This window comes from Gastrolobium bilobum, unplaced genomic scaffold (assembly GCF_033153095.1).
Source record: "Gastrolobium bilobum isolate Gb01-03AN ecotype WA unplaced genomic scaffold, APGP_CSIRO_Gbil_v1 utg7742, whole genome shotgun sequence".
Lineage (NCBI taxonomy): Eukaryota > Viridiplantae > Streptophyta > Magnoliopsida > Fabales > Fabaceae > Gastrolobium > Gastrolobium bilobum.
Window position 1 is genome coordinate 150,270 of NW_026896962.1, and position 71,324 is coordinate 221,593.

The 71,324-nt window shown below is 35.2% G+C and overlaps 7 protein-coding genes across 14 annotated transcripts; 5 read left to right on the plus strand and 2 right to left on the minus strand.

Moving 5' to 3' along the window:
* Positions 1–985: 985 nt before the first annotated feature.
* LOC133303028 (protein EARLY FLOWERING 5) lies at positions 986–5,620 on the plus strand. 7 transcript variants are annotated; one of them, XM_061502867.1, is made up of 10 exons: positions 986–1,243; positions 1,592–1,685; positions 1,902–1,987; positions 2,753–2,802; positions 2,892–2,961; positions 3,095–3,176; positions 3,284–3,696; positions 3,796–3,807; positions 4,375–4,872; positions 5,202–5,620. In XM_061502867.1, the coding sequence occupies exons 1-10, from the start codon at positions 1,163–1,165 to the stop codon at positions 5,418–5,420; spliced, it is 1,605 nt and encodes a 534-aa protein (XP_061358851.1). In that variant the 5' UTR covers positions 986–1,162; the 3' UTR covers positions 5,421–5,620. The 7 variants fall into 7 exon arrangements, with proteins under 7 accessions (XP_061358851.1, XP_061358848.1, XP_061358850.1 ...); XM_061502864.1 differs by lacking the exon at positions 3,796–3,807 and having other exon boundaries at positions 4,369–4,872; XM_061502866.1 differs by lacking the exon at positions 3,796–3,807.
* Positions 5,621–6,969: 1,349 nt separating this feature from the next.
* LOC133303037 (HIPL1 protein-like) lies at positions 6,970–11,194 on the plus strand. The gene is made up of 7 exons (XM_061502879.1): positions 6,970–7,063; positions 7,166–7,323; positions 7,845–8,642; positions 8,730–8,946; positions 9,212–9,390; positions 9,974–10,215; positions 10,788–11,194. Exons 1-7 carry the CDS (start codon positions 6,970–6,972, stop codon positions 11,179–11,181), a joined length of 2,082 nt encoding a protein of 693 aa, XP_061358863.1. The 3' UTR covers positions 11,182–11,194.
* Positions 11,195–14,687: 3,493 nt separating this feature from the next.
* LOC133303021 (uncharacterized) lies at positions 14,688–15,835 on the plus strand. The gene is made up of 2 exons (XM_061502849.1): positions 14,688–15,201; positions 15,255–15,835. Exons 1-2 carry the CDS (start codon positions 14,688–14,690, stop codon positions 15,833–15,835), a joined length of 1,095 nt encoding a protein of 364 aa, XP_061358833.1.
* A 6,867-nt stretch (positions 15,836–22,702) lies between these two features.
* Positions 22,703–34,780, plus strand: LOC133303014 (DDT domain-containing protein DDR4-like). Of its 2 annotated transcripts, none has more exons than XM_061502843.1 (12): positions 22,703–23,381; positions 23,464–23,574; positions 25,370–25,456; positions 25,547–25,584; positions 25,665–25,746; positions 26,363–26,469; positions 26,586–26,751; positions 28,217–28,309; positions 28,465–28,588; positions 33,229–33,271; positions 33,413–33,603; positions 33,671–34,780. In XM_061502843.1, the coding sequence occupies exons 1-12, from the start codon at positions 22,974–22,976 to the stop codon at positions 34,417–34,419; spliced, it is 2,199 nt and encodes a 732-aa protein (XP_061358827.1). In that variant the 5' UTR covers positions 22,703–22,973; the 3' UTR covers positions 34,420–34,780. The 2 variants fall into 2 exon arrangements, with proteins under 2 accessions (XP_061358827.1, XP_061358826.1); XM_061502842.1 differs by having other exon boundaries at positions 22,705–23,381; positions 33,413–33,598; positions 33,678–34,780.
* A 2,953-nt stretch (positions 34,781–37,733) lies between these two features.
* On the minus strand, positions 37,734–39,278 carry LOC133303015 (AAA-ATPase ASD, mitochondrial-like). The gene has a single exon (XM_061502844.1). The coding sequence runs from the start codon at positions 39,276–39,278 to the stop codon at positions 37,734–37,736; it is 1,545 nt and encodes a 514-aa protein (XP_061358828.1).
* Positions 39,279–53,384: 14,106 nt separating this feature from the next.
* Positions 53,385–57,759, minus strand: LOC133303034 (hydroxyproline O-galactosyltransferase GALT6-like). The gene is made up of 7 exons (XM_061502875.1): positions 56,807–57,759; positions 54,944–55,176; positions 54,569–54,859; positions 54,347–54,475; positions 54,091–54,264; positions 53,828–53,935; positions 53,385–53,713 (listed from the first exon to the last, which is right to left on the minus strand). The coding sequence occupies exons 1-7, from the start codon at positions 57,480–57,482 to the stop codon at positions 53,504–53,506; spliced, it is 1,821 nt and encodes a 606-aa protein (XP_061358859.1). The 5' UTR covers positions 57,483–57,759; the 3' UTR covers positions 53,385–53,503.
* An 11,950-nt stretch (positions 57,760–69,709) lies between these two features.
* Positions 69,710–71,323, plus strand: LOC133303036 (uncharacterized). The gene is made up of 2 exons (XM_061502878.1): positions 69,710–70,633; positions 70,775–71,323. The coding sequence occupies exons 1-2, from the start codon at positions 69,851–69,853 to the stop codon at positions 70,928–70,930; spliced, it is 939 nt and encodes a 312-aa protein (XP_061358862.1). The 5' UTR covers positions 69,710–69,850; the 3' UTR covers positions 70,931–71,323.
* Position 71,324: the final 1 nt, after the last annotated feature.

Sequence of the window (71,324 nt, forward strand, 5' to 3'; positions counted from 1 at the left end):
TGCTGCACTTTGCATCTGATCTTCTCCAACATCTGAATGGCGGGTGATCCATTTTGCCGCAATGGTGACCAGGTGGATAATTTTTCTTGTTACCCTTGCCATTGCTTTATTGAATTGGTGCAAAAAAAAAATTAGTTCGATTCTTAAACCAGTTTAAAATATGTTATTCTTTTGATGTGATTTGGATCATTTTATAGATTATTTCTGTTCATTTGATTTTTTTTCACATCGTTAATATTATTTGAGAAAAAAAAATCAAACAAACAAAATAACATAAAATTAAATTTTTTTGTTATCTAATTTTAAAGTGAAAGCATGTTAAACCGCTAGGTTGGTCTAGTGGTGAGTGGTTTAAGTAAGTTATATTATTTTGTTTTGGTCTGAAAAACATGACTATGTGGCTATAAAAATTAATTCACTTGAAGGTTAAATGTCCAAGTTTTAACTCTATAGTAATGATAATTATACTAACATGTCTCGCACACACCTCATAAAAATTTGATTCTCGCCTTTTTATTTTTCTTTCTGTTTCTTTATATATCTCTATCTCTATCTAATAAAAGGGGCTTAAAGTCTAAGTTTAATTGCAAACAAACCACTCGTGGTTGAACAATTTGAGTAACTGTAAAGGAAACGTTGGCTAAGGGGTTTGGTCATATCTTATAAAAGTTTGATTTGAAATCTCATTATTTAATGTGAGAATTTTATTAGTAGATCATATATAATTTCTTCTGAAAATAGATTAGGGTGTTTTTTCTATCTAATCCTAGCGAGATAACAATGTCTAAGTTCACTTAAGCTTAATATTAAAAAAAAAAAGTTAAAAAAACATTAAATAAGTGGATGAATGGGCCGGGCTAAACCCAGGCCTACAAGCCCAATAAGAGGAGGAAAAAGGTTATTGGGCCGGGCTCTCATTATCACTGTGTCGGAACGCAAAGCTTGCAGATACAATCCTCTCAACTCACAAAGGGTTAGTGCGTGAATGAATCGTATTTCTTTAAAGTTTAAATTGTTTGTCTCTGTGACTCTGTGGGTCTGTTCCTTTCCTTCACAATTGAAATCGTGCAAGAAGAAAGTAAGAAAGAAAGAAAGAAAAGGGGAAAGGGTTTCGATTTTGGAAGAAGAATAAGGAGCTTCTGAAAGGGTTCAGTATTCAAGAATGAAGACGACGAAGGGAGGCAAGGTTATGAACCCTACCGATGCTTACCGAAAGGAGCTTCGTAAGAAGGAATTGAAAAGGGTATTATTCTCTTTCTCAACTCACGCCCACGTCCTATTTTCTCTCTTGCTTTTAATGTAGATTTGTTCCTCTTTTTCCCTAATTCATGCCCTAATTTATGCCTTGCGGTATTCTTTCTACCCATTCCACAACCAATTGATTCAAAATGCTAGTAGTTATTGTACATATCAAAAAGAAAAGTTGGCAGTAGTTTTTTTTAGCTCGAGGAGCTATTCCAATGAATTGAACCTAGCTTTATTTACTGAGATTTCTTTTTTCCGCTAATTGGATATTATTTGCTTTGTGTTTTCGAAGGATTCAACTCATGATTTTTTTTATGTTTTTTTCCTTTTACTTTTTGGTTAACAGAATAAGAAAGAAAGAAAGAAGGTGAGGGAAGTGGGGATCTTGAAGAAGGACCCAGAACAACTGAAGAAGCAGATTGATAACTTGGAAATGATGAGTAAGTATGTTTTCTTTACAAAGCCTCTGCTGCACTGGAAAGTGGTGAAGTCCAGTCTTATATCTTTCACCTCGTGTTCATTCTTTGCTTGCCGGATATATTGATCAATTAATTGACTAGAGTTGTTTGCCGGGCATAAGTAGTATAAATTAAGTGCGATGTCTTTTGGGATGCTTTCAACTATTCAAATTAATTGTGCATTGTTGGTTGTGGCAGAGGCTGATGGTGCTTTGGATAAAGCAAGAAAGCACAAGAAGAGACAGCTACAGGATACACTTAATCTTGTCATAAAGAAGAGGAAGGTAATAACTAAATATAATGTATTTTCTTTTCGTTGGATTATATTGCTTTATTATCTGATATTGCTTTGCTTTATTATCTGCTTGAGTTTATCACAGTCTCTAAGTGGTTGTTTATCAGAGTGTGATACAAACGGAATACTGTCAGTGAATGAAAAATAATAATTTCATTGTAATCCACAGCAGCATTGACCAATGTGCCTGTTGTGATGCAAAATTTTTCTTCAGTTTTTTATCGTCTTTGGTCTCTTTTTTCTTCAACATGATTGAAAACCATATGTTATCACATATGGGGTGATTGCTAATTTCGTGCCTCTGAAAACCAGTTATAACAAGCACATTGGTTGATGTACCTTCTTGTCCATAGGCAACTACCATTAGGAGTAGCTGAAGGGCCGTCTTGGGTTTATCACAATATGTAAGTAGTAGTTGATCTTTTCTTAGACCAATATAAAAGCTTGTGCGTTGGTAGTTACAATCTGTAATGGATTTCTATTAAAACAAACATGTTATGGATTGCTGTTAAATTCAGACTTCAGACAGACCCTCCTTTTTTAACTGCAATTTAAGTCTTGAGTGGCAAAAGGCAAAACTGGAACTTTATGGAAATGGGACATTCATGAATCATGTTTGATATTGCATTAATAGCAGTTGACTCAAAATTCAGTCTACCTGAACACTCCTGTCAATCGCATGCTAAATTTATTTGGTTAAATAGTTTCTACTAATTGTTATTATTGATGATCCAATTGTAATCTTTTTGGACAGGAATATGAAGAGAAAATGCGGGAGAAGGGTGAGGCTCCTGTTATGTTCAGGTGAGGAGTCTTCATGTTATTTTGAAAGATTAGTGTATGCCCAATTTGTTTTTGTGAACTTTACACATTCTAGGATGACTTTTGGGCAGTCATTTGGGGCCTCCTCGAAGGAGAACATCTGCAGAAGAAGAAGAGAGAGTTAAGCACCCAAAGCCTGAGGTAGGATTTAAGTTGTTTGTATGCGTGCATGCGTTTATGTTTTATTTCTTTTCCTCTTTCTTCCAAACATACAAAACTAGACTGGTGTAGCTGTTGTTAATGGTTTTGAGTTGTTAGCTAATTTTTACTGCAGGATTCTGTTTATTACCATCCTACGTTAAACCCTACTGGAGCTCCACCACCAGGGAAACCTCCTATGTTTAAATCGTCTATAGGTATGCTCAGCTTCTTTTTCATATTTGTCTGGTAAAATCATGGATCTATAAATGATGTTGGTTTGCCAGATCTCCCTTATTTAGTCAACTTTTGTGCTGAATTGCAGGACCCAGAATTCCTTTGTCTGGTGCTTCATCAAGTACTGCTGCATCATCATCGGCGACTGAGTTAGAGGATGATGTGTTAGCCGTACCCCCACCGCCGCCGCCGCCTCCACTGCCTGATGGTAGCAGTACAAATTCAGCAGATGGCACTGTTTTACCTGCGTCTTTGCCACTGCCTCCTCCACCTCCTATGCCTCCAAAGCCTGCTTCTGCTGTGCCTACATCGTTACCACCCCCTCCTTTGCCACCTCCACCTCCTGGTCCCCCACCCAAAGAGCAAGTTGCAAATCACCCTATACCCCCTCCACCTCCGCCCCTACAACAGTCTCAGCCACCTCCACCTGGCACCGGTGGTGGTGAAGAGAGAAATCAGTCTGCATTGACAGATGATTCACCTTCCAAGGAGCCTGGTCAGGTAGGCTTGTGTCTAGTTAAATGGTTTATGCTTTATTTGTAAATGTATGATCTGATTGTAACCATATTGAAGCACAAGGAATTATAGATATATTGAAAGCTTAGAAGCACCGTTGCTGTTGTATTTTATCCAGAATGATTCAGTATATGGATACTGTTATTTATATAAATCTAGGATGTGGGTATGGCAGGGAATATTAAATAAATGTTAAAACTATATATGTTTGCTCACATAATGATACAAAATAATAGTAATATATTCTCGTTCTAGAAAGCACCTAAGACAAATTCTAATGTTTTATTGGGTTGCGGACAAGTTTTAGTCTATTTCATCATGTTTTGGCATACTTCAAAACCAATTTTCAGTGTTATAAAACATTTCAAAATATGTTTCCTACACATTATGGACATTTTGAAATGGTTGAGTTTAAAAAGGGACAGATAAGTATGCTGTTGTCTCTTGTATGTGTATGTGTATCTGATCTTCGATTCAGGTATGACTCAGGTTTCTGTGATTTCATGCTTCATAGATGGGAAGTTAGTAGACACTTTATTTACATGGTTGCCCGATGGGAACACATTACATTTGATTGTTCTAAGTTTAAAATCGGGGACTTGTTATTATTCTCCTAAAAGAAGCTTCTTAGGCTGTAATGTATTTTCTAATATGTAGGTGCAGCTGCCTCCACCTCCTCCTCCAAGTCGGATGCCACCTGATGGTGCTGTGGTTACTATTGACGATAAGAATTCTCTCTCAAGTCAGGAGATTTCAAAAATGGTTCCTGGACCTCCTCCTCCAAGGCAACAAGCCCCTGTTCCAGGACCCTCGTTAATCCCAACTTTACCGCCTGATGTTTTGCCCCCTGGAATATCTCGTTTTCCACCACCACCACCACCACCTGATATGAGGCCTCCTTTACCTGTGGCTGGACTCCCTGGTCAGGCACCACCTCCTGGAATGATGGTCCCCCTGATTCCGAGGCCACCATATGGCCTTCCACCTGGGCCTCCAATGATGAGACCGCCACTTCCACCTGGTCCTCCTCCGAACTTCCAGGAAGAGGATAATGTGGCAACTAGGCCACTTCCACCCCAGAAACCGTCATATGTTAAATCTGCTGCTTCTACGGTTGTTAAAAGGCCATTAGCTCAGCACACTCCAGAACTTACAGCTATGGTATGTTGAGTTTTCCATTATTTTTTTTATCTTTGCTGTTATTTTGGCTCTTGCATTTTATTCTTCTTTTTCATTCTCCTAATCTGTATTTAGGTAGGTTAGCTTTATTCTTGAACAAAAACAGCTTTTCAAGTAAAAGTTCTTTCATTAGCTTTTTGATTATAAGCTTTTCTGAATACATAATAAGAAAATGCTATTATGCTGTTAGTTAGTCTGATGGTGATAGATGAGTCCAGGTCAGAATAATTGTTTGTGCTTGGATAGTTAACGTTTCAATCTCTTTGGTTATGTAGTTTTTCTAATTAAGTTTATAACTTGTTTTTGACCAGGTTCCTGCATCTGTTCGAGTTAGAAGAGAGACTGCACTGACTAAAACAAAACCAAAACCGTCACTGCCAACCTCTAGGACAATCTCTGGGACATCAGGTCCAACTATTGTAAAACCAGAGTCAGTGAGCTCCTCATCAGCTCCAAAAGTACAGAGCATCGATGACTCATATACGGCTTTCTTAGAGGACATGAAAGCCCTTGGTGCACTTGATGGTTGAGATCACTGTGAGTGGCGGAACCACATGAGAGGGATGGTGTGAGCAATGAAGTTTACTTATTTTATGTTCAACTGATCTTTCTCACGTGAACTAGCTCAATTTTTTATTCTTGATGATAAAGTCTATTTAAGACCTTGTATACTCTCTTTTGCGACTCTAATCATCTCGCTTTTTATCTCTTAAACTAGAGTTTAAAGTAATGCACCGTTAGTTCATAGTTTTATACATTGTTTTTCAATTACGTGTTGACATTTTACTAAAAAGAATTACAACTTAGATGGTGATTGTGATTGTCAAACTTATTTTAATGGTTTGAGTGTACATGATTCGATGATAAAATGCGTATTTCTCATCATCTTTACTTTTTCATAAAATGCAACTTTCACCTTAAAAACTATGTGCATTTTATGCTTGTAAATATAAAAACAAAAGGTCGTAGGCTCATGGAGTTGGGCAAACAAATAATATTTCCCTTACCAACACTCGGAAGAATATTCTCTAAGACCTGTGCGGCTGTGCCAGTGCTAAACGTGGGTACATCTTGACGTAGAGGTAGAACTATTCAAATGCTCTTTTTTTTTTTTTTTTTGGTATTCCTATTCAAATGCTCTTAATTGGATGAGAGTGGGCAACAACAACAATGAGCATGTGATGATGAACTGTAATTTTAATCCAATGATGAGCTTCTATTTTGGATTCAATTTACACGTCACTCATTATATCTTTGGTTGTCGATGATTTTCTCTCTCTTTGTTATTTTATTTATTTGACCGGCGGTAATCCCGTATGGACTACGCCTGTTACATATTGAATATGGATATGGAGATGCTTTAGGCCTTGGTGGTTGGGTTAGAATTTAGAAACTCAGCTAAAACAGTGCAATTATTGCAGGACATGAACACAGCACTAGATAATACATTAATTTTACTAATAACTAACAGTGGTGGGCCAATAAGATATGAAGTACCTAGATCCTGTCTGTTCCAAGTGAAATTCTACGATGAAACCAACCAAATGTTCCCCACTTTGTTTTCTAGATGCCGAGTTTCTCTAAGCCATGTTCATAATTTAAGTATTAATTGATCAAAAAGTCAACTGCAGAGCGCAGACACCATCCACTTGATGCCTCATTTCTTCTTCAACTAGTGAAGCTAAGGCTTACAACTTCTACACTGCAAGTTGAGGGGTGTAATTTATTATTTTTTTATTAAGATGGTTGAATGAAACTATGGAAGCTGATTTAATTGGAGTTCATATTTGAATAATAAAAAAAAAAGTGAAAGATATTGAAAGTGACTGTTTTATTAGAAAACTGAAATCTGAGTGAGAGGACATCACGTAAAAGAGAGACTCAAGACACAGAATAGTTGGCAACAGGAAAGTTCAACACTTGAGGAAGCTTTTTTCGGGTAAATACTCTTCTCTTTTTCCATCTTGTCAACCTACCACTAATGCTTCTAAAGTTTGGACCATGTTCTGACTTCTGAGATGTTTGTGAATTGAAGTACATATGATATTCTTGTAGTAGGCTTTCAACTGGTTTGGTGCCATGAAAAGTGGTGTTCTTTATATTAGCTTCTTGCTTTGTTGCTTCCTGCTGCTTTTGGATTCTTCAACTTCACTTCCTCTGTGCGTTGATTCAAGTCTGTCTATCTTTTCTTTTCCCATTACCTTTTGAGTTTTATCCCCTTGGTTTTTCATTATAGATGTACATGTTTTCTTTTTCTTTTATTTTTGTGGTGTAGGAGCACCCTTTACCCTCAATACCACACTCGGATTTTGCCCTTACAATGGAAGCACGTGTTGCAACACCACAGAAGGTGCACAAATACAGAAGCAATTCCAGCTGATGAACATATCTGATCCTGGTTGTGCCTCTCTTTTGAAATCAATACTTTGTGCGGTGAGGTTTAGTTTTTCTTGTTGAGGCTCAATAGCCTTCTCAATTTTTCAACATAGATAAATCACTAGATTTTAAATCGTTAATGGTATATGAGTATGATAGAGGAATTTGACCAACATGTCGCTTGAGCTCTTTGATATTGTAAAGAACCGTTTCAACCCAAAAACTTAAGCCGTTAGGTGATGCTCAGATCAATGGTTTTATATTATATTTCTCTAATACGCTCTCTCATAAGAGAGTCATTGAGTTTGAAGAATAGACAATGCATATACCCACGTATCTGTGCTAAGAAATTCTACAATATTTAATTATTTATTAATAGAATGAGGTGATAAGTATTCAACTCGTGTCACATAATCTCTGGTACCATATAAAGAATCATTACAACCCAAAAGCTTAAGCGAATTAATGGTTTTATATCATATTTCTCAAACAAATGTTTTGTCACCTCTACTAGTAAAACCACTTTTTCACATCTCAACCCATAACTTCTGCCTTGGCTAACTTACGTTTGTTTGTAGAGGTGTGACCCATTTTCAGCTGAGCTATTTACAGTTCAATCCTCGCCCAGATCAGTTCCTGTGCTTTGCAATTCTGCAACAAATTCTTCTCAGTCAAAGGCAGCAGTGCAAGACTTCTGCTCTGAAGTATGGGATACATGTCAAACTGTGTCAATAATAAACTCACCATTTCCCCCTTCATTACAAGGTCAAACAGGAGGAACACCGGTTAATACCAATGCAACCAAACTGACTGAATTATGGCAGTCCAAAACAGATTTTTGTCATGCATTTGGTGGAGTCTCCAATAATGAATCAGTATGCTTTGAAGGAGAAACTGTTGCACTAAATAACACCGGAACTCCTATCAATCCCCCTCATGGCTTGTGCCTTGAGAAAGTTGGGAATGGATCTTATCTCAATATGGTTGCTCATCCTGATGGCTCTAACCGTGCATTTTTCTCTAATCAAATGGGTAAGGTTTGGTTGGCAACTATTCCGGATGTGGGATCAGGAGGACAATTGGAGCTTGATGAATCAACTCCCTTTGTTGATCTAACTGATCAAGTTTATTTTGATAGTGAATTTGGAATGATGGGCATGGCATTTCATCCAAACTTTGCAAACAATGGTCGATTCTTTGCTTCATTTAACTGTGATAAAAATAAGTGGTCAGGATGTAATGGGGTATGTTCATGTAATTCAAATGTTAATTGTGATCCATCAAAGCTAGGAGCTGATAATGGTGCCCAACCATGTCAATATCAATCTGTTGTTGCAGAATACACTGCTAATGGTACTGCATCTAAGCCATCCTCGGTAAACATTCTACACAGCATAAAAATGTATTTACTATAATTAGTTTAATGCAATGGATAGAACTAAATTATTCTTGATTTTTTTCAGGCAGAAAGTGCTAAACCAACAGAGGTGAGAAGGATATTTACCATGGGTCTCCCATTTACATCTCATCATGCAGGTCAGATACTCTTCGGACCTAATGATGGATATTTATACTTCATGATGGGAGATGGAGGAGGTTCAGGTGATCCATACAATTTTGCCCAAAACAAGAAATCATTGCTTGGAAAGATTATGAGGCTTGATATAGATAACAATCCAAGTGAGTACTAAATAGAATTGACATCCCTAATGTAGTAGAAGCTTGAGGACTTCTTTTAAAATGTTCCACCATTTAATTGATTAAATGCTGGTCACACAATAAAATGAGTTCTAGGGAATCTTGTACCAGTGTAATATGGTAAAAAGAAAATGTAAAGTTTATTCTTTTTCATTGCTCCATTTCTACGAGCACTGTAAACATTATTGGGCACTATCAATTTTTTTTTTCTTCACTCTTAACAATGACAACCATCATGAATCTTCAGGTGCAGCAGAAATTAGCAATCTTGGCCTTTGGGGCAGCTATTCCATTCCCAAGGATAATCCATTCAGCGAAGATAAAGATCTGCAACCTGAAATATTTGCCTTGGGACTAAGAAATCCTTGGAGATGCAGTTTTGATTCAGAAAGACCTTCCTACTTTTTTTGTGCAGATGTTGGGCAGGTTTGTGAATTCTTATCCTAAAATAAATTTATAGATTCTTGTAATAATAAAAAAAACTTTATGGTACTAAATTTATATAGCACTGTTATGCAATCAGCAATTCAGCTTGCCAAGAGAATGAAAGAGTGCCTGCCTCTGTCTGAAGTGACAAATAGTTGCCAATTTCTTCAGCATAGAAACTTCAAGAGTTTCTGAAAATTTTGATTCCTTAATCCTCTTGAGAGACCTATACAAATAAAAAGTCTTAAGCACCGGCCTTTGACTCATAATATCCTTTAATCATTTCTCTCTACTATTTAGTGCAAATGCGAGTTTGCTTAATTTTTAAGATATTTTTTTTTCAGAAGCACTTTTAGTACAAAACAATTTAATACAAAATAAATCTAATCATAGCATTGTATAGCAAGGTCATCAATAGGCCTTTCTGTATTTGTTACTACAGTACTGCTAACTTCCCTACATAAATTGGAGCTATTGATATGCTTCACGATGAAGAGAATTTAAGAAAGCAGAAGTCTACAGTTTTATATGACTAGAACTTCTACCACAAAAAAAGTTAAAAGTGAAACATTTGACTTTGCAGGATCTTTACGAGGAAGTGGATCTCATCACAAAGGGTGGAAACTATGGCTGGCGTGTTTACGAGGGACCCTATCTATTCACTCCTACAAAGTCACCTGGAGGCAATACCTCCATAAATTCCATGAATCCAATTTTCCCAATATCGGGATACAACCATTCTGCAGTAAACAAGAATGCAGGATCAGCATCCATCACTGGGGGTTATATCTACCGATCTAGGACTGATCCTTGCATGTATGGAAGGTACACAAGCTTTCTTTTCCTTTATGGCCCTTCAACTGATTTTCAACATATTTAGTTAAAGAGCCTGTAAGGAAATAAAGAACTCTTTGGTTGAGGAATACAACAAATTATATTTATTAGGACAAGATTTTTGTTCACTAAACATCCCCATGATACATAAAGTCTAGCATGGGAAGTATATAAACCATTCACTTAATAGCTTAAGCTTTTGGGTCGAATTGATTTTTTACATGGTATAAGAGTCTCGTTGTCATGGTTTCGATCCTCACCATCCCCCATTTAATCAATAATTAATTAAGTCTTGTGAAGTTTATCAGTATAAGTAGATGGGTCTGTGCATTGTCCACTCTTCAAACACAGTGGACTCCCGTGTGAAACGGCGTGTTAGAAAAGTATAAAACCATTAAGATAGATTCATCCAATAACTTAAGCTTTTGTAAAGAACTGATTCATCCCAAAAACTTAAGCTATTAAGTGAAGACCATCAATGATTTATATAATTCTCTAACAGGAACAAATAGCACCATGTGTGCAATATAATCAGCTATTGCTCATTAATCACTGCTTTTCAGGTACTTATATGCTGATCTTTATGCGGGTGCAATGTGGTCAGCCATAGAAGACCCAGAAAATAGTGGAAATTTCACAACTAGCAAAATCCCTGTCAGTTGTGCCCATGATTCTCCTATCCTATGTGATTCTATACCTGGAAGCTCCCTTCCAGCTCTGGGCTACATCTATTCATTTGGGGAAGACAACAAGAAAGATGTTTATGTTCTTGCAAGCAATGGTGTTTACCGAGTTGTTCCTCCAAGTCGCTGCAATTATGCTTGCTCACAGGAAAAGGCAACAACTACTACTCCTCCTTCTCCTTCTCCATCTCATGCAAACCGTTGGAGTAACTTTTCTGGATATATGTTTCTGCAGCTTTCATCTTTCTTGTTGCTTTTGATGGGTTTTGTGTAGTGCATGATCATATAATATACTATGATCTTTGTACAATACGTATTGATAAGAGAATATTTAATTCACCCGTTAGTTCTCCTTTTTCGGTTTTGTGTGATTAATTAGTGGAAGATAAATGCATTGTAGTTCATGATGTTACTAACTATGTAGTGAAAGATCAATTATTAAGTGTACATAGTAAAGGAATTCATCATTATGTTATTATCTACGTCACTAAAAGAAAAGAATTTTAGTTCATGATAATTAGTCCAACTAAAATGATTAAACTACGTTGACTTAAAAGTTTCGACTTCAATTTTTGTGTGCGAAGCTTGATTATTACAAAAAAAAAATTTATTGGTTTATAATAAAATATGCACCATTGCTATTTACTAAACTATTATATAAGTATAATTAAACGAAGTCAATAGAAATATATTAGTATACCATCTGAATAGAATAAATTTCTCATGCATGAGGATAAAATACTGTCAAGTATATTTTACCTAATTAGAAAAGCAAAATTGTTTCTTCATTCAATGACCAAAAAAATTTATAGTATTTTTTTCTTATTTTTTTAATTAAAATTTCTGTTCAAAATAATGTAATGAAAATTATACATAAATAACATCGTTGACTTTTTATGTACGTGAATAATAAGTAGAATAAAAGTTTATTAGGTTTACAGAAGAAATTCTTAACCAAAAAATTTAAACTCTATACTGATATAAAACACATTTGATTTTAGGACTCATTCGTATTGTGACCCCACCAGAATCCTGCCAAGATCTAACTGGTCAAGTTCTCTACATAAAGAGAGCAGCAATTTGACAAACGAAAAAGTAATTCTGCTTTTACCACGTAAATTGTTTTTATTCTTCACTCGTATAAAAATAAGTGAATTTTATTATAAGGAGAAGGAAAAAAAATTATGACATAATAAGCTCTGCTTATTTTTATACGAGTATAATAGAATTTTTTTTTTACACTAAAATAAAAAATATTAGCCTATGACAAAACTTACAGAGTAGGCTAGTACCTTTGGCTTTGGCAACAGCTTTAATGAGTATTTCTTATTTTCTTTGAGCCTTGGTAACTGTAGTTTGTCCTTTTATTTTGTCTCTACTTCCAAACACCTCTCTTTAAATATTGAATGAAAAGAACGAACGTGGCTTCTAGTTACCAATTTGTAGGAGGCTAAGCTTGTTCAAAATCACCCAATAATGGTTGTGTTTTATTTATGAAAAAAATAAGTATCATTTTAAAGGACATAAACTTATGTCTTTTTTTTTTTTTTTTTTAATTTTTAAGAAAACGCCTACTGTTGGTAAAAAACACCTACTTTGAAAGTCTTTATATGGATAAAGAACGGCGAGAAAGGTCTAGTGGAGGTCTGTCAACGGAAGAAAAGGACCTTTGTGAGTGAAGCATTAAAAAACCGAAAGGGGTAGCCATTGAAGATGCTGCGATGGATGATTCAATGCTGGAAATGGAGGCAGTAGGAGAAGAGGCTCAACCAGTAGTTCCTTGTACGGAGAAGGACGGACATGAGGTTATAAGGGGTAGCAGGAAGGTGATTTCCTACAAGGATAAGCTTTTGTGCCTAAATAGGAGTGGCTCAGTCTCAGATAGTGAGGAAGAGGATTGGATGGCCCAACAAAGAAGAGATGAGGAGGAAGATGACCTCCCAGATGAAATAGGAGGTGAGGAAGATGAAGACCCCTTGTGTCCCTCCTACAAGTTCTCAAGGGCTGAACACAAGGAAGATTGCAAGAAGTGGAGGTCATCCTTAATCATCAAACTGCTAGGAAAGAATTTAGGATCAAAGTTTCTAATGGCCAGACTTGTGAAGATGTGGAACCCCAATGGTCTTTCAATGTTATCGATATATGGATAATGGCTATTTACTTGTGAAGTTCAACGACCTGAAAGACTACACACATGTGCTGCATGAAGGGCCATGGATTGTGGCAGATCACTATGTTGTGGTCCAACGATGGAGACCTTTCTTTGACCCCTATGATGAATCCCTGAAGAAGATGGCCGTTTGGTTACGTATTCCTGGCCTGCCCCTCGAACTGTATACCTCCCACCACCTTTGGAGGTTAGGCAGTATCTTCGGTAGGACTCTGAAAGTGGACCGAAACTCCATTCGAAAGGTTGAAGGGGAAGAAGGGGAGATAACGGAGAAAGCAAAATTCGCACGTATATGCGTTGAGGTTAATTTGAGGAAGACCCTTATATCCAAGTTTAAGATTGCAGGGAGAGTGTACCCCGTAGGGTACGAAGGGCTTCACCTTGTGTGCTTTGCTTGTGGCATGTATGGCCACTGAAGGGATGCTTGCAAGGAAGGAGGAACTGGGGGTAATGCGCAGGAATGGGAGGGAGGTGATAAGAACCCAGACAAGAAGAATGAGGAGAGGATAGCAAACCTGAGAAAACAGCTAGCTGCTAATGCACAACATCCAGATGTTAAAGAAGATGAAGCGTTCGGGACTTGGATGGTTATCAAACGGCAAGCCAGAGGGAGGAAACCGAGAGCCATTCTGGTGAAACAAGCCAGTGTCTCGGCGGAGGTTCTGGCCAACGAAAAATCCAGTGGTCAGTTGAAAGGTCGAACGGGGAAAAGCACGCCTACCGATGTAGGTACGAGGAACAGGGTGCCATCTGCAACGTCATATTCTGGTCAGAAGGCTAAAGAGAGCCCTAGACATGCAGACAGTCAGAAACACAAAATCTTACCTAGACAAAAGGAGGTTGACAGAGAGGGTCTAAATGGCAAAGAGTTGACTTTTGAAAGTAGGACAGAAGGGAGACAAGGTAAGTCCCTTTCCTTGGGAGAGGCGAAACGTGGCACGATAGGAGATGGGATAAGCTTTAACAGAAAAGGGAATGGGGATCATAACTTTTCATCTGGTGCTCAGATTTCTATCACCAAATTGCACCAACATGGGAAAAATATCGAGCCCCTGAACCCTAATTCTACCCTAGTTGTCTCGCCCATTCAGAGCAACGAAACTATGGCTGTGGAGGAGGACCAACTGCGGGTAGCAGCCACTGATCGTGGGCCGTGAAATAGTGGGGATGATATCCTTGACATGATGTGATATGCAACGAAAGAGCAGGATGAGTTGGCTCTCAAACAAGTTATCTCGCTAATGGGGGGACCTCCACCCCTGGCAGAATAACTTCGGCCCCTTGGGCTGTGTTCCCGTCCCCTTTTGACGTGTTTTCCATGTTTTTAAGCTCCTGGAAGCAGAGGGGTAGGCAAGAAGTGCCTACTTCATTTAATCTGTGACCTTAAGTACATATATTGCATTAAAGTTTTGGCTCTCCTGGAAATCAAGATGGGAGGTGATAAAGCCAAAGGGATTGTTAGAAACTTTGGCTTCAAGAATTCATTCATCCAAAATCCCATTGGGTACTCGGGGGGAATCTGTATCCTTTGGGATGAAAGTGATGTTAGTATCCGCATAATCCAAACTAACCACTAGTTCATTCATACTGAAATAAAATACCTGGACAATATGAAAACAGTTCTGGTATCCTTTATTTATGCCAGTCCAAGAAGAGTGGAGAGACGCCATTTATGGCAGAACCTCCAAAGTCTTATACCTAACCCTAATGTTCCTTGGGTGGCAATTGGGGATTTTAATTCGGTTGCAAACGGTAGTGCAAAACTCGGTGGTGCAGAGGTGTGCTTAGGTAGTGCGCAAGAGATGTTGCAGTGCCTCCAGGCGTGTGAGCTCAATGATATTGGGTTCCAAGTTCCTTGCTTCACTTGGAAGCGAGGCCGGCTCCAGGAAAGGCTTGATATGGCTTGCACGAATGAGAAATGGAATATTAAGTGGCCCAACACTTTCCTTGCTCACTTCCCCTTCTTCAACTCTGACCACCGCCTCATAATCATGATGGATAACCATCCTGGAAGGCAGGCTTCGAGCCAAAAACCCTTTAGGTTCATGGAAGCCTGGTTAACCTCCAATAATTTTAGTCATCTGGCCAACGAAGCTTGGACTAATAATCGGTGCTGGGCGCAAGGCTATTTTGAGTTTGTTGAGAAGGTTACTTACTGGCACCATAATTCCTTTAAGACTCTTCCCCGCCAAAATCTCGCATTGATGCTAGATTAAAGGGCATCGATCACAATCTTAGCTTCCAGTACAACAGCAACCTTGTCAACCTCCGTAAAAGCTTTTGGAAAGATTTGGAGACCATCCTCTTAAGAGAGGAGCTTACTTGGTTCCAGAGATCTCGCAGTCGTTGGATCAAGTATGGGGATAGGAATACAAGATACTTCCATGCAAACACAGTGGCCAAGAGAAGAAGGAATATAATTGACGCACTGAAGAATGACGATGGAGAGTGGGTGTCAAATGTGGACCAGCTAACCACCCTTGCTTCAACTTTCTTTATGAACCTGTATACTGAGGATAATACTTCGAGAGCCAAGCTTCCCTTAAGGGGAATGTTCCCTTCAGTTCATGGAATGAACCATTCGGGGATGAATAGGGTCCCTTTTACTGAGGAGATCAGGAGATTAGTCTTCAAGATGGGAAAATTCAAAGCTCCAGGTCCCGATGGTCTACTTGCTGTTTTCTTTCAATCTCAATGGGACAATATTGGAGCTTCGATTGGCCTCCTTATCAAAGAGCTTTTCCTTAACCCTCAGTGAATCCAGGAAGTCAACCAAACATTCATCTGCCTCATCCCCAAGTTAGATGGTCCGGAAACAATCAAGGATTTTCGCCCTATTAGCTTATGCAACGTTGTATATAAGATGTTGTCTAAACTGTTGGCTGATCGGATCAAGCTCTTTATGCCTAAGCTTGTCTCTCCTAATCAATGCAGCTTTGTCCATGGCCTCCATAGTACTGACTATGTCATTATTGCGCAGGAGATTATCCATTCCATGAGAAGCAAGCGTGGAGAAAAGGGTTGGATGGCTGTTAAGATCGACTTGGAGAAGGCTTATGATCGCCTTAGTTGGGCTTTCATCCGTGACACTCTGATGGAGGTGGGGCTTTCTGAGCACATGATCAACGTCATTTGTGCATGTGTCTCCTCAGCTTCGTTGAACCTCCTTTGGAATGGGCTTCCCACTAGTTCTTTCTATCCCACTCGAGGCTTAAGGCAAGGGGGTCCAATCTCCCTTTATCTTTTCGTCCTATGTATCGAACGGCTAGCCTATATGATTCAAGCTTCTGTAGCGAACAAGCAATGGAAACCGATTTCTCTTAGGAAAAATGGCCCAGGGATTTCTCATCTCTTCTTCGCAGACGACATCTTGCTCTTGTCTGAGGCCTCCCTTGATCAAGCGAACCTTATGAGGAATACTCTGGATCAGTTTTGCCAAGCGTCTGGCCAAAAAGTTAGCCAAGCTAAAACCAGGATGTTCTTATCCAAAAACGCCAACCCTAATAGAGCCAATGAGATTGCTGACTCTCTTGGCTTTGGAATAACAGACGACTTGGGCAAGTACTTGGGCATACCCCTCCATCATGGACGTGTGAAGAAGAGCTCCTTCGCCCATATTCTCAATCGGGTGCATAATAAACTTAATTCTTGGAATATTTCGGCTCTATCTATGGCAGGGCGGGTCACCCTGGCCAAAGTTGTCATATATGCGATGCCTACTTACTCCATGCAGACATCCATCATCCCCTCCTCTATCTGTGATGATATTGACAAGAAAACCAGAAGCTTCATTTGGGGATCAACGACTAACCACCGAAAATGCATCTTATTAGTTGGAAGAGGGTCTGTAACACTTTCGACAACGGAGGCCTCAATATGAAATGCACGAGGAATATGAACAAAGCCCTGGTGATGAAAGTAGGGCACAATTTGCTAACCAACAATGATGCCCTGTGGGTTCGAGTGTTGAGGAACAAGTACAATGTAGGAACTGACTTGCTCCCCAAAATAAACCGTAGACCATCTGCCTCTAATCTTTGGAAGGGTATTTCTGAGGCCTGGCCGTTGATCATGCAAGGATCTAGAATTCAACTTGGGGATGGTACAAGAACACGTTTTTGGATTGATGAGTGGCTCCATAACTCCGTCAAACTTGCGTGCCTAGCCTCCCAACCTGTCCCTGAGGCTGAGATAAACAAGATGGTTATAGACTATGTATCCATAGATGGAACGTGGAACTGGGATCTGTTCCAACATTTGGTCCCTCAAGAATATATTAACTTGATAGCCAGCACAGTTCCCCCAGGCCACGATGATGGTGGAGATAGAGTTATTTGGGATTTAACTAACGATGGGAAGTTTTCTGTAAAATCAGCTTATGATCTTATCAGCCAACCGTATAATGAACATGATAATTGCTCTTGGAAGGTGGCTTAGGATTGGGATGGCCCTCGGAGGATAAAGATGTTCCTATGGTTACTTTGTGGAGAGTACCTCCTCACAAACGCTGAAAGAGCTAGACGGCACTAGACTACTGTTGCCTGCTGTCCAAGGTGCAATGCTCAAATTGAAGATTGCTCTCATATCTTTAGAGATTGTAATTGGGCCAAGTCTATCAAGATCTTCCTGGTTCCTAGAAATTGATGGGATATCTTCTTCAACTCCCCTTTTCAGGCGTGGCTGAAATATAACCTGGACATGAAGAACATATTTCCTGAGCAACCAGACTGGTCTCTATCCTTCGGCATAACCTGCTGGCTTATTTGGCAGGCAAGGAACAATTTCGTGTTTAATGGGACTACCTCCAATGCCCTCAGCCTCATTTATCGGACTCGCGACTTCGTCCAGAATGTTAGATTTGCAGAGGAGACTCTAGCTACTGCAGGTATTGCTTTGAACACAAAACATGAGATTGGTGTTAAGTGGACTTTTCCTAACGTCGGATGGGTCAAACTTAACTCGGATGGAGCGTGTAAAGGGAACACCAGAAGGATTGGATGTGGTGGGGTGCTAAGAGATTGCGATGGAAGGTGGATTTTTGGTTTCTCCAAAAACCTTGGAAGCGGTACCGCTCTCTTGGCTGAGCTGTGGGGAGGGTACATGGGTTTGGACCTTGCTTGGGAAAGAGGGTTCAAACAGGTCTGGCTGGAAGGGGATTCGTCTACTATGGTTAGCCTTATCAACAATGGCTGTGACCAGCACAAGTCGTGCTATCCGCTGGTGAAGAGGATCCAAGAGCTCATCCGGAGACCCTGGACAATGGTTGTTTCCCACTCCTTCAGAGAAGCCAACTCAGTAGCGGACTGGCTTGCGAACCAGGCCCTAGGCCTGGATTGGAACACATGTATTTTTGAAGCTGCTCCTAACGGTTGCTCTGTGTTAGTTAGGAACGACATGATGTGTGTTACTACACCCAGACTCGTCCGCCTGTAGGACGTTCTTTTGTTTGTTATATTTATGTTTCCTTGTATTTCCAACAAAAAAAAAAAACTTATGTCTTTTTAGATGATCAACATAAAGTTTGACCGGTTATATTGTGTGTAAATCTGAAAAGTTACTTTTTTTTTCTCTGTTCAGTTACATCATTGACGTGTAAAGTGAAAAAAGAAAGAGTATTTTTTTAGATTTGTATAAGTCACTAAAAAGACATAACTTGTATTTTTTTTTTTTTTTTTTTTGATAAAAATGGAAGGCCAAGCCCAGAACTTGTATCATTTTAAATGACACACAGTAAACCCTTTATTTATTATGTTTCCTTTCTCCAGCATTGACAGTAATGATTAACATAATACATAAGCGAATCTAGCTTAAGCCAATATGCATGATGATGAGCAGATCATGCACAGAAGAAAACCTAGCAGTTACGCTGTAGTTTTGTAAGGCCTCTCGCTCCCTCCCTCTGCATTTGTAAAACTCATGCTCGAACAAAGTATGATCGTTGGTTAAAAACTCCCTTTCAATTAAATTTTATGGTTTTATTATTTTTTTCTCTCTCACTCTCTTTTAATTAAAGAAACACATTTACCTACACGTAGATGAATTATGTCAAACAATGATTAACTCATCAAGATCCATTCATGAGTTTATACTATACGAAAAGTTCAAAAATCTCTTGGAATTTGCTCCAAAATCATTTAATTTTCTGTATTTTTTTCGATCATTTATTTCTTTTGTAATTTTTTCATCAAAGTTCATTCTTAATATCGATAAATATTGGATTAATTCACCTTCTAAAGAAAAATTATTGGATTCATTTATCCATTTTGTCTCAATGAACAAGTAAACAAAATGTGGGGGAATAAATGATTAAAAAAGAGAAATAGAAGGGTAAGTGATAAAATATTAAGTCATGGGATTTTTTTTTTAATTTTTCCTTTGCAACAACTTAAAAAAAATAAAAAATAAAACTTGACATGGGGAAATGTATGGAACCTAACAAGCTACTGAGGTATATGGCCAATGTAAATAATTAGTGTTCTATTCAACATCCACTATAATTTGTTACTGAAGAAGAAAATTTGAATGCCAAGAAAAGAATTAGAATTGAGATCATCATCGTTATGTTTTTGAGCTATCTTACAATTTACTTAAATTAGGATTAGATAGTGTAGAGTTCTTAATTTTTTTATATGTAAAATATAAACATCTGTGCTCTATCTATATTAACTTAATCTTCTATTTTTTAAATATTTGTTTTTAATGTATCAAAAAATTAAATAGATAGAATTATAATGAATTAAACTATTAGGATAATAATAATTTTTTTCATTAGCAATCATCTACATGCATATAAAAAAATAAAAAAAATACAATGATCCACAAAGATAAAAGATACATATAAATGACAAACATAAAACATGCATATGGAATATGGATGATATTTGAATAGAATACACTTTATTTATAATGATCATATTCCTTATTAGTGTGTTTAGTTGCATATTGTTACTTACATCAATTTTTTATTTTTAATTATCAAAAGAGAAAAGTTCAAAAATCTCCCCATGATTTAATATTTTATCACTTATTTTTATTGTATTTTTTACTGTTCACTACGATAAAATGGATAGATCAATCTAATATTTAACGGCATTAAGAATTGATTTAGATGAAAAAAATCATATAGAAGAAGATAAGGAAATTCGATTTATTTTCCTTCTAAATTTGCAAGTTTACCCTTCTTAAGTCAAATTAAGGGGAACAAAATCTGTATTTTGAAATTCTTCAATAAAATCTATTTAGGACTGCATTAATTAAGGAAATGGTTTCAAAAATCATTAAACTGACAATTTTTTTAGAAAATGCAAAACTACGTTGGTTTAGCCCATGCTTGCATAAAGCATGATCCTTGGTTAAAAGCTCCTTTCATGTACTTAAATTTTTCTCTCTCTCTTTTTTTAATAAAAGAAGCATATTTACCTATGAATTAACTCAAACAATGACTAACTAATGAATATCCATGTAGGAGTTTATGATCTATTATGCACTTCTTTGTTTCTCACTTTTCTTTCAGCAAAAAGGGAGTTCGTTTTATTTTCATTCTGAATCTGCAAATTGTAACCTGTTTACCATTATAAGGCAAATTATTGAAATTAAGGGGAAATTATTCAACTTCGGCTATACTAGGAGTAATTATCAGCATGGGACAAATTTAGCAAAAGAGTTGTAAATGAAAAAAACCTCAAGCCGTTTGGTAGGCGGGATTCTTGGGGATTCCTGGAAAACTGAATTTTTCTAAATTTTTAATTTTCAGATATTATCGTAAACTGGATGTAAAAATTATATTTCCGAAAATTGAGATTCCCAGACAAAAAAAAAATTTCTCCTCTACCAAACGCCCTCTTAAAATTGGAGCTAAAAAAAAAAGGTTCATCTAATCTCATGTTATATAGATCCATGTGGTGGAGCCCACTATCTACAAAAAAAAGAAGAAAAAAGAAAAAAGAAAATCACGATTTTGGATGGGTCTATAGGAGATAAACTACTCTTATCTTGCATAAGAGTAGTTTTTCCAAAAATAAAATAAAATTGGGAAATGATTTTCTCATCTATATATATTCTAAAACAAAATCATTTGTTAGCAAGTTTGCTGACGTGTCAATTCCTCGTGCATTCTCAGGTTTGTGTTTACACTACTTAAACTTAAATATTTTTCTCTTTTAGAAACATTTTGAATTATTTTAAATTAAAATTGTTATTATGCTAAATTGTAAGTTATTGAAGGACATGTTAGATAAACATAATCGTATTATGCCAAGGACTGTTACCATGAAGATACCTTGAATGGTGTTTTAATTGATTTTATTTTGTAGTATTGTTGAATCAAAGAAAAGTATCGAAGACTAATATAGAGGAGAAGGTTTATTTTCTACTCTATTCACAGTTGTTTTTTTTTTTCTTTTTGCAGCAAATGTTTTTTTTTTTCATTTGCCTTTGTAAGGTGTTGTTCAATGTGCTGGATAATATTGAGCACAAGAACTTTGACTTATTTTTTGATCATTTATATTTGGTAAGACAATATGCATCTAATCACTGTTACTGTTATATGGATTTTTGTATATGAAGATATCTTCTTATTGATTGAGCGTATCCACGACGGGTAATAATTGTTCTGGATAGTATTGAGCGCAAGAACTTTTCCTCATTTTTGATGATTTCTCTTTGGTAGGACAATTTACACCTCATATTCTCATAACTTTTGATGTTGTATGCATTGCTATATATGAAAACAATCAATTATAGAGTACATAACTATTTTTTATTTGCATAAAATACTAACATAGTTATTTTTTTTAGCGATTAACCAGCGACAGGCGTCGAATTTTTTTTTGATCTTTTTTCTCCGTGCATTGCACGGGTACTGCACTAGTTTATATAGGAAGCATCTGAATCTTCTCGTATTAAAAAAAATATGACATGATCGTGTGAAAGAATCATACCATATAAAGGTGAGTTAATAATGATAAAGGAAGAGAGAAAATATTGAAATAAATAATTAAAAAATTATAATCATTAATTTATCTTTGTATGATTGTGATATTTTCACATGATCATATCATATTTTTTTTAATATGAGAAGATTCATTTTCATATGAGAAAATATTATCTCATGTAAAGACATAATTAAGTGAATTCCACAATTAAAAAAAAGAAAAGTAATGTAGACTCAAATTTTAACGGGTCGTAATACGAAACAATGCTTTATCATAAAACATAAGAAAAATATTGCTCAAAAAAATACTCTTTAAAAGCTAAAATATATTTATTAATGCAAAATTTAGAAATATTGGCACCTGCTTTATTTCGTATTAAATTGATAAATAATTTATAAAAAAATGAAATTATAATTTTACATTATGTAAGTCAAAAAAGTTTTTTGTTTCTCTCTCCCAACTTTTAATCAATTTTTTTTTATTTTTTTTACATGTGTGTAAATAATCAGATATTTATTTGTTTGTGGGGTTGGAGAAAGTTGAAGTATTTAAAGGGAAGGAGAATAAACTCAATTAACAGTTTAACCCGACAGAAAGATAGGTTTTACCAATTGACCCAAAAGTGAAAGCAAATTCAACCTCACGCAGAATTCCTGGTATTGTCCCTCCCTCTTCATCTCCATCACCACCAGTCATCACTCTCTCTCTCTCTCTTCACTTTGCTTCGCAGAGAGAGTTTGAGTTTTCCCTATTTTGTAGTCACATTCACATAAGGACCCTCATAGGGTATATGCACCTTTGTATTTGAGGGTTTGGTTGGACCCTTTGGTCCTTCCCCTCTCTCTCTTTTACTCTCTACAATCCTTTCACTTTGATTTCTCTCTCCAATTCAATGCTAATCCATGATCCTCTACATGTAATCCCACCTTAACTTTCCTAAACCTCCCTTTGATCTCTCTCACCATGTCCGACGGATCTCCTCCTCCGGTTACCGGCGAACGATCCTCGCCGTCGCCGGAACATAATTCCCGAAACCACGTCTCCGATTCCCAGAACCACCACGCCCCCACTCCCAAGGAGGAAACCGCCGTCGCTCCTCCTCCCCCAACCACCAGGAGCAACCGCCCCTCCCGCGCGTGCACCATTCGTGCCGCGTCTCGCCTCTATTCCACGTCGCAGCAGCAACCGCCGGCGGTTGAACGGAAGCTGAAAGCCTCGAAGAAGGAGCAGCGGCGGGAGGATTCGCCGCCGCAGCCGTCGCAATGCAGCAAGATCGTTACGCCGTTGGTGGAACCTCCCTCGCCGTCGCAGTCGCCGCGGTGGGACCTGCGGTCCATGTGGGAGTTAGCTTCCATACTCAATTTCTTGCATGTGAGCTTCAAAGTTGTGATCTTTCTCGTTGGGTTGCGTTTGTGCGTTTTCTGTGTTTTGAAAGCTTGTGTTTTTGTCGCAGCTATTTAGGCCTCTTTTGAATATCTCACTAGAATTCTCTGCTGAAGAGTTCGAGACAGCTCTTCTTGTCCCCAACGACACTTTGAGTGATATACATATGCCTTTGCTAAAGGTTGGTGCTCTTTTCGCTATGTTTTTTTTTATTTTATTTCTTCCAGTTTGTGATTTGGTTTGGTTTGGTCCTTTGTTCAAGTTTATGGCGTTTCAACTTTCTTCTATGAATGTAGGTCCTAATCTTTGCGGATTGAGTTTGTTTAATACTGATTGTTGTGATGTTTAATTAGTATTCTATCATTATGTTTCTTTCTGTTTTATGTTCAATTTACTAATTTTGCAATTTTTATACTAGCTAACTTTGCACCTTAAATTGCAAATTATAGTTTTTTACTGGTTTAGTTAGATGCTTAATTATAAAATAAATTTAAGAGTTATGAAGTGGGATTTTTGTAATTATATGCTCATAGGAGGACTTTGTGTTTGAAAGAGAGTAGAGTGAATCAGACAGTCATTTTGCATTGGTCTTATTTAATCTTGGTGCAAGCCTAAATGTAACCATAAGATATCGGAATGTCTTTACAAAAAGGTGAAAACTTGTGTAAATCTTCTAAATGAATGGGTCAAACCCAGATGGTAAATTTGAGGAATGCCCAACAGTGGGGACTTTGGATGAATATTTATTCAATTGGGGTGGTTGGCTTCTTTAATATGGGAATTGATGGAAGCAATCACAAATGGAATCTTGAAATTTTTGATTTTAAATTACTAATTGATTACGTAACAATGAACTTGACAAATATAGTATTCCGAGATGGACATAATTGCTTGTGACTGAATTGCATTTTTGACAGAGATTGGTAAGTAGAGAGCAGGTACTTGATTGGGATGTTTTTATTGCAAGTATGAGAAGCCCTTTCTTTACCTGTTAAAAGAGATAAGTATGAACTTGCATTGTTCCTTTTATCGACATGAGTAAATTGGGGATTTGTGCTGTTGTGATGCTCTGTATAGGCCCATTTCTCTGACAAAGAGTAGGATGCAACCATAAAGTTTTATTTATTTTGTGGTTTTAACGTTTAAGAACAAAAATGATAGTGTTTTCTGTACTAAGTGGTTACAACATCGAAAACAATCTGTGTAAGTTTTAAAGCTTTGCCTGCATTTAGCCATGTGTTGGTTTTGGCCCTGTTCCTAATGTTCTGATTGCCAATCATTTTCAAAGGTAATCAAAATTACTCTTGCAAAACAGTGATTTGTACCTTGTTAGACAGTTTATATAAGAGCTTAAGCATCATCTTGAGTAGATTACAAAAGGGAAAGACCGAAATAGATGAATTTTTAAAACTTTGGGTACAAGATCCTTCTTTATACTTAATTATTACTGTGAGGTTTCTGAGTTGAACTATAGCTCCTTAGAAGATTCAAATATTGTGAGAAAAGTATGTGGTGAAAAGTTTGAAGATTTAGCTCTCTATTGAAATTATATGCTTCCATGGGGGAAAAAATTGCATTAGAACCAGGCTGTTCTACCAGTCCCTGATCTAATGAGTTATGAACAGAGATTGACTGATCAAAACCGTGTTGGTACATGAACTTACAGGTGTTTATATAAATTTTGTTTTTGGCTTGAATGTCGTAGTAACATCAATCTTGCATTAGTCTCTTATAAGGGGGTTGGTAGACATCATGTTATGGTAAATATTTTAAACAGAGTGAGAGAGGAAAAGTCAAGGCTGTTTATCGTGAGTGACTGTACAGTTCCAAATGTCTTAAGAGAGGTGTTTGAAGTTGTGGTTTTAGCCACAGTTCTACTGCAATGATCTCTCTCAAGGTCTATTCCTTTAGAAAATCAGTACTTTCTGAAAAGCTGATACTGGTCTGATAATAACATTTATTAATCCTTTTGATAGGCAATCCCTCCTATTACACGAATGGCACTCACACGTGATACTTGGATAACCGTACTATGCCGGAAATTGAGAGATTGGTGGCATTGGGTAATGACCTTCACTGAGCAATCTGATATTTGATAATAATGTATATTTTACAATTTCTAGAGCTAATAAGAGGATGGAATTCAAATGCAGGTTGCAGATGGGGATCTTCCAATTGTTGCATCACATGGGTAAGTATTCATGCAATATTTAAAATCCTAGAATGTTAATCTATGTTTTTCCCAAGTCTCAGGTTATGCTAATATGACAGGGCGGAGATTGAAGTATATAAATCACTTCATCCCGGGGTCCGAGTTGTCATCTTAAAAGCACTATGTGACATTCGTGTTGAGGTACTATTAATGTTCATCTATCTATATCTTATATCCTTTTATCTTAAGTGGGTGAACTTTGTTATGGCAGGACATTGCTCCTCTGCCTGATGTTAGCTTGAATCTTATTGGATGATTATACACAGTTCATTCATGCTGTACACTTAAAGCTATCATGTTCTATGCATGTCATTGTCTCTTTTTATCTCTATTTTTGCTTTGTTCTGTTGCAGCCCCCTGTTTTGGCATATTATTTTATGCCCCTTACATCTTTATCATACACCAATTCGTTATGCTTGCATTTAAGAAGGTTGTTGTAGTCAGCATCAATGTATTGTCATGTATCACAGTTCACATAGACATGTGGCCATGCAATTTCTTTTTCGAGGACCAATGACTTCTGTGTCTGATGGAGCCTCCTTATTCTCCAAGAACCTTTTTTTTTAAAGGGGGTGGGGGTGTGTGGTTAAAAGGGGTCAGGGCAGCTGAGACCCCAAGAGATCAAAATCCACTGGGTGCATCCACAATTCCCCATCGGCTGAGACAGACCATCATGAGCTGACATGGTCTTACTCTGGTTACCCCTTTTTCTATTGTACCAGTCATGTAATGATCAAATTCAAGTAATATTTTGCAGCAAGAAGATATCCGAAGTTATATTGACAACTCAATCAAACATGGTGTTCAGCTTTCAACATTCCGTAAAGAGCGTATTGGAGGTGATTCACATGGAATTTCTTATTGGTAATATACTTTTGCTTTCTCTTCATCATGGTCAAAATTTGGAATGTTAAATAAGAAAGTTATTGTACATGTAAGTTTAATTGTGGTTTTATTCATTTGAAATTTGATTAGTGCAGGTATGAAGATGACCCAATTATTGGTCATAGGTTGTATCGAGAAATAAGGAAAACTGAAGTGGTTCAAATAAAAAAGGGAAAAGCAAGGGGTTCCCAGGTTCTTTCTAATACATCATACCAGTGGGAAGCAGTTGCTACCAATTTTGATGAATTTCAAGATGTTTCTGTAAGTTAGCAAAGCTGGTCAATCTATGTTCATGTTAATATGAGTGGTATACCAGGGAACAGTGAGCATGTTGTGGCAATTTTCGGGTGGCTTGCTTGGAGTTGGGACTTTGGTGTTATAGATTTATTATTTAGATAATGAATCAATAAGTTTAAAGGTAAATTAGATAATAGTGTTGTTATGTCAGGAACCACAAAACAATCCAAATTTTATTATGATTAGAAACCCCAACTTATATCCTAATCGAATTTTCTTGAAATAGAAAACTGTAACTTATTAGGAAATCCAAATTATGTATTGTTCTTTAATTACGAATATGTTGGATTCACAAATTATATATCAGAACCTAATTATAAATAAAATGAAAATTTTCATGATTAAAATCACCTAAGATTCCTGCAGATTTAATCATATTTATTTTATTTAATTATTTAAAATTTTGTTTTTTAAAATCATCATTTAATGTCATTTCACAAGGCTGTTAACAATTAATAATATGTTCTGAAGCTTTCATAGGCAGAATGAAGAATTTTATGCTTGACTAGTACTTGAGTGACCTAGTTACAGAAATTACTGCAAGAACTGTTTATGGGTTAACATTGTCCATTGAAACCTTTCCTAATTGTATGCATAAGAGAACTGTAATATACTAGAAAGAGAAATTTACTAAAGTATATAGAAATAAGACTACAACAAGAAAAAATGATACACACCCTTTGGACACGCATAAGTAGATAAAATTGGACAATTGTCCTGTTTGATATTTGTGAGGCAAAAAAGACCTTGACAATAATACAGGAGAAGCAAACATATGAAGTTATAATGCTTGATTTCTGAAAATCCCATGAGGATTTTTTGTAATTTAATAAATAACTAAGTAAATATTGTTTCTTTAGGGGAACTAATTAGTTTTAGTGGTTCTTACACAAAGACAGGCAAAATCGTTTGCAGTCGTGTTATGGTTGGCTCTCAAAAACCAAAGAAATCTTTGCATCTTTGTTAAGCATGTTTCCTAATAACTAATTCTGAACTAATCAGAAAGGTATTTATTTGCTCACAAGCAAACATTGTAAATGTTTGTAGTTTAATCCTTGTTTTTCTAGACTACAGTCTTCATTAGTAATGTGAACCACAGAGGTCAAAGTTTGCTGCCGCAATTATTTAATGAGATCAGATGCATGTGGAAGGAATTGTCTTGTTCAATTGTTTGATGATATGATCTGTGATCAATATTATTTTATAGATAAAACTTTAACAATGCTGATATTTGTTTTATGTCTAGATGATGGGTTTAACCGTTATTGCTCTTTTTTCATTTTCTAAGTAAGTTAAGAAAAAAAAAAAAACCAAAAAAAATAAATCATGTAACCCTTCCCCTGCTTTTATTATGAATTGTAACTTCTTTTTCTTTACATTGAGCTGCGTCATATGTGAATTCAATCAATTCTTTCTTCTGCTTACACAGGAGAAGCTTTTCTCAAGTAAAAATAGAACAGAGGTTTCTGTGGGGAAAAAGCTGAAGATAGACATGCTTCCTGAAATTGAGAAAGTTCATAAGGTACTCTAGGGTTGAGAAATTTGAGAAGATCTGGTATCCTGAGAATGGAACTCAAAATCCTGTCCTTTTTTGTTTAAAAAAATCTTGATTTATGGTCCTTGATGAATCTTAATTGCGTTTTGACTGATACAAAATTGGTTTGTATGTTGGCACAGAAAAAGGAGAGGTTGCTGAAAAAGCAACACAGACAAGCTCTTCTTCTTGATAATTACTTGGTTGTTGATGGGCTTGCTCCCGGGCGTTCGCTTCGTGATAGGAAACCCGTTACCTACACTTTCGGTAAGAGCAAGAAAGTTTAATTATAACTAGTGCCAACATTTTAATGGTATTGGTAGTTGATGCCCAAATAACAGATTGGTTTGAATTTTGATTTAACAGCTGGAGTTTGCCTTTTCATTCTCATGTTCTTTTTGCCAGTGTTACCATTTTATCCTTTTCCTGTGTATTAGACCACACTCCTTTTTTAAAAATGTTAGAATATCTAGAAAATATCTTAATTATATCTTCGATTGTTTTAGAATATCTTACAATATATCTTCAGAATATTTTGTGTAGTCAATCAATTATCTAATTGAGGAAGCGATCTTAGGAGCTGTTTCCGGATATTTCTTGATTTATTTCCTTATTTAATTAGGATTAATAATCTTATTATATTAGTTGGCTTAGGCTTGTTCTAGTAATGCTGCACTACTACTTGACCTAATTATTAGGATAAATAGAACCATTGGTCAGTATTTTGTAACACATGATTACAACACCATATCAACACAATATAGTTGTAGTCAGAGTCTTTATTCCCTCTTGCCTCCTTTTACTACCTTAAAACTATAATTTCAACAAAAAATTGCGTTTTTGTGATTGTGCTTGGGCCCCAGGTACCTTGTATTGTTTAAAGCACCTAAGCTGGATCCATTAACCCATATCTAATGTCATGCTTTACCCGAGGACCATGTGACTGCTAGTGCTACTATACGGATAATGTACTGAAACTTTCTGACTGTGGCTGTTTGTTTTTGGATCATCCAATAAGTCACCTAATCTGATAAATGTCATATTGAATTTTTCCTTTCTACCATGGTCAGCCTCTTTCAACATGGTAGATGTTTTTACTAAAAATCTTAGATTCCTAATTGCATACTCAATTTTTAGGTAATTTAAGAGGGTGAGCCTTGGAATGGTGGTTGTTGCAAGAGAGTTCTAAATGGCTTGATGTAACATCCTCTATAACTAGCTAGCATAGAGAATATTACATTGTTTCTTAAATCATCTCTTAAATGAAAGAATAGGAATATAAGATTTTAAAGAAGTGGTTAAAGGAAGAAGGCATATGTTAAAACACCCTTATACATTAGACAAGAAGTCAAATTCACTAGTACATCTAATTTAGACTAGATTACATCAGCCGAGGTAGTAAGCATCTCCATAAGTCTACTCTATTTATAAAAGTTTCTATTCTATCAGGGTAGAAAATAATAGCCACTCCTTCTTCACCAACTATGATGTAAACCACCGTACGATCCTCATAAAAGTATATTGTTACTCCCCACCCTTCACCTGTCAAACATAGACTAGGCATGCTTTCTTTTCGGAAAGGTTAGTATAAACATAAACACGTGATATAAATCTCAGTAATATTGAGGTTTTCAAACTAGAACCAGTCCAGCTGCCTTAACAAAAAATATCATTCTCTCAAAACATATTCATAATATGAAAATAATAACTGAAATAATTAACATAGAAAATAATATATAACTTTTAACTGAAACTATTAAAACCTAAAATTCTGTGGGTCATTGCATGTGAAGGTTCTGATTGGAGGAGCTCAAACTCAAAACCAAGTAAGGCATCCCTTACAAAATTTCAGTCTGAACCCAAACCTCAAACCTTTGTGGGTCAGTTCACATCAGAATCATTTAGTTAAAGATTACATATTTTGTTAATATTCATTTGGTACCAAAGGAATTCATTAGTTCTATAGTCTTGAAAAGATAAAACAAAAGAGTAGAAGAGATTCATAAGAAAATGGTTCGCCAGAGTAACGATACTTTCACAATTTTTAAAAAAATAACTTTCGAAATACCAACTTTAAATATAGAAATATATGAAGAAAAGTGAAACTAGGAGAATGAAGTTATCTCTCAATATTACATTTCCCTTCCTTTATGTTTTTCTCTCTCTCTCTTTCTCTTTCTTTCTCTCTTTCTCTCTCTCTTCTCTTTTCTAAATGTCCTGAATGACTTTAGGGGGGGTCTTTATATGGACTTTTGGACTTTTTTTATTTTTTAATATAATAATATAATACAAATATATTTTCAAAGGCTCCTTTTTGGTCAAAGATGCCATTTTTTCAAAGATATTTTATTTTCAAAGATTCCATTTTTTTCAAAGATGCCATGTGCCATGTCAAAGATATTATTGTTATTATTTTTTTAGGTGTTACACTTGAGGAAATTGTCCTGGCCCTTATTCATTATGTATAGGAATTATAATCACTAATAAAAAAAGAAACAATTACAAAATAAAGGCAAATCTAATCAAATCAAGCTAATTAATTATAGAGACATATCACATGCTCCAAGCTTGTCACATATGAAATGTATTCAAGGAGCTTGCAATGACTTTGTTAGAATATTAGCTAGTTGATCGCTGGAATTGACAAATTCAATGATGATAGAAATAACTTTCTCTCTCTGATTTAGTGACAATCAATCTCTATATGTTTGGTCCTTTCATGGAATGTTGATTTGACGCAATGTGTAAGGGGACATGATTATCACAATGTTGTTTCATATGATCAATTATCCCAAGCCGCCTTTAAAAATTATAAATAGAGGATGAGGGTTGCAAGTGGATCAAATACCTTTTCGAACTCCAATAGGTAATTTGTTAACAGACTCACCAGGGTCGGAGAGATCCATAGAAGAGGATAGGTTTGTAGGAGGTGACATCGGTGGTGTAGGATATGATTCACTAGGGCCCGTCTCTTTTGGGCAACGTTGATAGGTGATGAAGGGTTGCTGATGTGAAATAGTCTGGACTTGCTTTAACTGAATTGCTGTAGATTCTGTGAATCGTACTTGCAAGGGAGACAAAGGAGGGCCGAAATATGGAACAGGGAAAACTTTAGACATCCCGTCTAAGTCAATAGAAGAAGTGAAGCAGGGTGTGTCTTCAAAGAAGGTGGCGTCGGGAGAGGTATACCATTAACGATTGATAGGAGAATAACAATGATATCCCTTTTGCAATCTTGGATAACCAAGGAAGACACAATGAATAGCATGAGGAGACAACTTATCTTGTTCTAGAGAAAGATCATGGATAAAGCAAATACATCCAAACACTCAAGGAGGAACAAGATGTATGAGACATTTGGGATCTAACAAACAAAGAGGAACTTGATTATTGACCGCTTATGAGGGCATACGGTTCATCAAATGGCAAGCAGTAAAGACAGCATCACCCCAAGAATGAAAAGGCATCTTAGCTTGTAATAATAATGTTTGAGCAGTTTCAATAAGATGATGCTTTTTTCTTTTAGCCACTCCAATTTGTTGGGGTGTACACACATGATGATTGATGTAAAATACCATTAAAGGACATAAATGATGAGAATTTAGTGGAAAAATATTTTTTGGCATTATTTCTACGTAAAATTTTAATGGACTTGCCAAATTGATTTTGAATTTTAGTATATAAGGACCCGCAGATTATGAACTGGATTGATGACTTCGGACACGTGAGGACCTTTAGAATCGGAGGGATTACCTTACTTGAGTCCATAGTTGTTCAAACTGACAGCCAAGATGGGTGGTTGGTGGCTGGACATATCTGGAACTGTGTGAACAGTACCCAAAATAAAGTGGGAATCAATGACCCACTACCAAATTGGACAAGAAACCGAGCTTCCAATCACCAAGTAGGAAAGAGGAAACTGCAGCAAGGTGAGAAAGGCGGCATGAGAAACTGACACTGGGAAGGTGCTGTGTGAACCACATGCACCGACAGATGTGTGGTGTGAGATCCATGCGTAGACAGAGGGATTTGCATGTGCAGGCGCATGAGAGAGGCTCTGGCAACAGCGCTTCGACAAGATGACAGATCAGCTGGTTCTGGACGGCTTGGAACCTTTCTGGTGGGATAGGTGTTGGTTTAAAGATGGATGATGGTTGGACTTTTTATGTTTTGAGGGTTTCCCACAGCTGGACAACCCTAGCTCTTGATATCATGTTACAAGAGAGTTCTAAATGGCTTGAGGAAATTGTCCCAGCCCTCATTCATTATATGTAGGAATTACAATTACTAATAAAAAAGAAAACAACTACAAAATAAAACCAAATCTAATCAAATCCAGCTAATTAATTATAGAGACATAGATCTATCTCCTAAAATAGAAGATATTATTCAACTGTGGTCACCCGTTTTAGTTATGGAAACAACATCTCCCTCATGAGGGTAAGACTGGACATCTGAGCCTCACCATTGTCACCACAATGGTAGCAGACTTGTGCATTGGGCCACCTTTTCTTTTTTGAATCATGCTGGTTTTGGACTCAAAAAGCAGAAGTCACATTGGTTTCATCCTACGTTGATGTTGGTGAATTGTGGTGAGGCAATTTGGAAATGGAAATGAATAATTCAGTGTCACTTTTTTATGCAATATACAACTTCATACATTGGCATTCTGTATAAATTGTGTTCAAATTCTTTTTTTTTTTTAATTTTCAAGTAACAATGAGCTGTGGGTTGAACCTATAACCTCCTTCAAATTACCCGAAACCTCGCCGCAGTGGTTTTGTTCAAATTGTTTTACCTGAACTACCTGATTTTCTTTTTGGTTGGACAGGAATGGTCTTACTTCCTGAGTATCCACTACATGCTTGTTTTACACTAACATAACGTTCTGACCTTAACTGTTGCAGATGATTACGATCGGTCCATCAATGAGGCAATTAAAGTAACCAAGTATGTGCTTATATCCTTTCTCTCTATGTTCGTGTAATTGTGTGTGTGTGTGTGTGTATTGGGAGGGGGATGGGTCAGTCATGCTCATTCACTTATACTGTTGTTACTCATGACATATATATCTGTTTCTTCCATTGTCAGGCGGAAACAGCCATCCCCAGAACCTCTGCCCAGGAGAGAATCAGTACCAAAACCTGAAGCTTTGACTAATGGTAAATATGGTCCTTCACATGCCCCACAACATCTGAATTTTGGTATGTCATCTCCAGAATCATCTTACTCTGATGACGATGAGGAAGAGTATAAAACTGACACATTGGATAGAAGGTGTGTAGCTCTTGTTTCTTTGAAATCTGTTCTGGTGCCTTCTATCTAATTTTGACTAATACTTTCTTTTTTACATCAGCAATCGGCGAAGACAGAAACCTAAGCGGTATTCAGAGAAAGAGTTCGTCGACGCAGTATCAGATAATGAGGCAGACTTTGACAGTGATGATGATATTGTTGGAGAAGCCGTATATGATGAAGAATATCTCAAGAAACGCAAGCAGAGAAGGAAGCTATCTAGTAGCTCTGAAGGAGATGAAGAATATCAGTGGAATGAAGATAACGTTGAAGATGAAGAAGAAGAAGAAGACGATGAAGATTCCTTGAGCATGAGTGAGGATAGTGACAAACCCCGTAAAGTCAAACAATTGCCAGGCCGTACTAGGAGGGAAACTAAACGCAAGTCTGTGGATGAGATTCAATCAGGTCTAAGACGCAGTAAGAGGGCAACTAGAAATCAAATAAATTACCGTAACTATGAGGTGTCGGAATCAGAAACAGAGTTTATTGAACCTGAGAAATCTAATGCATCAGCTGATCACTCAGATCCCAGTGAGAATGGGGAATATATGATGGAAAGTGAAGATTCAGATGGAAATGATGATGAAGATCAGGAAATGAAAGTAGATGAGCCTATTACTTATCCTGCAGAGGAAGAGAACCAAAAAAACCAGCCTCCTGAACAATCAAGTAGTCCTGGTCAGGAAGAAGTTGAGGGCACGGGAAAAAGACGTTTTCTTGATTTGAATGAGCTTGCCCCTAGCTCTGGTTTTGATGATGGTCCAAGTACGATAATGAAAGATGAAGACAATGATTACTGAAGCTTGCCCTTCTGCTTGAGAGCAGGGATTCTATCAGGGAAGGCAATGTGTATGATAATAGAACTATAAATTTTGTTATAAGCCCCACAGAGGAAGTTACTATCTGGTCTCTTCCTATGGCATGATCTAAGCAGCCCTTGGTGCATGATTTGCCACCAGAAGCAGCATGATACCGAGTTATGTAGATTAGTTAGAGTCATTTTTTTTTAGCGTTTTACATTCAAAAGGTCTACCAAAATGAATGAGAAATCGTGGGGCGTTATTTAGCCCATCCAATTGATGTACAATAACTGTTAAGAGGTACTGTAACTTTAAAAAGATGTGGCATTTAGATTATCAAGCCCTGCTAGTTCTATTTTTCGTGGACTCAATACTGATGGAGCATTTCGGTTAACTGCCTTGTTTCATATTTAAACGGATTCTTTAGTAATAATGAAACTAACTGCCGAAGTCAAATAATCTTTAGAGTAAACACTACTTGGCTACTTGAAATTTTTTACTTATTAAAACAACACATGGCCTCCAAAACATTAGTTTTGATTTCTGAAAGTTTTTCGTTATTTTACATTAGTGCTTAGATTTTTAAATTTTAACACCTTTTGAAATAAAATAGGGAAAAATATCTATCCTTTTTTTTTTTATAACAATATCTATCCTTTTAAAGGATATAAGTTTATATCATTTTAGATCTTAACCGTTAATTTTCGTCCGTCAACGGTTATAATTTATTGAGTCAAATTTAATGGGTCAAATTTATTATTAATTAATTAATAATTTTGATTCAATAAATTATAACTGTTGATGGACAGAAATCAACAGTTAGAATTTAAAATGATATAAGCTTATATCCTTTAAAATGACAGATGTTATTCCCTTTTGAAATATTAACTTGCTAATAAGTTGGATCTTTTTAATGCGCAACATCAAGTCAAAATGAGGAATGCAATTCTTAAGTCGTTATATATTGAATCAGGAGTTGGCGCAAACATAATTAAAGAATGTTTCACAGATAAATACATAAACATAATAAACGGAGGATGAAGGATCCAGCTTAACCTAAGGACAACATTGCTTAATAGATTAATATTGATTTTCAAAAACAAAAAAAAACAAAAATTGTTTGGTACCTTTTTTTTTTTTTACCATTTGGAAAATTTGTTCTTTATAATTTGTTTTTAAAGTAGAAAATTTAAAATACATTTTAGTTGTTTATTGTTTCTTAAAGTTTATTTTATGAATTCTTTACTTCCGCTTCAAATTACGCCGCCAGGCGGCACCATTGCGGTCAAAGCATCCCCAAATTTTGCAAATTTATTCTCAACAAAATTCATCAAATAAATTTTTGATATTTTTATTATGTATATTAATTCTAAAAATAATTATATAAAATAATTTAAAAAAATAATAGAATCAAATGGGTCCTTAATATTGATTTCCTAAAATTCATGTAGTAATGCAAAATAGGTAAAATAAAATTTAAATCAAAATAATATTTTAAGGGGCAAATATTTGATTTTTAAGAATTTAAATATTTTTGAACTAAAATTGGTGTTTCCCGGGACTGTTTCTCAGAGTGTGTGCTGTGCTGAATTGTATTCTTCGTAATTTTTTTTTGGTGGGGGGTGCAAAATAAAATGTCAATTACTTATGTCAAATAGATTAATGTGACAATCAGAAATCTATTTACAGTAACATAAAAAAATTAAGCTGAGACACGAGTCGTAAAATTGTCATGTCAACTATTTTTAATTTTCTAAATTTTCTGAAAAAGTAATGACCTGCTCTTGTTTCATGTAATGCTCCATTATGTCCATTCAAGGATATTTTGTTTCTTACGGGTCCACTATTGCTATGCATTTCAGGTAAAAGAAATTGTTAGGCCACTTGTGAAAGCTACGCTTGAAGAAGCAACTAATTAAGAGAGAAATAGATTCCTAGACAACAAGGTTGAGGAGACACTTCCATTATTATATAACAATAATTATTCATTGAAAAGTCAACTAAATACTAAGCAGCATTTTAAATGACGATAGTTCTCAAGGAACAATCTTCACATAGCTATATATTAAAAAGGATTAATATTTGTTAGGACCGGTCCCACAAATAGTCTACGTGGAAACAATTTATTTATCAGCAATTTGAGGTTACCGATCGGCACTCAAACTGGTCGGTCAACATACCACTAGGATTAGTCTAGTGGTGTGAGGTGTGTGTGTTAAAAGTGTGTGTAGTGTAGGATGTTGTGTTCAATTTCTTGTAACCTCCAAAAAAAAAAATTGGTCGGTCAACACAATCGAACGGCCTGAAATCACCGATCGGTCAAATCACAAAAAAGCAAAATAATGCAGAAGATGAGAGATTGAGAAGAAAATACAGCAAATTTTAACGTGAATTTTTTTTTAATGCAGAAAAATAAAAATCAATCACAGGATGCTAGTTTAAAAAATCTTCCACTATAAATAATTGGAATAAAAATGATTCAAATTTCTCTAGTCATACTAGTTACATTCAAAACTTCACCAATAATTATGCTTAGTTAAGTTCTCTTGAGAGGATTCTCTTTCAAACTATGCTTAGTAAAGCTCTAAAAAATGACTAACTTATTACAAAGGTTTCGTCGTGTTTATAGAGTTGAGTAGAAGATTCTGCATCTTCTTTTAGAATCTTTTAACAATAATTAGATAAGTAACATTCATTGAGGTGGTTGAGCAGACATTGAGCCATACACTCATAAATGAAATATATGCTTAACCACAAGCATTAAACGAAGTAACACACCCAACGATATTATCAATGAAACAGAGAGAAAAGCAAAATGCTAAACGTATTAACATTAACATCTACGAAGTTGGCTTTTAAAAATTGTAAACTAGCAATGGAATGGTTATTTATCATTTAATCACCAAGGAGAGTGTGCAAAATTATGTTGTTGAAGCACACTCTCTAACTAAATAAAATATGGATACTAAATTTTATTTATCTGCCCGTGCAACCCTGAGGTTTAGTATAGTATAATAAAGCACAGAACATTCTTATATGCTCCCAAACCTTCTTTTTATATTAAGGGAGGGACCTATCCCATTAACAAGAAATTTTATTAATTCTTTTATCTATAACAGAAGTTCAAAATTAATCCCAAACAAAATTACAAATGCTAAATTACAATCTCTGCTTTTTTTTCTTTTTTTTTCTTTCTTTCTTCTCGTGGACTTCAGGAAGATAGATACATGATACTACTTACTATGAAGAGAAATGTGCCTCAGATTTTGTCCTTAAAGCCAGAATTTCTTGTACACAATATTATGACTAATGCACTATCGCTGGCTTTGGTTCATTGCTTGGTCAGTTTCTTTGTCACCTCGAAACTCACCATTTTCCTTAATGGGACTAATATGTTCCAATTGCTCATCTTCTTTAATGGGACTACAAAGACTCAGCTCCTCAGCTTTTGTTGCAGCAGCTGCTGTTTCCTCAAGAGCTTCAATCAAGCTTGAAAGACACTTTTCTGCATCATCCAATGGAGACTTTGGCATAAGGCTCTCAGCAACATCAGCTGGTGTGATCTTGATATCCTCTATTAGCCTCTGAATTGTGTCAAACATTGGATGAGTCTCAAGCTTCAAGTAGTTATTGGCAAGCACTTTAAACCCTTCAAAACTGCAATAGGACAATTCTATGTGCTTATCCATTCTACCCCTTCTGATAAGTGCTGGATCAAGCTTCTCCACATAATTAGTTGTGAACACAATCAACCTCTCACCTCCACAAGCAGACCATATCCCATCAATGAAATTCAACAGCCCTGAAAGTGTGACTTTGCTAACACTGCTTCCTTCTTCTTTGGCTTCTTTCCTTATAACTTCAGAGTTCACCTTGTCATTCTCATCATCTTGCAACTTGTCTGATTTCTTCTTCCTCTGACCTGTAAGATCAAGTGAGCAATCAATGTCCTCAATAACAATTATAGACTTACTCGTTGTCTCAATCAAAAGCTTCCTCAACTCAGTGTTGTCCTTCACTGCAGTTAGCTCCAAGTCATAAACATCATAGGCCAACAAATTAGCCATTGCTGCAATCATGGTTGACTTGCCAGTACCAGGAGGGCCATAAAGAAGATAACCCCTTTTCCATGCCTTACCAATCCTAGCATAAAAATCCTTACTCTTACTAAAAGTGACCAAATCCTCAATGATCTCCTTCTTCTTCTGAGGCTCCATAGCCATTGTTTCAAAAGTTGCAGGGTGTTCAAAAACAATGTGGCTCCACATAGTTTGTTTATAACTTGGCCACTTATAGCCAGGGCTATTAGTATACAACTTCCTCTGCCTGTTCCTCAAACGAATCTCCTTCCCTTCCCTCATCACATGCTCCAAATATGACTCAGTGATTAAGTCCCTATGTTTCTTATGAAAAGTTAGCTTGTAAAGCCTCTTCTCCTGTTCTTGATGATAATAAGACATGGACCTAGTTGGTGACATAACTTTGCTACAAACCCACCAAACTTTTGCACTTTTATACTCATCTGTTACTCTCTCATACTCATCCATAGTCAACACCAAGTTGCTACTATCCTTACCCATCTCAGCTTTGAGCCTCTTGGCGCTTTTTGATGTGTTGGCACTGAGGTATGCCTCAACAGCTGCATAAGCCTCACTTCTCTTGAGCCTATCTCCCAAGAACTCGTGGAAGGAGATTCGAATGTAAGGGGAGAAGTAACTCATGATCCTATGCATGTACTTCTCTAGGAAACGTCGAACCTCGTACGGACAGTACTGTTGTATGATCGCCCACACGAACATGAAGCTAGCTAAGGTTGACCCCATTGTTGTCCACATCTCAGTCATCTTGAGGGGCATCATTGTGTGTGTTTGTGTGTGTGTGTGTGTGCACCTTCTCTTGGGGTTGATGAACTCTCTTTTTGTGTAGAAACCTTTCTCTCCTCTTAACCTCTGCGTGTGAGTGAGTTAAATTAATGTATCAAAAAGTCAGGGGCAAAGAAAAAAAAAAAAGCAGAGAAAGTGGGTGGAGATGAGAATGAAAGGACCAGTGTTTATAAGCAAAATGAGTCAAATGACACTACCAGCACCAGTGTGGAATATTTTTTTATGTTTGAAAAAAAGAGAAAAAGACAAGTAAGATAGAATATTAGGTTCCACTAAGTTCTTTGATTTGGTGGGACTATGTGGAGTGTGGTCCAACACTATGAAAAAAAAAAATATGCACTGATTCACTGTAATGTTGTGTCTTATTGGACATGGCAACGAAAGAAAAACTCTGAAACTGAGCAAACACCAAAACAAAAACAAATGTGGCCCCCTATCTATGAAGGTTTTATGCGCATGGCAAGGGAAACTCTTTGTGTATTGAAGTTGGTACTTGGCTGTCAATGGAGATGATGGGATCTCAACATAACAACACATAATGGGGTCCTCCTCATGCTCACAATATTTAATTTCAATGTACTTGTGTGTCTACTTCTCATTGTTTGATATTGGTCTTGTCATTTTCCACAACTTGTTGAAACATAATAACTCAAAGACAAGAATAATTCATGGTGATAAAGTTACACCATTAATGTCTTCCAATTTAGATCCATGTTAGATGTTTTATTCTTATCCAGTGTTTGCAATCTTCCACTAAGCGTTATTATAAAATTAAATTCAATGTTAAACTGGGGTCTAAAATGTGTTTCGGATTCTTCCCTTATTTATAATGATGCAAAGAACCCTGAGGTCATCAAATTAATGCCACCCCGATACTAGTTACAAAGTTAATTCTCGAAAATTCACATTTATGGAACTAAAATTCATATATGTTTACTAATAACAATTGCTTCAAAGTAATAAAGAGCTCGTACCTTTTAATCAGAAGTCTCGAGTTAAAGATCTTGAGTTCGAGTATGAAAATGAAAAAAATTATCTTGAAAGAGCCACCTTCTGTAATAGGTTAGTAATTGTCGGAGTTAATCATAAAAAATGCGTGGAACAGTAAATTAAATATTGAATGTTTTAAAGAGCATGATTTTTTTGTTAAATACTCTCAACAACATTCTAATCTATCTAATGGTCAAGTCAATCTACTGTTCAAACCTTGATTAGTAATCTAAGAAAGAAAAACAGATAATGCAATGGTAATGTTCTTATGGCGGAAAAATCTGCCACTATCATTGACTCAGTGTAGAAAAGATATCTGAAAAGGGAAAAGGATTAAAGAGAATATTTATTTGACCACAAGAAGAAAAAGGATCGGAACATTGCTTAGTTTTTGTTATGTCCCAAAAATTGTTCAGTTCACACATGGCAGCAGAATCTTAGGCACCAAAATGCAACTTATCTTCCTAAAAGCACTTCACAACAATGCCATGTGATACCTGCTGTTACTTTTGAAATTTGAACAAGTTGTGTTTGTGTTCACACCAAGTATATTTTCAATTCTCCCGTAGTAATTAAGTATTCTTTAACCTAAAATAATAAGAGTGAGATTCATGCAAACATTAAGGGGAATTTAGGATAAAAGATGTTAAAGTGAATTATTATTATTTTAGTAAGTGATGTTCGGATGCCCATTATTGAAAATATTTTCGTTTGACACTGTCTGTTTTTTATTTTTCAGCCAATGATCTGATAGATAAATCTGTTAAGTGTTAACAGCAGAAGAGTTATGTTTCTAATTCAATTCACTAGCAACCATAATAGAACTCCATTTGATAAAGCATCCGAAGAACATACGTGGCCAGTGGGGATAAACCTCTTTGATGAGAACGGAAAATATTCTGGGATTAATGTTTTTAATTATTTTATATGAGATAATAAAAATTTGTCGGGTCCATGTGTGGCCATATAAAAAGAAGAGAGATAAAAATATAATATGAGTCTAACAAACTTTTATATATATATAAAAAATAAAATTATTTTCTAGAATAGCAGAAACATTAATCACAAATATTATTGATAAGGACACTTTTGAAAGTGGAATTCATTTTTTTTATTAAAACGAGTGTGTTAAAAAAATTTAGAAACTTTCTTATGTTATATATGCATGAATTCACAAATAATTCAAAACTATAAATATTAAGAGATACATGATAATAAAGCATTTTTTCAGCGAGCGGCAACTCTCTTCCGCTTGTTAAATTTTTTTTCTCTATGACTGACTGACTGACTAATTTTATTTCACATTTGAATTTCTTCACTTTTTTTTAAGAGTTGCGATTCACATAATTCGAGTTTATTACTTTTTGAAAATGTCAAATCTTTTTTTATAAAAATTTATAGATATTCTCATTCAATCTCTTCCGACTATTTAATTATTGAAGTACGGTACTCAAATCTTTAATCAAATATCTAATTATGCACCCATTATGCAATTCAATTAGATATCAATGCTAGTATTATATTGCCCAAACTAGCCCAGTAAATACTAAAAACACAATTCTCTTTATCATATAATGTGCTCATTATATAATTAATTTAATTGAAATATCCATGAATCTAATTAATTTAAAATATGAAATTATTGATTAGTATTATAGAAAAAATTAATTGATTAGTATTATGACATAGTAGTTAAAATCTTAATTTATCACTATAATTTTATGTTTTTACAAAAAAAAAAAAAAACTCATCAAAATATTTTTATCAATATTCCAAATAGTTTTATGTTCTTATGATTTTATTATCTACTTATAGAAAAATTTATAGAGCTTTATTAATGTTATGTTACATAACTTAGGTTTTGTTTTCAACATATACAACAAAAAGGAGAGAGAGAGGGAAATAATGAAAAATATATGAACTCCACTTTTTTAATGTGTGTAGGAAAATAAAGTTGTGTTATATTACACGAAAAACATAAAATCCAAATTTATAACACGCCCATAAAAAATAAACTTCACTAGCACCAATCTGTAACAGCAACTGTGCTACTGCTTTGGCAGTCCTCCACAGCAGGTAAAGGACCAAAACTCAAGTCATTATCACTCGCGTGGCAAACTCGAAAAAGACAAGGGTTTCACTATTGTTTTCAGAAGGTTGTCATATATATAACTTCTCCAAATCCTTTCAATTTTTTAATCTTTTAAATAAGTAAATAAAGTAGTAGGATTCATATTAGAAGAAGAAAACGAAAAATGATTGAAAAAAGACAATTTGGGAGAAAGTTCGATTGTACTTTTGCTTCTTTTTATTTTTTTTAATAAATCAAAAGTATTTTCACACAATTTCTTTTAGTCATACTATTCTTGGAATACAGCTCATAAGATTAATTTCTCTTGAAACAGAGAATGCATTGAACGATTATACTTGAAGTAAAGATTAAACTAATTTCCTTTAAAAATGGAGGCAATTTCTCTCTAACCTCTAAAGAATTTCAAACATTTATTTTGCCCAAAGTTTGAATCACTGATCAAAACAAACTCTTAGGCATTTTACTTCTTTTTAGTTTGCAAATATTGCAAACCAGTAATTCTCCAATTTGTTGGATAAAATAAAATTTTTTGTAAATTGTAATTAGAATAATTAAATCCATTCATTTACTATCACACGCTAATAATAATTGCTATTGTGGCAAGTTATGTACTTATGGCAATAAGACAAAAGAGAATAAATTGTGGAGCAATAATAGAAGCTTAAATGGAAATGTGAAGCGCCAGTGCACCACTGTTATCTATCTCTCTTTTATTGTATGCATATCACATGATTTTATATTTGTCCGTTCTCCCCTTTTTTCTCTCTTTAGATTTCCAAGTCTATTTGGATCACCATTGAACTTTCTTGATTCTTCAATAATTTTTTTCAAATAAATTTTCTCTTATACATGGAAGCTGGATCCATCATCAGAAGAAAGGAAATTGATGAAATAAGCTAATTGATGATTTGAATGTATCTAAGAATTATTATTTATATACCAATGTGAATTGATTATTTTCCATACATATAATACAAAGTAAATAAATCAATAATATATATATATATATATACATATACATATATACATATATATATATATATATATATATATATATATATATATATATATATATATATATATATATAACAGGAAAAAATGCACACTACAAATTATTAAAAAAAGAAAAATCAGTGAACTTCAACGAAAGGCCGGAATCAAATAAAGGCTTTCAAGATACATTTATAAAATTCAATGGATCTAAGTATACATTTATAATATTACATGTATGTCTTCTTTCTCTTAGTAATTAAATAGTTCTTATAACCTATGTAGTACCGATACGACACGTGACACGTGACACGACGCGACACTTCGACACGTCAATCCTAAAAAATTATGAATTTCGACACGTTGGGACACGTTTTAATATTAAATAATATTTTTAATTTATATAGTGTATATTTCATTTAATATTTAATAATTTAACAAAAAAATGAAACTAAATTAATAATTCTCATCAACACGTTATATAAAGATAGAAGCTTTAATAAAAAAAATAAGAACTGGGGTGAGAGAGAGATATAATATCAGATAGAGAGATCAAATCATATTAGAGAGAGATCAGAGACAAAGAGATACAACAAGAGCGTGATAGGAATTGACAGCAATGATGCTAAGATGATCTCTTATCTACTTATGGAGAAAAAAGACAAAAAAATAAAATTGATATGATCAGTGGAAGCTTTATTAATATATTTTAATTTAAAAAATAATAATTTTTTTTAAAAAAATAAAATAAAATTACGAAAATGTCATTTGATCGTGTCGGACACGGTCAAATTCGTGTGTCGGAATGGTCAACGTGTCGGAAAAAGTGACCGCGTGTCCGACACCGTGTCGGAGCGTGTCGCCGTGTCCGAGCGTGTCGAACACGACTCTCCCTATTTTTACAAGTGTTCATGCTTCCTTGCTTATAACTCTGGCAAATAAACCACTCAAAAACAAATTAAATAAAAACACAATGAAACTGTTAGGGGGGGAAAATGATGGTGGAAAGTTCTTTCTGGTGATTTAATCGATTGCCATGCAGGATGTCATATGTATAGTTTGGATAGATAGTAACATTCAGAGTTCCACTCTCTGGTGGCTTAAAGTTCAAAAAGGGATGGATACATTTGTAGCATATGGAAGAAGTGGAGCTTGATAGGGACCATTTATGCTTATGTATGCTGCAATGTTCTTTTCCTTTTGTAAAGCCATTTCTATGTAAATGGATTTTTTGGGATAACTGTACAAAATGCAGCATTAGCAACATGTGTGAAACAGACTTAAAAAGAGACACCATTGGATCAATACAAGGACAATTAGCACAATTCTGGGGCGGTCTATTTGTTATTTACCGTCTCTCTTTCTTTATAAATTTTATAATTATTTTATTATAATTAAATTAAAATCAAATCAACAGTTACAAAATAGTACAAAAGTCTTTAATTTAATTATAATCCGAGAATAACAAAATAATTGTATCTCTTAAACAATTTATGTCTTATTTTGGTGTCATTGAATAATATCATTAAAGCAACATATTTGTAGCCTAGGAAATGGATATATTTGCCTCTCACCCAATATTTCTCATATTACAAGGCCCATTCAATTTGTAGACAAAATTAATTATATTGATATAAATATTACACCAAATCTTAATCATTAGATGCAAATGAAATCTAAGATTAACATTGAATATAAGATTTCTTATTTTTATATTAGTGTAAGGTAATCATACTCCGTAGTGCGTAACTTGTAATATAGCAAATGGCGCGAATAATATGAGACATTTAATATGTAAGCGTGAATGTGTTGGGTTAAAAGGTAAGTTTATGAGAACTACTCTAATAATTTATTTACTGAAAAAGAAGAGAGGCATGCATTGCACGTGCATTAGTCACTTAACAAAGCAATTTTTTATATATAAATAACATAATTTTACGTGACATCTTGAAAGACGTCATATATAGCAAAACATAATTTTTAATATTTTGTAGGTATTAAAATGTTTAGAATACTTGGTTTTTTTTTACCTCCAAAATGGGCTAACCGACTACAGAAAGTAAAGAGAAAAACAAACCTATTATTAAAAAAGAAAAAAAAAATAGAGAAAGAAAGAAACAGAGGATTAAAGTTCATGAGAATTTGTGGGAACAAGTTTTGTTTTTTTTAAAAGACTTGTTCTAGGTGTCTCATTCCAATTCGGTGAAGCGTGTGTGGGTGTGGGAAAATTCCTTTTGTTAATTGATTAAGAATAATATATGCGAAAAAGAGTTTAATGTTATTTTAGATATTTTTATATGATATTTATCGAAATGACATAATTTTGAGGTTAAAATATTAGAAAATTAAATTGATAAAAATTAATATAACTCTGAAATATATTAAAATTACAAATATATTATAGTTTTCACCTCAAAACTATATTATTTGAATGAACATTAAACAAAGTTGTCTAAAGTAACTTTAGAAAAAATAAATTTTACATTATTTGTCACTTACCTACAACTGTAACAATGAGGCTATTTGACCATTTTGCCCCTCATTAATTAATTAATAACTATTTTGCTCCTGATTCGAAACTATCTATCAATCTGCCCCTCTTTAATCGACTACTTTGCATGTTTAATCGACTAAATGGTTGTTGGGAGATTTAATCGACTAAATCTCCCTACTTAATCGATTAAAATCATACTGACTTATTTTATTTTTTGTCAAATATGGAGATTTAGTCGACTAAATAGGGAGATTTAGTCGACTAAATCTCCCAACAGCCTTTTTTGTCTGTTTTGGCCATTTAGTCGATTAAAAATGCAAGGTAGTCGATTAAAGAGGAGCAGATTGATAAATAGTTTCGAATCAGGGGCAAAATGATTATTAATTAATTAATAAGGGACAAAAGGGTGAAAAAGTCGTAACAATGGATAGGTTGAATTTATGAAATGAAGAACTTCAAAAAAAGGTGAAATAAAATCATACCACATGTTATAATCTAAGTGAAACTGACATCATATCAGGGCTTCTTATTCTATAACACCAAAGAACTTTTTTACTCGGATCTTGAGATTTTTTTAATATACTCTAGGAGTATAAAAAAAATTTGCTCCTTTTTCTTTTTTGGTAAATAAAATTACTTTTATACTCCTCTCTTTTCTTATATTTCCTTACTTATCCCCTTTTATTTTTCATTTTTGGAACGGGCCATCCTGCTCCCGAACCATAGTAGAAGCGCTCTAGATCTTGACCTAGAAAATACAATTATTGACCTAAGTGCGGGGGCTTAGTTGGTAGCATGGGGATTGAGTGGTGGGAAATGATCTCAGTTCGAATCCCACCAACACCATCTGGGGAGGGGCATAAGTACCGTAATCCTTGGATTCGCACCCGAATTCTGGATTAGTCTCATAGACGGCTCAAAGAGTCGAACTCGTGGGGATACCAGAGGTTCTGATTCGCCTCAAAGAAGTAATTATGATCAGTTACCAAAAAAAAAGAAAATACAATTATTGGGAAAGTGGTGGGAAATTGAATTTGGTATGAAAAGTTTAAAAAAAGTTGTTTGATAGGCTTCAATATTATCGAAAAAATTGAGTTAGATTTCCTGAGTTTATAGGACATGTTTGGTGCATAGTATAAGATAAGGTCTGATAGTATAAGACCTGATAGTATAAGGCCTGATTGTAGAAGTCCTGATTGAATTTTAATACTATCCAGCATTTGGCACAGTATTGTATAAAATAATATATTGTATAAAATAATATCATATAGTATTTGGTGATGCACCGTAAGTATAATACTATATAGGATAACAATAAATATTTTTAATAAAAGTATCTTTTAATAAAGAATTTATATAATTCTTTAAAAAATGTCATATGATATTAATTTTTATAAAAATTTATTGATCAGTGTGTCCAAAACATATATTAATTTTTATAAAAATAAAAATATTCAATATTTTAAAAATTAATATATTGAAAAATTAATCTTTATTTTATTATATTAATATTAAAATAATATATTAATTTTTGAGAATTACACTGGTCAACGATGTTAATACACCAACCTCTTATCAGGCTTTATCCCTCCCCTTATGCCGGATTAAGTTATACATCGTTTTGATGTATTAAGGAATCCTGCTGTATAAGCTTATACTATACGATGGTCACACCAAATAACTAAAAATGTCATAACGTATAGTATAGTATAAGCTTATATATCAGGCCTTATATGTCACACCAAACAGACCCTATATTTGATTGAAGATAAAATATTGATGTGAAAATGAATATAAATTACGAAAGTAACTTTTTTAACTTTTGAATATGAAATAAAAAATTAACCCTAAACTAAAATAGTCGTCAAAATCTGCTAACAACGTTCAAACGTGCAGGGTTTGGGGTACAGAACAAGATGGCCAACACACATGGCAAGCTTCAGGGCAGCTTGCCGCCATCATCAATCTTGGCAGAGTTTCATTACAAACAGATTAGTAGGGTTAGAGGTTTAGATCCTTGCAAGTGGAACATAGAAGTAATTGTCAACTTTATTTTTGTATTATGCAATACATTTATATTTTATGATTGCAAGTTGTTTGGATATGACGAAGTTGTTTCGTGAGTGATTTACATAAGAACGACACCTTCAATTACTTCTCTTTGAATTGTGATTACTTCTTTTTATTTTCATGATTATGGCCATTATATAGAAAAATGTGGGAGTGCCAAACATGTTTGATCCAACAAAGAGTGGAAAATAACAAAACTGTACTTGAAAAGTAAACGGGATATTGCATCCAATTTTAAGATATTGTTAAATGACATGATTCATAAGGGAATGAATGATACGATGGTGATGGATCTATACTAGCTAATATCAGTCTTTAATTTTGTTTTCATCGTTGCATCTCAATGGTTTCATTGCACATGACTTCCTAACCTGCACCAAGGTATCTATTTCATCCAATAAAGAACGAAAATATATGACTCTGTTTCAAACCCAACCGTAACTTTTCCCATGCATTTTGGTTGATTTCCTTTGTGATAGCTTATAGTAATTGCAACAAATTAGTCAAATATCACACATCACTAAATTGGAATCAAACTATTTACCTGTAACAAGGGTCCACTAATACCACCCCAATACAATAAACATGACCTCCATCATTGATGTAGGCGCTTTGAGCATATTCAGGATCCAAACGACCTACACACAGCAGCAATATAAATTTGTTAGCAATTTCATATGGCATACACAATTTTGACATTTAAACTAATTCAGGATCAATACAAAACATACCCAAATGTTGCAATTACTCTACTTTCCACACCAGTGTCTCCACCAGGCTTCCAACATGCGAATCCAAAATCACCAACCTTGCATAATTGAACACGATTCTAAAGAGTAAGCAAATGTTAAAGAGTCCACAATTATTTTTATGATTGACAAAAAAAAAAAAAATTACTAAATACAGATGAATATCTAAAGAAACCAACACAAAAATCAAAGCACACACAGTGAATTATAAGCACATATCAACAACAAATTACTAAACAGTAAATGTAAACCATTAAGTATCATAGTTACAATACCATGCATCTTGCATATTCATTGAAAAGAAAAAGAGGGGACTATTACTGCAATAATAGAACCCACTTCCCTTGTGTGCTCTTGACTTGTGCAGCCACTGCTCCACCACGCACTTTCTTGGCATGAACATTGCATACATAAAGGCTACTAACCTTATTTGGATCATAGACATCATAGAGCCAAAGGAACATCTGAGAGGACGAATTTGTTAGATCACTCTTCTGCTATGAAATTGTTCATGGGGGTAGTTATTAATACCATTCGCACAGTCAATATTTTATTTCCAATATATAGTCTCACACTGTTTCACGGAATTTTTTAATATGCTTCGGGACCACCGTGGTCCTTCCACTCAAAAATTGACACTTGTATTAAATTTATTTATTTTCTTTTCTCTTTCCTCAACTTTTTCTTTCTTTCTTTTACCTCAGTCTCACCTAATTTTTTTAGGTCCAGGCCCACAGTAAGTTTGCTCTTGTTTCACATCAAAGCTTTGTATTGAGTAATTAACTAAGTGGCAAGTAGACTTATAATGTAGAAACAAATATAAGTACAGAATTTAAAAATTAAACCATCACAATGCCTTTATTTAGGAATAGCTTACCATGCGTTAAGACTAATGAAAAAAATAATCTTTAATTTACCAACAAAAAAACAAAAATTATTTATGGTTGAATAATGTGGAAAAATATAAATCAAAGTCCACTGACTCATCTTTTAACTATGGGCACTGAACAGTGAACAACATATGTTATGTGCTTCCTGCTGAAAATTTTCTATGTTGGAGACGTAAAACTTCTGTGGAGGAAAGAGATGAGGAAAGACGGCAAAAAAATTAAAATAATGTATTTAAATTAAATAATTACGCATTTAATGTTGTTTCGTAAAAAATTACACATCTACTGCACAATGTGACACCAGTTTTGGGCGTCACATGTGACGCCCCATTGGGGCGTCTTATCCATGGGAGAGACGCCCCAATGGGGCGTCACATGTGACACCCAAAACTAGCATCACATGTGTGCTCTATATATTTCCTCACCTCCTCCATTCAATTCACACATCTTCTCTCACTCTTTATATCTCTCTTCTCCACCAACATTCCTTTATCTTTAATTTAGTATTTGAATTTTAGTTGTAATTTTATTTAAAAATGAGCTCAATTCCTGATTCTGTTCGTGTTGTGTTATATTACAATGGTAGGAAGGTAGAAGGTCGACGAGGTGTCATATTCGAAGGTGAAAAAAGGCCGACACGTATCCAACGCAACACAACCATTGGCGAACTGCATCAAAGAATTCGGCAGAAGTTAAGTCTTCAAGACAACCAATGTATCACTGAGATCACGACAAGGGTGTGACAAGGTGATAAATACATTAGTTTGAAAGTGCTTGACGATGAAGACTTGGAGATGACAATGGAAGAATTTTGCAACCAGTCAAGGACAGATTTTCTAGAGTTGTATGTCGACATCGTCGCAACAGAGAATACTCCCATACCGGTGAGGTCAGTTTATTTAAATTATCCCCGTCTTCCACCTTTTCCTGCCGCTCATGCGTCTCCAGTTGGTAACTTTTCTGAGGGAGATGAAAATGATCCGACTTGGGAAATGCACGACGAAGATGACGATGATGACGATGAAAATATGGCAATGGAAGAACATCTTCTGGCGGAGGATGCTAGTGCTTCAGAAGGAGATGAATCTCGTGAGATGGGTGCGTCTGAAATTCCAATATTCCATCAACCAGTCGTCGCGCAAATGCCGCAGTTGAATGACGTTGTGTCTGCTCCGTTTGGTATTCCACAAGAAGGTAGTCACGTCGTTGCTGCTGCGTTAAGTGTTAGGCAGAGTGCGTTCACTTACGTTGACGATGTCTTCTTGATAACTAACTTGGTCGAGGCTTATTCTTTTCCGTGGGAGCCAATCGGAAACGAGGAAGCAATACCTGAAATTAGTGGTGCAAAGATTATTCTTGATTCTACTATGTTGCGTGCAAAAGGTCGTCCAAAGTCAACTCGCATCCGCAACGAGATGGATGAAGTTGAGACAAGCCAGAGCCGTATCAAAATTGCTAGCAACGGGACAAGTCGGCAACCAAAATTGCTACCTCCAGACTTGTCCGCCAGCAACCAAGTCCCCAACATCCGGGCAATGTGGGCTTTTGTGAAGTAGATCTCGGCAACATGATTCCCTTCATGATCAGTCCACCGGGTATAATGTCGATCCAAGAATGAGATGCGGAGGTCGCCAGAATGATGGAACTCACCGGCCTCTGGAACATGTCCAAAAACAGCAGCACAAGCAGCGTGCCAATCCTCAGAGGTCGATCTGATGACGACAGTACCGTCGGTCGGCAAGACCAAGATGCCTGCCACATCTTGTAAGGTGATCGTCATCTCACCTTGGGTCATGTGAAAGGTATGTGTCTCTGGTCTCCACCTCTCGACCAGAGCACTAATTAAAAATGTATCTATCTGTGATAAATTACACAGTTATCACGTGTTAACGAATTTTATTAAATAATTACATAAATAAAAAACGACATAAATAACATACCTGGATATGTTGCATCCTGGCAACATGTATGAAACCCGCCTGTCTGATGTACTCTTCCACAACCTGTGGAATAGCACCGGTAGGTGGGCCCCCTTGTGGCTTCCCACACCTAGTCTTAATCTTTCTTACATGCTCAGTATTCCACACTCGCTGTGAAATATGACCTTTCTGCGTCCTCTGACGAAGGACCTCCCACCTGTAGGGTCCAGGTATGATCCACATGCTGGGATCGGTGGGCTCTACATCCGAATCAGATCCCGAAGAAGATGATGACTCAGCCATTATCCTCAACTAACTACAAAGTTATGCACTCCCGCATTAATAACATCATACATACGAAATTTACAAAGTCTCTAATATTATTTATAAATCACTAATTAATATGCTAAACCCTAATACATAATTAAAAATCGGTAATAATAATAACTACGTAATAATAATATTACTATATCATTACAACATTCATAGCATGACACAAAATTTCTAAGTGACTATCCTAATGTTCCAAGTCTCTAATATACAATCAATCCTAACATGTATTACTAACTAGCACTGTAATTTAAATGTATACATATGAGGTATTATGACCTTACCTACGTTAGCAGAGCTTCGCTACGAACCGCGGTTAGAGAGAGGTTAGAGAGAGGTTGGAGAGAGGTTACAAAGGTAAATGAGTAAGGAGTGAAAAAAGAAAAATGGGGTATATATAGGTTGCACATGAGACGCCCTCTTTGGGCGTCACATGGGCGTCTCATTGTGCAACAGATATGTAATTTTTAACAAAACAGCATTAAATGCGTAATTATTTTAATTAATTACATTATTTTAATTTTTTTGCCGAGGAAAGACACTTTCAAAAGTAGACGAGGGTTATTTTCGTCAGCAAATTCGTGCTCATTTTTTTCTTTTCCCGGTAAACCCAAAATATCATCATCGTTGTGGTTTTCTGGAACAATGCTAAACATGAAATTTTGCACACAAATCACAATGGCTGGGCAAACGATTTTCCTAGTTAAATTTTTTTTAGTCTTGTACCAAACATAGTCAAGTTGAAAAACCAAGAAAGTTGCCTCGATATCTATACCAAACACCCCTAATAGATTAAAGTATAATTTAAATCACACTCAACTCTTAGCCCCTCACTCGACCAAAACATAAACACTCTTATCTATCAAGATATTATTTTTCAGTAGATATAATAAATAAAAAATATATGATATTTGTTCCATTCTATAGCAAAAGATTGGTTTCTGTCACTATTTGAGGCCGCTACAATTTCAAAGCCTACTAATACCCTCAAATTAATAATCTTCTTTGAATTTATTTTTTCACATTTAAATTTTATATTTCTTCTCAAATGTTAATTAATATACTCTTATATATTAAATTAGAAAACACTATCTTAATTCTTAACAATGAACTAATTTTTAGTCTACTCTCCTTTAAAAAATATTACATATCATTCTTAGCCTCTTTTCTTTTTAATTTAAAATTCCAATTAATTTGCATATCTTCTGTACAATTTTAATTTTTCCTCTTTCAATGTATATATAGTTTTGAAATTCTACTTAAATTAATTATACATGCGTCTTTTTAATTTCTAATTTTAAAATTTTACATTAATTTAAAATACCCGTCATACTTGCTAGTATAAACTAATTTGCAGAAGCTGTATATTTAAAATATGTTCCCACTTCCCACTTCCCTGCTCACCATCCTGTTCATTTTTCAACCCCAAGCCGAAACGAAATAACCCTCCAAAAAGAAAATAGAAAAAATAATCAAGTAAGTTTAAATAATGAAATTCTGCTTACCAAAAAAAAAAATTAAATTCTCTTAGCAAAAGAATAAAATAAATAATGGGATTTAAAAGGCCATTTATACATGGATACGTTTAAACTATATCCAAGGTCCATCGTATATACACATATTCGAACCTAAGCTATGACTGCAAAACTTGTTTTCATGGCAACTTATACCTCATCATTATCTCATGTTGCAACACTGAGGCCTTGTTTCCCTCTCTAATTTATCCCACAGGCACATCATCTGCCTAGGTGATTGGTAATGAGCTGTGTAATAGTTTTCGATGCAACCAAACTGGCAGAACTTCAAGGTATGCAAATATTGTACTGGTTTCCTGCTGCTAAATTGCTCTACCCACATTCCCACACTTACATCTTCCATCTTAAACAACTGCATATAGAAGAAAACACCAACAACTTCAGCCACACACCATCATGGAGATACTATGATCCATAACATGAAAACAGAGAAATTTGCAGTATATATATGACTACACTAACTAACCCTTAAGTTATGCATCTCAAATTCAGATACAATGTAGCGTGCAATGTCAGAAGATAAAATATAACCCGGTCCATTAGCATAGGGTGGATAATCCTCCTGTGGCCACTCCTGAAAACAGAAGACAAGCAAAAAAATCAATATTTAAATACACCAAAATTATCATCAGCGATAAGTTAGATGTGACGACAGTAAGGAAGCAGAGGGCATTGTTAAATCAACATGTTCTACTTAATTGTGAAAATCAGCAACATGTTAATGATTACCTCGTATGTCACAGCCCATTTACCATGGCGCAAAGGTTTGTGGCGGTAATTTATGTTTCCAATATAGAAGCTTACAGAATTCAGAACGTTCCTTGCTGCATTTATAACAGCATCCACCCGGACAAAAGTGTCATCATCACCCTTCATGATATACTCGGCAGAAACTGTGCGAACCTGTGAACAATGCAGCACATCTTATATATCTGTGAATAAATTATTCCTTTTTCAAACTTATATTAAACAATCATCGACGTACCCCATATTCACATATGGCCACTGTTTTCAATACAACAAGATCATAGTTATCCATGTAAGGCACTATAACAATATCACCAAAAAATTCTGCTTCCTTCATCAATTCTACATTAACTTCTTTTCTCGGGTGCTGTAAAAATATTCAAATGTTAAGAATCCCCCTGTGAAATGAAATAACAATAAAAATAAAGAGCTTGTCAGCTTATCAACTTGTCAACATTACCAGTGCTACAAAGAAACGAGCCACCGCTATTGAAGATTTGATAAGGCTATGCTGCATCCATGACTTCCTTACAGCCATCCGCTCAGCAAAATGGTTTCCAGCTGAGAGGATGCCAATGAACAATTCCACGCCAGATTCAGGAAGTGTTGGGGCACACCATCTGGTTGAAAATTCAAGAAGCTGCTCAGGGGAAATACTTGGATGTGATGTTGGCAAAGAGGCGGCAAATATAGAGTGGACATCAATGTCCCCACTCAAAGTAAGTCCAGTGGCATCCTCAAGAGTAAAGCCCTGTTAAATTAAAAAGCCATATTAAGAAATCAGGCAAAGCTATCTTCAGGTTGACAAGTTCAACTTTTCAAGGACATTACTCACAGTGCGATAAGGAAAAGAGGTCACGTGCCTCCCATCAATATTAATATGATAGCCCTCCAATCCAGCACTAAGAGTAAGAACAAATAACTTGTTCTCTGAGAATGGGAATGGCCAGTCAACTGTTACTCTTTTTGTCCGGCCTATCAGTCTCTTCAACCACCATGCAGCCTTAGACTCCTCTGCATGCCTATCATCGCCCTCAATCCACTTCTCACACTTCACCAGCCCATCAACTATATTGAACATAAGCAATAGCTCAATTTGGTGCTCTCACAAACATAATGAACAAACAATAGATTGGAAAACTCAAATGAAGAATTGGAACTGAGAAGAAGAAAAAAAATACTCGAGAAACATTAATTGAATGTATCATACTTAAGAAAGACAAGTTAAAAACTTGGAACTGAGAAAAGAAACACAATATTTCAAGGTCACTAGTAAAGTATCTACATCCTACAATAGGTCCCCTACAGAAATTAGCAAACCATACATTCACCCCAAAGCAACCAGTTTGAGCTTTACTAAAACACATAATCACTTCGTGGAAGACAACAATAAACCTTTTTTTCATTGAAAGGGAATATATATTACAAAGGGATAAGACTCCTCGAAAGTGATCTTATGATTCTTATTTCTAAATTCAGCAAGTAAGAGTTTATCCACCATTTATTCAACCCATTATAATTTAAGGGTAGATATGTAATGCCCGGCCGCTTCAAGAATCAATGACTATCCCCACATACTAACACGAGACTTTTCAGTGTGTTTTTTCCTCACTTGCACACTTCCCGGGAAAACTTCCCAGGAGGTCACCCCTCCCAGAATTGCTCCAAGTCAAGCACGCTTAACAGTGGAGTTCTTCCGATCCGAGTTACCGAAAAGCAGTTGCATCTTGTTAGCATAGGTAGTACCAATTAATTCTTATAAGCTATCCCAAACTGTGCAGTCTTATACCTGCACAGCCATTGGAATCCCTCTCTTTCGGGTGTCGATTCGATTCATTCATGCATGTAACCCCCCGCTGGAAGCGAGCCGCTCCTTGTCCGTGCCTCTTTGCACCGGCGATCACTCCCCGCCCTCGTCAGCGCTCGGGATGTTACATGCCCACCAGCTTCCGTCTGGTTCGTCCTCGAACCACACCGTACTGGATGAGAGGCCCTGCTCTGATACCACTTGTAACGCCCGGCCGCTTCAAGAATCAATAACTATCCCTACATACTAACACGAGACTTTTCAGTGTGCTTTTTCCTCACTCGCACACTTCCCGGGAAAACTTCCCGGGAGGTCACCCATCCCAGAATTGCTCCAAGTCAAACACGCTTAACTGTGGAGTTCTTCCGATCCGGGCTACTGAAAAGCAGATGCATCTTGTTAGCATAGGTAGTACCAATTAATTCTTATAAGCTATCACAAACTGTGCAGTCTTATACCTGCACAGCCTTTGGAATCCCTCTCTCTCGGGTGTCGATTCGATTCATTCATACATGTATCCCTCCGCTGAAAGCCTGTCAGGAGCCGCTCCTTGTCCTTGTCCGTGCCTCTTTGCACTGGAGATCACTCCCCGCCCTCGTCAGCGCTCGGGATGTTACAAGATACATCCTTACTAGTTCAATTTAGAAACAAACTCACTTTAGAGGAGCTTTTTCCATAACAAAGCACAACTTATTCCTATAACCTCCTTCAGCCTGAGCTTACCATGCCATACCTCATACCAACATAATAACACATTAATCATGCATATGCAAGAAAGTCAACAGCATTTTTCATACACTACACCATATAATACCATTCTGTTAGAAACAATTTAAACCACAAATGCTGTAGCTTTTCATTTGAATTGGGCAAAGTGTCAGATTTTCTCACCAGTGTCTTCATCAGCCCTGGATTTCCAACCATTACAGCGCAACGAAGAACCCCAATGCATCCTGTAACATGTGTTAAGCTCAATCACAGGCTTCCCACTCCAATCACCCTTCAACCTCGGATTAAAATGCAAGATCCTAGGTGGTTCCTCCCTCTCCACCGTCTTCAACCCTTGCAACTCCATCATGAACTGAGACACCTTTCGTTGCGCCGCCAACGGTTTCCCAACGACCGTTATGTGGGACCCCAACGTGAGCCCACACGGAATCATCATAACACTCCCGCGGGCCAAAAACTCCGACCCGGATACCGAAACCGATCGCGGGCACGACCCGGATTGGTTTTCGGGCTTCTCGACGACGGTTCGCGGGTTCACCGATTTCAGCTCCTCCCAAACAGTCTTCCCTGCTCGGATTGCGGATTTATAGAGCTCCGAATCAAATACGGTGTCGCCGAAGATCAACCCGGAAACGTAACGGTGACTCGGTGGTTGCGCGTTGTGCGAAACTCGTTCGCGTTGCTCCGAGTTGTCCTCGTTGGCTTTTCTGGAGACGAAGGGGATTTCGAGCGTGAATAAGAGCGCGTACAAGAGCGCAATGGCGATGAGAATCTGAATGGATCGTTGCCTGCTCAATGACACGAAAGTATCAAACTTTCCTATTTTCCCTCTCTTCATCTCTGATTTCAGGCTTTGGGTTGGTGATAAGAGGGGTTTTGGGTTGATTTTCAGGTTGGTGATGTTGTTGTTAGCATTTTCCGGGAAAATGAGAGAAAATTCGGTTTCGTAATGGGAAGTGGTATATAAATGTGTGTGATGGTTTTGAAATTTTGGAAATGGAAATGATGGGAATGGAATTGACTTGGGTACACCCCATAAAGCATTAAACTTGGCAACGTCGTTGATGGTATCCTAATCATTAAGGATTCGTGATGCATAATCATAATCACAAAGAGAGAGGGAGAGGGAGAGGGATTGCATTTGCGCCCAAACCAACACACAATACAGTGATATGAACATGATACCTTGAATCCAAATTTTACTATTTTCGTGGCATATTTGGAGGTCACTTTCCATTCGGGTTGACACGGTTTAATTCAAAATGTAAAAATTGCGATATTACAATTATTAGGTCACGCGAGTTAATTATTAATGGGATAGGATATTGTGAGTTCTAAATCATCTTATTACTATATCTTAATTGTTGATTTTCGTCAATTATTTGGTAATAACATTATTATCAAATTTTAATTGACGAAAATCAACGATTAAGATATGGTAATAACATTATTTGGTAGTAACGATTTCTTATCCCATTATTTAATTATTCCTCCTTGAAACAAAAATTCTAATAACCTTAAAATTGTTATGAAAAAAGGTTTGGGAGAAGGGAATTCGTACAAGAGAATAGAAAACAAAAGTAAAGAAAAATTTAGAGAGTAATTCAAGGAAAGATGAGAGAGTATATTTACAAAAATGTCTAAGTTCATTAACATGATGAACAATCATAATTGAAGGGATAGATGCTAACGGTTTTCAAATTTTGAATTACCGTTTCAGAATACAAAAAGTTATCAGTCATCCATCAATATTTTGTAACACTTCCCTTAGATGAAGATGTACTTTGAATATGTCTCATTAAAATCTTGATAAAAAAAATCCAATGGAATAAGATCTTAACGAAGGAAAAGAGTATAATATTCGTAATTAATATACATTTTTTTGTTATACTGCCTCATTAAAAATCATTCCAAGAAAAATCTAATGGGATAAAACCTTGGTAAAGGAAAAAAAAGTGTGGTGCATATAACTCCCCCTTAACTGAGTCATATAGCTCCTCCTGAAGCTAATGAAGTGGAGCAACAATTACAATTTTTCATGATAGTTATTTCATGATCTTCTCCCAAAAGTCCATTGAATTGAATTGGTAACATTCATTTATAATACTTCTCATTAGACATCATTGCGCTAAATCATGCCTTGTTAAAACATTGCTAAATAACCCTACTAGGAAACAACTATTGAAGGAAAAAGAGTACATGATTTGTGCTACCAAAACATTGCATAAATTTCCTCGTTGAAAACCTTTGTCTAAGAAAAATTCTTTGGGGAAAAATTTGGTAAAGGAAAAAAAAAGTACAATAATAAACTTTCAAGGTTCATCCTTTAGGGATTTAATAAACCTTCAGGGCCTATCCTTCATGGATTCAATAAACCTTCAGGAATTTTCAAATAAATATCATCATCATGTGACCTTGCAGTCATAACGCCCATTAAATGCATCCTAGTTGCCATAATGGTCAAGTAACAGAACGTAATAAAATTTATTACGGGAGAATAAACATTATAATTGATGTAGGTCTCTGCAAAAATCCTTGTTCTTTATTATTTGCCTCATATCATAATATGAATGCTTCTAGCATTCTTATACTTTTGAGTTATGGATCTAGATTATCTCTTGAGACAACAAGAGCTACTGAGAAGGCAATGGTGTCGCAAGTGACAGATAAAATTATCATATTTTTCTCCCATATCACTATGGTGTATTACAACTTTTATGTCAATATCAACCAAATCTTCATTGTTTCCAATGTCATTCAGATTTGGCCATTCTGTATACCCGAGATTGTTGCAATTAGCAGCTGCATTTATTTCACCGGTTAGCTTTCTTCAGGATTAACCTCTTCAAGAGGCGCAATGAGTGACTTATTTTTCGCAGATTTATATCTTTAATCTCTTCAGGTCTTTTCACGCTTCTGGCAGTGACTAAACTAAAAGATATTTCATTAAATTTTCCGCTATATGTGGCTTATTCTTTTTAGTCACTCATTTGAGATCACTAAACATATATGACATTTGTCTTGCTAAAGTTTGCAAGTTAATGATATTTTTGAACTTCAAGTTCAGTTATTCAAGTTTGCAAGTTAATGACATTTGTCTTTTCACGTGGACCAAAATAATTCATTTGTTTTTTTTATTTTTAATAATTTTTCGAGATTCATTAAGCATCTGGCTTTCTCCCCCTAATGCTGGAAAATGTCTGTCATTAAATATTTAATGAGTGAATCATGTATTAAACAAGTCTCCCATCAGGAGCTCCAAGTACTTGATTATGTATTGAGTCTCAAAAACTCACGTATATGTCAAACTTTAAGGTGACAGAATGACATATATAATGCAACAAAAAATGCACAGATGAGAAACATCATGTTCACATCCACATACAAGTTTAAGAGGGGAGTATGCTTAAAAGCATATAAGCTAGTGAACTTTAAGTTTATAATCATTTGGCCATATAACTAGATAGATAATTAATGAATCTCGAAAAATTAATAATCAGCTCTTTTAGAGCTATTGCAAATATTGTTATAGACATGCCCACGACCATATCCATGATTATGTAACTGTATTGCATTCATTTCAAGGAATGATACATAAATTGATCAAATTTTGAAGGATCTAATTAATCTTTTGTCATATATATATTTGGTTTTGAGGTTATCGTATACACGAAGAAATATTATGTCTTTAGCATGCTCTTGTTGGGAGATCTTTTCTTGTTCCTTGATTGCTTCTCAAGATAACATTATACAAGCTCTTCTGGAGCCTTCAATCAAGTTAGAAGAACTTGTTTTAGTCATAATTCAAGTTCTTCTAGAGCCTTCAATCATATTTAAAATTATGGTTTAGAACATTCGCTTCAGGGAATATGATTTAACCCATTTGGCCAAACTTTACGAGCCTATTTTTTTTTATATGATTACTTCATGAGCATATTCAAAAGGCATAAGATATAAAGAATATTTATCCACTAGGGCTAGCCTAGTGGTGTGGGTGTGTGTAATAGGGTGTGTGTGAGTGTGTGGTGGTGTGTTCTATTCCATGTAACCTACAAAAAAAGATATAATTTCTCTAAATATTTTACTTCAAATTATTCATAAGATCGGTTATATCATTTCAATCATGATCTAGAGTTATAGTTCTTCAGGAACTATACCACATATATTCATAAAAATGGACATATAAAATATAATTTCTTCCTGAAGTGAGCAATAACAGACAATCCTTCTTGAATTTCCATGATGTGTTTCACTTTTGAAATTTTGAGAAAAATTTCCAATGTACCAATTTTTCATATATTGAAGATACATATATCACATTTCCATTTCAATAAAGCTACATGATTTCAATAAATCACAACATCTCAACAAATATTCGAATATACAAGAGATATATGTCGAACTCATCAATTAATATATACACAAATGGAACAAATATCATCAAGACACATATAAAAGCAACTTTTATATAAAAAAAATTAATAATATATAACCACTTCTCATGTATACAAGTGTCATCTTTTCATATATATATATATATATATATATATATATATTCATGGTAATAACATGAAAATGTTCAATATATGAAACATAGAATGTGACACACAACATACTTTTAACATGGTTTATGCAAGTTGACTCATTTTATAAAGGGAAATATTTTTCTTCTTTCACATGAGACAAGATTTTATTCCTACACATACATCGATTTTTGTGCCAAGCTTCTGTTTTTGTTTTTACTTTTTTTTAAATTGCTGGTCCCACTTTTTTGTCTCAGTAGGAGACAACTCTTCTCTCCTGTTAAAGGAGAAAAGTATTCCCCTTTTATAAATGTCTCGGTTTGAAACTTATCACGATAAATAGGTGTTTTTTCTCAATAAAAGACAAACTAATAGTCATAAGAAATAAAATGCAAAAAAAAAAATTATAACATTAATTTTTTGATTCCCAAAATCTACAAAAGTGCATCCAATTACATATCATTAATACTCTTTATTTGCTTTCAATTAAAAAAAATATTATACATAGAACAAAATAGTTACACTCATCACCTTTCAATAGCAAGCATAAATGATTTCAATATGCATTACAACTCTCTTCGTGAATGTATTAAAGAAAACATAAATTGCTTCAACGGCTTCTCATTCATTTAAAAAATTAAATTTGATTGATGACATAATTTGTAACTGCTTTTAAACACAAAATTAATAGCAATTTAAAAGGTAAAACCGATTTATTTAATTGAGTAATAAGTGACATGAATATTATGCTTCCTCAACAGCTCTAATATACATCACAAAATAAGATAAGAACTAAAATGCAAAGAAGTGAGATATTTTACTATCTTCAAAAACAAATTTTCCATGTCACACTCGTCAGATAAAATAAATTAATTGCATAGATTCTAGTATAAGGTTATATAATAATTGCAAGAAAAACGAAACATCGTCAATGATAAAAATAAGAAATCATGTAATCATCATAAATAGAAGCAATTTTAATAAAAACACATGTCATATAAACTCATAAGCATTCCATTTATAACTAAATAAAAATAACAAAAATTAAAAAGCATAATAAGGAAAACCAACAAGAAGTAAATAACAAAACTAAAAAAAAAAATTATTGCAAAATAAAAATTCAGCTCCACTTATTAATATAAAGCCTAATTAAAGCATTGGAAGGTCCTCAAAAAGATCAGCCACATCCAAATATGTATTTGCTATTTCAAGAGCAAGAGGAATTCTACTAATAGGTGTATGTGCTATCTCAGGAGCAAGAGGAATCATACCAAAAGAAATACTGTTGGCCTCAATAGTGGGCTTAGTTTCAATTGCGTGAGATTCACCATGATCGCCTTTCTTTTTCACTAATGCCTGATATAAATCAACAAAATATTTTGGCGTACGACAGGTACACGACCAGTGTCAAGTCATGTCGCAACGATAACAAACATTTTCATTAACCATCTTTCCTTCATTGTCCAATTTCATTTGCTTTTTTCCTTTATCATGAATCGAGCCAAAGTTGGCTTTCTTAGGGCAATTAAATTTTTTGCCACCCCTAGAATGATTATTTCCTTGCCTGCGATTGTAGCCCCTTAAATGACTAGATTTTTCTTTTGAATTAGTATATGCTTCAGGCAATACTTTTGAACCAGCAGACCTCAAATAATATTTTTTCAGCAATAATTCATTGGTTTGCTCAGCAGTCAAGAGCACATAAATCAATCAGTATATGTGGCAAATTGGTGTTATTGGTATTACTGTTGCAATACTATATTAGAAGCATGAAAGGTGGAGAAAGTTTTCTCTAGCAATTCTGCATGATCATACATTTCCTTCAACCTCTTCCAGAAGGTATGAGGGTCTCGAACAGATAAATATTGAGTCTAGAGGCTCTCATGCAAATGACGAAGGATAAAAATTAGTGTTTTTGCCTTATCCTTCTCATTATAGCTTCCAACTTATGTAACAGCTTTAGCGAGACCTTGCCCTTAAAGGTGCATCTCCATGTCCAAACACCAAGATAGGTAATTGTTACCACTCACTTCGAGGATGTGAAACTTAGGCTTTTCAATGTTTGCCTTGACATTGCTACTTTAGGAGCAAGAAATATTGTTACTTCAAGACAAAGTGGTATTTCAGACTTAAGATTAAAAGAGAGAGAAAAAATAGTAGAAGAATAGTAAAAAGGAAGAATGTATTACCTTGTAGACAAAAGGTTATTCCTTTTTTTCTTCTGAGAAGCAAGAATTTATTTTTATTTTTCTTTGTAAAGAGGCTATGGTTTTGAAGAAGGTGTCGTTGCATATTTTATTTTATTTTTTGTATGGAGCTTTGATAATATGTTATGAAAAAGGACTTAGGAAAAGGGAATTCGTATGAGAGAATAACAAATAAAAGTACAGAGAAAGTTATGGAGTAATTCAAGAGAAGATGAGAGAGTGTTCAAAAAAATATCTAAGTTCATTAGCATGACGATACCTATATATATAGGATTACAACATTGAAGGGTAATTAAACTAGTATTGAACAATCGTTATTGGGGATAAATGCCTACTATTTTCAGAATTTGAATTACCGTTTCCAAAAATAAAAAGTCATCAGTCATCCATCAATATAATTTTATTTCTATCTTTTATATTTATTTTCATTTTTAGAATCCAAACCGAGTAGAAATACTTATTAAACTGAAACAATCACGTACCATTTTATCCATCATCCATGTACAAAGTGATTTGATTAAATAATTAAACTTATAAGTAATGTTGCATTATTCTTCATCAAATTAAGTATTGATATTAACAATTAATAGATATATATTGCGAAAAATGCAATCTTCACCTGCTTTTATTATTTTCTCATTTGATTGCATGTAAAATTACAAAGGCTTTACTCTTATATTCCACTATATTAAATCCCAATTTTTTTTATAAAAAAAATTATTTTTTAACTTGTTCTTGTGAAAAAAAAAACTAAAATAAAACTTCCTTTTTCTATAATCAGTTCAAAGGATGGCTACTTAGATCATGAAGCGATTTCCTATTAGCGTGTCAATTGGCAGTCAACAACTACGAAAAAATCTTTCTTTTTCTAACGTTTGATGAGTGTTACTCTAATATTTAAATGATTGACTATTTGGAATATAAAGTATAATATATTAAATCGGAAGTCTGATTCTCAATCCAGTAACTAAAATACAGTGAGTTATAAATTGAAATAGTTATAAATTGAAATAGTTAAAACCTTAAAAGGTGTTTGTTCTATTATAATTTGATGATACATGGGTTTACACACTTGATCAATATATGGAGACTTGATGCAAAAATGGTTTTGAAAGCTCATTAATTTTAAAATTATTATTTTGAATACATTATACCATATTTTTTTTTTAAAAAAAAAACTTGTTAATTTTCTGCTCAATTTTTTTACTTCTAATAAGCTTCAACTTTCTTTAAGTGATCAAGTAAATTTTATTCTATAAACACCTTTTACTTCATGACATACATAAACTTGGATAACTTTTATGGCAGATGTCAAAGGTAAAATAACCGGAAGAACTATTTTGAAAAGGAATGTTTTGGTTTTTATGTTAACAAAAGAAATGAATTTGTTGTTGGTGACCAAAATTTTAATATCAGATTAATTAGCAACTTTTTATGCAAGTAAAATAGAGGTAAAATAGACAAGTTAGGTCAATTATTAACTGTGTTAAAAGGTGAACTTAGATGGAAAAAACCATGAGAGTGATTGATAAGGAAAAAAAAGCATAGAGATATAAATGATAAAAGAGTAAACCACAAGGCAATTTCTGAACTTTTCCTTTATTAAAATGTTTCACCACTAACACATTTGTAATGACTTTTGTTGATAATACATTTGCACCGTTTTTTAGATCTTGATAATTTTGAACCATTAACTATAAGATTTGATATTGAAATAAGGCATAAAATGGAATATGTTATCCACGAGTATTATCAGGCGGATCAGGGGAGCACGTGGCAGAAAACCATCACCAATGAGCTAAGCTAGATCAACTACACCAAGTGAGTCTGACACCATATCACAACCCAAAACCTTAAGGCATTGGGTTCATGGACACTTATATACATTTCGCTTAACCCATTACCAACCAATGTGAGAATCATCATACTTAAATATCCCAACAATCTATCTCTCAAACTCAACATTTGTATGCTCCCCCTCAACCGTCCCCATGTCCAAGTACTCAACCCGCCTCTAGTCGCCAATCACTTGCCTAATTCGAGCCTAACCTGGCTCTGATACCACTAAGAAGCGGGGTCCAAGAGGAACCCGTGTTGGTGCTAAGGCTATACCATCATATCAAGTGGATCCGACACTATATCACAATCCAAAATCTTAAGGCATTCAGTTCAAGTGCTCTCCCACTTGTATGGACTTCACTTAGCTCATTAACAACCGATGTGGGACTCATCACACTTGAATACTCCAACAATCACCTTCTCAAGTGTGAAATCCACCATTGGTATATTCTCCCTCTCTCTGAGTACCCAGACCCAAAGTACTCAACCCGCCTCTAGCTGCCAATCATTTAGCTAACTCGAGCCCAATCGGGCTCTGATACCACTGTCGACTGGTGCAAGGGGAGTTCGTGGTGGGGGACCGTCACCAATGGGCTAAGCTAGATCAATAACACCAAGTGGGTCACAACCCAAAATCCTAAGGCATTGAGTTTATAGGTCCTCCCAGTTATATGGACTTCACTTAGCCCATTATCAATCAAAGTGAGAAACCCTACATTGATTTTCTCCCCCTAGTACTCTAGGTCCAAGTACTCAACTTGCCTCTAGCCAAACACCTGGTTAACCCGAGCCCAACCCAGCTCTGATATCTCTATCAGACAGGTCCATGAGGAGTCTGTGGCGAAGGACCACCACCAGTGGGTTAAGCTACACCAACAATAGTAAGTGGATCCGAGGAGTCTGTGGCAGAGGATCACCACCAGTGGGTTAAGCTACACCAACAATAGTAAGTGGATATGACACTATGTCACAATCCAAAATCTTAAGACATTGAGTTCAAGTGCCCTCCCACTTATATGAACATCACTTAGCCTATTACCAACCAATGTGAGACTCATCACACTTGAATACTCCAACAAGTATTAACCACTAATTTCATATTAAATATTTGAAAGTATAGTTAATAATATGTTTATGAAATATTAACAGCACACTCTTTTTAACACTTTTTTTATTATTTAAAGAAATTTCATATGGATTCATGAAATAACTTGAGCATATAAATGAGCACGAGATAAGATTTCACTTAATGAAAAAAATAAAAAAAGTTCAAAAAGGTTGTATCATTAATATTTTCTAAATGTTTAGTAGTTTATATTTGACTTTTTGACCCTTTTATCCCTTATTAATTAATTAATAATCATTTTGTTCCTTATCCAGAACTATACCAATCTGCTCCTCTTTAATCGATTAACTTGAATATTTAATCGATTAAATGGTTAAAATAGACAAAAATAATTGACTCTAGATTTAATCGATTAAACCTCCCTCTTTAATCGATTAAATCTCCCTTTATACATGAGAAAAAATGATAACCGCGGTTAATGGATTTTGACAAGTACATAATTCCTATAAAACCAGAGAATTGCACATTGACAAACCCGTTCTGCAATGCAGCAGGGATGAGTAGCACAGCCTCACTCACGGATTTTACAAGGGACAGAATCTTCAGGGATATGCAAAAGCTTGTCCATTGTTGCCATTTCCAGAGATGTTTGGGGCACACTAAACTGAAGATGAGGACAATGAATAAACATTTTGATAATTATAATTATAATTTGATTTAGTGTTGTTAATATATAAGAAAGTTTGTAGTTTTATATGTTGGAAGTATTTAAGTATGAGTTGTAATGAAGTATCACATTGGCTAGACTTAGACCAAGTGATGACTATATAAGTGCAAAAAGACCCATAAACCTACAGCCTTAAGGTTTTGGGTTAAAATGTGGTGTCGGCCCACTTATTGTGGTTTATCGCTTGGCCCATCGATGTATCCCTTGCAATGGGTTTTGGGCTCCTCGTACCATTCCCAACATTATAAGTAAGTACCTGAGATTCCAAGGCACCGAGGCAATGTAGAAAGTCAGGATCGTCGTTGATAATTTTATAATGCTTATTTGGGGGAGCAGAAAAAAATGATAGAATTGGAAGTGTCCCGGAGTTCAATTCCAAAGGCATAAGAATGAGTGGTTGTAGTATTAATATTGTCGAAAGCGGTGGGGTGGGTGTGAGAGAGAGCAAGAGAATCTTGGGTGGTGAAGAAGGTTTAATCGATTAAACAAGGAGATTTAATCGATTAAATCTGGAGTCAACTATCTTTGCTTATTTTGATCATTTAATCGATTAAATATTTAATTAATCGATTAAAAAGGAGCAGATTGATAGATAATTCTTGGTAAGGGGTAAAATGGTTATTAATTAATTAATGAAGGACAAAAGGGTCAAAAAGCCGTTTATATTTAGTAGGATACCTTTAAAAAAAATATTAAGTAATATTTGCTTTGAAAATAAAAAATATAAAAGAAACAAAGGAAAGAAGGATTCGACCAAGGCCCAATTTTCGACATCTTAGGCTGATGATTTTGTCACGTACATGAAATTGGACCAAGAATGTTCTGGGGCATGTCGTTCTCACATTGGGCACTAGTTGATGTTAACTTGGACTAACAATTTAGAAAAATCCACACTTCAATCGGTTCATAACAATGTCGATTTGAACGGTTTTTCTTTTTCTTTTTTTCAATGATGTTGCAAAATAATTAGGTGTTTGTATTTCTGATAGTCAGTTTTGTTTTTTGTTTTTATTTGATACACTAATAGTCAGTTTAGTACACCCTTAAAAAAGACGATAAAAAATTGAGGGATGAATTTTTCCTGCAATTTCCCGTGTAAAATTTCTTCACAAATTTTAGCTTCATTTTTTTTTTATCGGTTTGACAGTAACTGTAATAGTTTGATGTATATTACAAAAAAAATAGTTTGATGCATACCTTCACAAATAGGGAAAAAATTATTATGATTCCGGTATTTGTGGCCCTTCCAATAAGAATACAACATTTGTATTTAATTTTTCTTTTTCTTTTTTCCTTTTTTTCTCTATCCAACTTTTTCTTTTTTTCTCTCTCTTTTGGCCACCCAATAAAAAATGCTCCGAGCACTACATTTCCGCTCCACAAATAGGAGCTTGTTTGCTGTGCTCCCGGCACAAAACTCCTTTTTTAAATATAGAATGAAAAAAGGATGGAGAGAGAATTTGAAAAAAAGAGAAGAGTATAAATGAGATAAAATTTTACTCAAAATAAAAAAGGACCACAAAATAGAGATATGGACTTGGATCACTATAAAAAAATCCCACAAATAGGTGTGTTTGTACTTCTAATAGCCAGTTTAGTATACCTTAAAAAACAATGATAAGAAAATTCGGGATGAGTTTTTCAAACAATTTGTTTATTTTTTTAATAAATCATTTAGTATTCGACTGCCGTAATCCTAATTCATTTGAGCTTACATGATCACAAGCCCAGCAAAATTCAAACAGAACCATAAGGGTAGCCAAGAACTCTCTACTAAATTTTAACTCAACTGGAGGACTCAAACTCGTGACCATCAATTAAATTGAAATATACCAGTTAATCCATGGGCTGATAGTTTTTTATGCATTTTTTGATATAAAATTTCTTCATTAATTTAGCTTATTTTTTAAGTTTATTAAACTGACACTGATTATTAAACTGATCAATCATACACTAAATGGGCATCAATTCAATTATAAATCAGAGGTTTATGAGCAGAGTTCTCACCGTCTAATTACACAAACACGATACTACAATCAAATCAAAGGACTGTTAATGTTTGGTCTAAATTGAAAAGAAGAGGATACCAATTTAGGCTTCCGATTAATGAGATGTTAATAATTTCCGTCATTTCCAACTCGTAAGTCGTAAGCCGTAAGCGTAATCATATATACAACATTTTCCGCTCCGGCCTTCACCAATAAAAACCGAGCAACAATCAATGACTCCATCGACCACGTGTGCTACGAGATTAGAAACACGATTATCACAATAAGGTAAGGTATTGAATGTTTTTTTTTTTTTTTCCTCCACAAAAGTAAACAGGACTTATTCAAGAATGCACACCATAAACACCATAGTGTTAACGAGACAATAGAAATAAACCATTTCTCACCCTTCTGAAAGTTCAAAGTTCAAACCACCAATCAATAATAATACTAATAATCTATTTTGTACCTGTGACCTAACCTCAGAACCTTTTACCCAATGCCCATTCTCATACGTAAAGATCTTATGCGTATCATCAGGTCAAAGGTCAACAATTCCTTATTCCCAGTCCCACACTCCCCTTGGCGCGTGATAGAATTGAAACAGCACTTGTCTACCTTGATCGATCTCATCTCACCACACAAGTCCCCATCCATTGCACAGTATGAAGCAGAGTGGCTCTTGTTTTCATCAGTTTATTTCCCCAACACCAACTAGTACTACTAGTAGTGCTATCTCCCCAAAACAAAACCAAATCAAATCAAAACAAAACAAAAAAAGAAACAAAGAAGCAAAAAAAGAACTCTTATATTATTATATCTTCTCCATTACCACCGTCTTCCACACCGTTCCAGCATGGCACACCGCCCCTCCCAACGGCGGAACTTGGCAGCTCCAGAAACCAATCCACCGCTCACAGGTTCTGCTCCGGCTAAGCACCCCCACCCCAGACCCACCACCACTTTCATAGCTACACCTTCTCACCACCCAACACCAAACCCAGATCTCATCCAAGCTTGTAAGCCTTCTTCTTTGGCAAAACACTTCTCGAGCCTAAACTTGAGTCACAGAGCCCCTACACCCCATAAACAATCTCAAACCAAACATCCTCTTCTTGTTGACACACGTTTGCAGGCCAAAGCCATGACAACCTCTGCAATACTTGATTCCTCCAAATCTTTGCTCCTCAAACCGAATACCCACAACACCAAACTTGCACCAAAGTTTGGAAAAAAGAGTACTATGCCTGCAAAGAGACCTTACAAAGAGAAGCCCCAAAAGCCCAATTTAGAATTGGAAAACAGGAAAGTTCACGGCTTGATGAAGAATGAGAAGAAAGGAAATAGTAACAGGAGTTTGGTTGAGGATATTAAGATTGAAAATTCAAGGAATCATCTTGTGGAAGAACATGATGTTAGTAAAAGAGTGTCTTTTTCTCTGGCTCCTAGTATGGGTAGAAGAAGATCTTTGTGTGGGTCACAGATTGATTTAGGAGATGTCTTTGCAATCAATGGGGCAAAAATGGTTTCGGCTGATATGGCACCGTTTATGCAGATTCATGCTGTGGATTGTGCCAGAAAGGCTTTTGATAGTATGGAGAAGTTCACATCCAAGACCCTTGCATTATCCCTCAAGAAGGTAGAAAAAAAAAATCATATCTTTATGCTCATTCTATTCAATTGATTTTTGTTTTTTGCTGGATTAATTTCTTGGGTGTGTTTCAAAATTTGAGACTCTTGATTGGTCAATGAATTTGGCTGGGTTGTTGAAATTTTGCAGGAATTTGATGGGGTTTATGGGCCGGCATGGCACTGTATTGTGGGGACTAGTTTTGGGTCCTTTGTGACCCATTCGGTTGGAGGGTTTCTATATTTCTCCATAGACCAAAAATTATACATCCTCTTATTTAAGACCACTGTACAAAAAGCAGAGTGAATGAGGTGAATTCTGCAATAATCACAAGAATTTTGGTATACATTTATCTTAGAAATAAAAAGATTACGGTAGCAGCATCCTTTGTACATTACTTGTGCTTCAAGAATGTATCACCCTCATTGTTTCCGTCTAATTCTGATCTTCTTCCTGGACCTAAGTGGGTCTGAAGATGTCAATGCATTGTAACTAATGGGGTTGGTTAATAGAAAAACTCAACTTTACAAGCAAATGTGCCCCAATTGTTGTTGTATATCATCTGCATGTCTCTGTCTTTTTGTTTGGATAATTATTAGAATTATGTTTTTTTGAACTGTTTATATATCATGTTAATTTTAATTAATTGCTACAGAGTGTGCGGACATTTTATATTTATAACGACAAATTTCTGACTCAC

Excerpts from the sequence above, each read along its gene's own strand:
- LOC133303028 (XM_061502867.1), top strand. The coding sequence starts at position 1,163 with ATGAAGACGACGAAGGGAGGCAAGGTTATGAACCCTACCGATGCTTAC. Across the intron at positions 2,803-2,891 it reads GAGGCTCCTGTTATGTTCAG|TCATTTGGGGCCTCCTCGAA; the intron begins GTGAGGAGTCTT and ends ACTTTTGGGCAG. Across the intron at positions 2,962-3,094 it reads TTAAGCACCCAAAGCCTGAG|GATTCTGTTTATTACCATCC; the intron begins GTAGGATTTAAG and ends TTTTTACTGCAG.
- LOC133303037 (XM_061502879.1), top strand. The coding sequence starts at position 6,970 with ATGAAAAGTGGTGTTCTTTATATTAGCTTCTTGCTTTGTTGCTTCCTG. Across the intron at positions 8,947-9,211 it reads TGATATAGATAACAATCCAA|GTGCAGCAGAAATTAGCAAT; the intron begins GTGAGTACTAAA and ends ATGAATCTTCAG. Across the intron at positions 9,391-9,973 it reads TTTGTGCAGATGTTGGGCAG|GATCTTTACGAGGAAGTGGA; the intron begins GTTTGTGAATTC and ends TTGACTTTGCAG.
- LOC133303021 (XM_061502849.1), top strand. The coding sequence starts at position 14,688 with ATGAAAACAGTTCTGGTATCCTTTATTTATGCCAGTCCAAGAAGAGTG. Across the intron at positions 15,202-15,254 it reads TAATCGGTGCTGGGCGCAAG|ACTCTTCCCCGCCAAAATCT; the intron begins GCTATTTTGAGT and ends AATTCCTTTAAG.
- LOC133303014 (XM_061502843.1), top strand. The coding sequence starts at position 22,974 with ATGTCCGACGGATCTCCTCCTCCGGTTACCGGCGAACGATCCTCGCCG. Across the intron at positions 25,457-25,546 it reads TGAGAGATTGGTGGCATTGG|GTTGCAGATGGGGATCTTCC; the intron begins GTAATGACCTTC and ends ATTCAAATGCAG. Across the intron at positions 33,604-33,670 it reads CACATTGGATAGAAGGTGTG|ACATCAGCAATCGGCGAAGA; the intron begins TAGCTCTTGTTT and ends ACTTTCTTTTTT.
- LOC133303015 (XM_061502844.1), bottom strand. The coding sequence starts at position 39,278 with ATGATGCCCCTCAAGATGACTGAGATGTGGACAACAATGGGGTCAACC.
- LOC133303034 (XM_061502875.1), bottom strand. The coding sequence starts at position 57,482 with ATGAAGAGAGGGAAAATAGGAAAGTTTGATACTTTCGTGTCATTGAGC. Across the intron at positions 54,265-54,346 it reads TGGCCATATGTGAATATGGG|GTTCGCACAGTTTCTGCCGA; the intron begins GTACGTCGATGA and ends CATTGTTCACAG. Across the intron at positions 53,714-53,827 it reads TTGAGATGCATAACTTAAGG|TTGTTTAAGATGGAAGATGT; the intron begins GTTAGTTAGTGT and ends TTCTATATGCAG.
- LOC133303036 (XM_061502878.1), top strand. The coding sequence starts at position 69,851 with ATGGCACACCGCCCCTCCCAACGGCGGAACTTGGCAGCTCCAGAAACC. Across the intron at positions 70,634-70,774 it reads TTGCATTATCCCTCAAGAAG|GAATTTGATGGGGTTTATGG; the intron begins GTAGAAAAAAAA and ends GAAATTTTGCAG.